General features: G+C 34.6%; 2 protein-coding genes and 2 long non-coding RNA genes across 12 annotated transcripts in view; 3 read left to right on the top strand and 1 right to left on the bottom strand.

Annotated features, from left to right (window-relative positions):
- Window positions 1-12466: 12466 nt before the first annotated feature.
- On the bottom strand, window positions 12467-18773 carry LOC122138602. Its single transcript, XR_006155692.1, has 2 exons — window positions 18577-18773; window positions 12467-13026 (listed from the first exon to the last, which is right to left on the bottom strand). It is a non-coding gene; the product is annotated as an uncharacterized LOC122138602 (long non-coding RNA).
- A 7824-nt stretch (window positions 18774-26597) lies between these two features.
- LOC109097750 lies at window positions 26598-27126 on the top strand. Its single transcript, XR_006155691.1, has 3 exons — window positions 26598-26687; window positions 26774-26864; window positions 26950-27126. It is a non-coding gene; the product is annotated as an uncharacterized LOC109097750 (long non-coding RNA).
- A 900-nt stretch (window positions 27127-28026) lies between these two features.
- On the top strand, window positions 28027-44579 carry pip5k1ba (phosphatidylinositol-4-phosphate 5-kinase, type I, beta a). Of its 3 annotated transcripts, XM_042732212.1 has the most exons (16): window positions 28048-28171; window positions 32302-32384; window positions 32952-33022; window positions 34226-34294; window positions 36675-36805; window positions 37075-37192; window positions 38523-38675; window positions 39046-39342; window positions 39420-39616; window positions 41426-41506; window positions 41599-41647; window positions 41735-41819; window positions 41914-42054; window positions 43296-43431; window positions 43608-43747; window positions 43835-44579. In XM_042732212.1, the coding sequence occupies exons 3-16, from the start codon at window positions 32999-33001 to the stop codon at window positions 43852-43854; spliced, it is 1641 nt and encodes a 546-aa protein (XP_042588146.1). In that variant the 5' UTR covers window positions 28048-28171; window positions 32302-32384; window positions 32952-32998; the 3' UTR covers window positions 43855-44579. The 3 variants fall into 3 exon arrangements, with proteins under 3 accessions (XP_042588145.1, XP_042588147.1, XP_042588146.1); XM_042732211.1 differs by lacking the exon at window positions 32302-32384 and having other exon boundaries at window positions 28027-28171; XM_042732213.1 differs by lacking the exon at window positions 32302-32384 and having other exon boundaries at window positions 28027-28171; window positions 43608-43713; window positions 43835-44575.
- Window positions 44580-46020: 1441 nt separating this feature from the next.
- The window catches only part of tjp2a (tight junction protein 2a (zona occludens 2)), a 28120-nt gene continuing 2051 nt past the window's right edge, over window positions 46021-72089 (top strand). The window contains exons 1-20 of one of the 7 annotated variants that reach the window (XM_042732208.1): window positions 46066-46204; window positions 54210-54333; window positions 60516-60569; window positions 60853-60977; window positions 61664-61766; window positions 61895-62516; window positions 62603-62706; window positions 63475-63628; window positions 66030-66141; window positions 66915-67033; window positions 67136-67235; window positions 67543-67693; window positions 67793-67901; window positions 67980-68199; window positions 68397-68581; window positions 69109-69204; window positions 69287-69366; window positions 69447-69657; window positions 70686-70786; window positions 70910-71116. In XM_042732208.1, the coding sequence (XP_042588142.1) occupies window positions 60525-60569; window positions 60853-60977; window positions 61664-61766; window positions 61895-62516; window positions 62603-62706; window positions 63475-63628; window positions 66030-66141; window positions 66915-67033; window positions 67136-67235; window positions 67543-67693; window positions 67793-67901; window positions 67980-68199; window positions 68397-68581; window positions 69109-69204; window positions 69287-69366; window positions 69447-69657; window positions 70686-70786; window positions 70910-71116 (2844 nt within the window). In that variant the 5' untranslated portion in view covers window positions 46066-46204; window positions 54210-54333; window positions 60516-60524. Of the gene's footprint in view, window positions 46205-54209; window positions 54334-55057; window positions 55252-57225; window positions 58264-60515; window positions 60570-60852; window positions 60978-61663; window positions 61767-61894; window positions 62517-62602; window positions 62707-63474; window positions 63629-66029; window positions 66142-66914; window positions 67034-67135; window positions 67236-67542; window positions 67694-67792; window positions 67902-67979; window positions 68200-68396; window positions 68582-69108; window positions 69205-69286; window positions 69367-69446; window positions 69658-70685; window positions 70787-70909; window positions 71117-72089 lie in introns of those variants that run through there. The other 6 variants (XM_042732209.1, XM_042732210.1, XM_042732205.1 and 3 more) reach the window with 6 other exon arrangements.

Genomic DNA, 72089 nt, shown 5'->3' with positions numbered 1-72089 from the left:
CTTCTTAGAAATCCCGCCGTTGCCCGCGTTACTGTTTGTTTGATTTGCCCGTTATACGCCATTCAGAATTCAGAAATTATAAGCCACATTTCCACTGCCCACGAACGCGAGATCTAAACGGGCCAGCTCGGCTACCAGCTTACAACTACGACCTTCTCGAGTTCACAATCAAACAGTATAAACTGAGCTTATGATTATTTCACATAGAAGGACACTGAATCGCCTGCACCAGTTGGTTTGTTATCACACATACTTCAGCTCCATTAAGCCTTTTAGCCCCAAAAGTTAAATTTATAAAGATAATCATAAATTCTCAAATGTTCACACCTCATTTCTTACAGAGGGTGATTTTATATTAATATATTAATGTCTCCACTCAAATTATGATCATCTGATGAGTTTTGAGCGCTCTTCTTGTCTTAGTGCCATTACACATAGTGGGGAAGATATATCATTAAAATGATTTTAAATAAAAAAAATAAATACTGAGTTTCTGTTATAACATACTATGCCTATGATATATAGGACACAAACAAGTCCGCTTATATATATAGGCCTATCTGCAAGATCGCAAATGTACAGTAAACAACAACTTACAGAATTCGCTTAAGGCGTCAGAAAGAAAAGAACAAACAGCAGAACCGCTGCATCTCCAAACAAGTGTTTTGTTCCTCATGGTTACACGACCAGTAAATGATTCAAAGTAGTCGTTTGCAAAGTTAAATGAATCAGCTTTTAAACTAATTATTATTCAATCTAATCATTAAGACAGTCAGTTGCTGCCACCTACTATGGTTGTGGTTTCATATTTAAATAAAAAGTAGCTTATTTTATATTTTAATATTTCTACATTAAAATGTTATATTTAAACTTTACATTTATGCAATAATCCATCTATGAATTTTATGGACGATTTAATTTGATTGTGTTAATAGCCAGCATGTCTTTTTTATTTTGATTGAATTTATTGATTAAATAAGAACCTGATATAAGATATCACAGATATGACAATAACTTTTATAATACTAATAAGCCAACATCTGCTTTTTTGTTGTTGTTGTTGCTTTGCTTTTTGTTTTTTGCTCAGTTATTTCAGTGTTTCTTTTGATCTCAACTGAGAGAACACATCCTGTTTATTATATTATAATGAATATTTAATATGACATTTGAACTTTGACTATAGTCAGGACATGCTGTATATTAATTGTACTGTTTATAAACCCTAAAGCATACTTGTGCATTTTGTAAGTTACTCCATAATGATGTTCCCATTTGAGGGCATTTGTAGTGTAGGTATAGGGCCCAAACATAACTCAAGCCCAGGGGCCCCCTCACTCTAAGTCCCACCCCTGGCTAGGACACCAAACAGCACGCCCTTGTCGGATTACAACTTAAATGCAGACAGTCGAGGCCAAAATATGGCCCCCTTGGTAACACACATGACCAAAGTACGCAAAATTCATCTGCATTGTTAATCCTTTTGGTCTTTTATTTAAAAAATTCACAATAAATGTATCCTTTCATTGGCTAGTAAGAATTTAAAACGGGGAAATATCATTATGAATGAATGTTTTTTCTCTAATACACATTGGCCACAAATGAATAGCCCCCTTTTTATTCAATACTTTGAAACCCATTTTACAAATTAACAGCTCTTAAATGTTCCTATGAAATGCCTCTGACGAGGCTAGAGGTACACCCTGACAAGAGATCAGAGACCATTCCTCTGGGTCCAGAATCACTCCAGACCCTTCAGATTCCCAGCTCCATGTTGGTGAAGCCCCCTCTCTTCAGTCTTAATCTCCATTTTCTGTAGGGTTCAGGTCAGAGGACTGGAATCGCTATAGCAGAAGCTTGGTTTTGGAGCTCAGTGACCCATTTCTGTGTTGTTTTGAGGTTTATGTTTAGATTATTGTAATGGTTGGAAGATCCAAACATGGTCCATTATAAGATTTCTAACAGAGTCAGTCACTTACTGATTTTTATCTGGTATTTGATAGAATCCATGATGCCATGTATCTATAAGATGTCCAGGACCTCCAGCAGAAATATAGGCCCACAACATCAAAAAAAAAAAACAGCAGTATATTTCCCATTGTACACATGGATACTTTTTATCTCTGTGTTCACCAAACCCATCTTGAGTGTTTGCTGCTAAAAAGCTCATTTTTTTAGTTTCATCTGATCATAGAAGCCAGTCCCATTTAAAGTTCCAGTCGTGTCTGATAACTGAATATGCTTTAAGTTTGTTTAAATGAGCTAGATAATTTTTTCTTGTAACCCTCCCAAACAACATGTGGTGATGTAGGTTCTGTTTGACAATTTTTAAAGGTTTTCTGAACCAGAGACTCAAACTATTTTGTGCAATTCTCCAGCTGTGGTCCTTGAGAGTCTTTATTACCAAACTCTTCACCGTGCATTAGACGATATAGACACACATCCTCTTCCAGGCAGTTTTGTAACATTTTCTGTTGATTGGAAATTCTTAATTATTGCCCTGATGGTGGAAATAGGAATTTTCACTGCTCTAGCTCTTTCTTAAAGCCACTTCACCAATTTGTGAAGCTCACTATCTTTGCTGCACATCAGAAATATATTTTTGGTTTTTCATTGTTATGATGGATGATTATGGAATTTGGGCTTTGTTTTTCCTCCTATATATTTCTGTGGAAACAGGAAGCCAGATTATGATGTTTATAATCATGTTGGAGTGCTCAAAATGTGAATATGAATGTGAATATACTTCAGAAATATTTTACTCATAAGAATTTATAGGGGGCCAATAATTGTGACTAACGAAAGTATTTGAGGAAAACATCTACTTATAATGATATTTGCCCCCTCCGCTTTAAATTCTTATTATCCAATGAAAAGGATACATTTTTGCATTTTTAAAAATGAAAAGACCAAAAAGGGGATTAACAATGCAGATGAATTTTCACAGCCTTTTTTTGATCATATTTACCAGCAACAATATTTTGGCCTCGACTGTATATATGTAGACAGGTTTGCAACCCGGACTTTTAGGCAGTTAAGCATAAAAATAAAATTGAAAAAAAAAAAAAATACAAAATAGAGCATGGTACAGCTCAATGTTCAGTGGCAGCTATCACAGCTGAACAGTGCTCTGTTTGACCGGGTCCTGAGTCCTTCAGATGCATCCTTCTTCATAGTTAGTGTACTTTGTTAATATTCTGACAATAAATGTTGTTACTTTCATTTTCAGAATAATCAGAGGTGGACTGTAAGGAAGTACATTCGCTAAGTATTCCCTCAACAAATATGAAGTACTAAGTTTTCTCTTTTTTTTTCTCACAGGACAGCAGCACTACAAAAATATGATCTTTTACAACATGATGCAATACAGATTAAACTAGCCAACAGTATATTTAGTAGGCAACTTAAATTTAATAACCTTGGAACATATCTAGAAGTAAAATGCAACACACATCAAGGCAGCAGTAATATTAATGCAAAACCTGATTAATTATTTTTTCAGAACAATACTGTATACCTTACTTTTACTCTCAATACCTTATATTACAGTATGCAAGATAACACTTTTGCTTAAAGGATAGTTCAGCCAAAAATACAAACCCGATTCCAAAAAAGTTGGGATCGCTGTACAAGCTAGAATAAAAACAGAATGCAAACGATGTGGAAGTTTCAAATTTTAAATATTTGGTTTAGAATAATAAATATATTTGTTATATCAAATTTTTAAACTGATGAAAATTGATACTCTTAAGGGAAAATTCAGTGAATGTTTACACTGAACTGTTTTCTCCTCAGAGAATGAGAACGTGACTGCAGTGATAAGCCATGCTCTACCACCTCCACCTAGAGAGGAACATGGAGCTACTCTGAAAAGTTTACAGTTTTATATGATAAACCCACACTTGACTCTAGAGTGACATTATTTCGGTAGCCACTGAACAGCCATCTCTATTCGAGCTATGGGATCGCACTGGCTCCTTTACAGAGCCTCAGACACACTGCAACAGGAGAGGAACTTTGAGGAGATAACTTACACACTAAATACTTCTCACAGAACAATTGGGAAAGACTCCAAGTTCTTACAAAATACAGGTGTGGATTTCAGATGTATGTTTGATGTGAAGCCCATGAATCAGTTGTTTTAAAGCACCTCAGAGGATGATGCTTCACAGAGATACACAACATCTCTAAACACACAAGGCTTTTCAGAAATCTTAAAAAATCTCTCGGCAAATGCATTGCTTAACTCTACTGGACTGTATGCTGTGTTTATTTGAACACGGATGATTTGTAGTTTTATATGAATTTTCTGTCATATTATTTCATACTCTTACAAGGATAGATGATAAATGAATAATGTGGTAGTAATGCATTATATTAAATCAGATTACAAAAATGTGTATTATAAATGCTTTATCTGCATCACTCCCTTTATATTTTAGACCATGTAAATAAAATTTGTGATCCACATCTGTTTGTGGCAAAAGCATGATTCATTAATGTTTTTTCATGACAAAAATATAATACACGTTACCAAACACTGTTGAAAAGTAGCCTAATGTAAAAGTTATCAGAAGTAGTCACATTAAATTGACCAAAACTGTCTTGTGTTTTGACTGCAGTTTACTGACTAGAATGTATTCATAGTCATTTGTAGACAGCAGAACATAATATATCTTAAGTTGTCCTACCTGTCAGCATCTGTAACGGTGGCATCGGCTTAGAGCAAGGCCAATTTTACAGTAAAAAATAAAGCTGTTAAATTTTCTGAATACTCCGTGAAGTGCACTTGCAGCGCTCAATCAGTGTCCTTCACACTACAGTAAAGCTTTCCTGATGCAACACCCTGCCTAGTGGCGTATTATCGTAATGATAAGGATTGATGGTGAGCCAAGAAAGTGAACGTGAATTGAGAAAGAGCAGCAACGGTTAAAAGTGGACAATGAAATGCGACATATGAATAAAATATGAGTTATTTATTATGTTATAAATTTTTATTATATACTTATATGACTGAGATTGAACATCAGTTTGGCCCAATTCTAGAAGTCATTTAGAATTATTGCTGAATTATTTGTTCTAAATTGCTGATTTAAGGCTGTATATGTGTATCAATCCCGCAATTAAGCACCAGCCTTAAGACCTTGCATCATGCATTGCCTCTCATCTGCTGTACTGTCAAAGTCCTGTACATTTAGACTAGGGGTGACCAGACTTCCCGTTTTCTGGGACAGTCCTGGTTTTTGTGTCCTTAACCTGACTGGAGTTGTCACCGGAAATGTCCCCGTTTTACAGCTTGTTCAAAACAACCCCCAAATACACTGGAAAAGCCGATCAATTTAGCCAGCTGACTCTCATAGGTTTGCGATTAATTTCACCAGCAGAGGACGCTGCGAGCTGATTACTTGGTTGCAAGCCGCTACTATAGCCATGAAAAGCTTGGACAAGACCAGATCGCTATTATCATCATTTATCAAAGAGACCGCGTTACATACATATTAAAACAAAGTAATACTGTTTTTGTGCATTTAACAAAACATGGTGGTTCCGGGATTGTTTTGTACACAATAGTCCTTTAAACGTTCCTGAAACTTCCGCCGTCGCAACACTGAAGTCTCTGATATGAAATGATATAGAAAAAATAATAAAACCAATCAGTAACACTTGCACACATTTGCAGAAAGCACATACTTGTAGTCATTATGTTTTCAAGTGCAAAATATTAACCCTGATTAGGGGATAGAAAATATACATTTCCAGATGTTTATAAACATACCACGGTACAGGTATGTACACACAGTTGTGAACATGTTAAATACAGTTAGAAAATAACATATTTGTTTTAATTATCATATGTTATCATATTTATTGTTTTATTTAATCGTGTTTTTGTAAAGCCATATAATCTTGTTATAATACTCACTGTTTTGAGATGTTTGCTATTTGCAGGGGTGTCAAATACTTGAGTAATTTTACTGATTACTGTACTCTTTAGTATTATATTGGGGGTATTTGTACTTTATTCATGTAAAATGTAAATGGATTACTTGTACATTTACTTGATTACATTTCTGAAGAAAAAAAACTGTACTTTTTTACTCCTTACAATTTTATTTCACCTTAAGAAATAATCATTCATTTTTTTGCATTTTATTTTATCTCATGCACATTAAATACGGTAAACTGAAACTCAAAAGTGCTTTTGATGTGCAAGAATCAATGAGGTTTGTTTTCAATGATCAAGCCTTTATATACAGGTCCTTCTCAAAAAATTAGCATATTGTGAAAAAGTTCATTATTTTCCAAGGAAGCATTTCGAGGTAGCAAAGTTGCTTTATATACAGGTCCTTCTCAAAAAATTAGCATATTGTGAAAAAGTTCATTATTTTCCATAATGTAATGATAAAAATTAAACTTTCATATATTTTGTAGGATCATTGCACACCAAATTGATATATATTTCAGGTCTTTTGTTGTTTTAATATCGATGATTTTGGCATACAGCCCAATGAAAAACCCAAAAATTCTATCTCAAAAATTAGCATATTTCATCCCACCAATAAAAAGAAAAGTGTTTTTAACAAAAAGTCAACCTTCAAATAATTATGTTCAGTTATGCACTCAATACTTGGTCGGGAATCCTTGCAGAAATGACTGTTTAACGCGGCGTGGCATGGATAGCAATCAGCCTGTGGCACTGCTGAGGTGTTATGGAGGCCCAGGATGCTCGATAGCCGCCTTGGGCCATCCAGAGTGTTGGGTCTTGCGCCTCTCAACTTTCTTCACACATCCCACAGACTTCTATGGGGGTTCAGGTCAGAGAGTTGGCACAGTTGAGCACAGTAATACCATGGTCAAACCATTTACCAGTGGTTTTGGCACTGTGAGCAGGTGCCAGGTCGGTTGAAAACGTAAAATCTTCATCTCCATAAAGCTTTCAGCAGATGGAAGCATGAAGTGTCTAAAATCTCTCCTGATAGCTACTGCATTGACCCCGCTCTTGATAAAACACAGTGGACCAACACCAGCAGCTGACATGGCACCCCAGACCATCACTGACTGCGGGTACTTGACACTGATACCGTACCCTTGTTTTCATCCCGGAAAGTACTTTGGACCACTGAGCAACAGTCCAGTGCTGCTTCTCTGTAGCCCAGGTCAGGTGCTCCTGCCGCTGTTTCTGGTTCAAAAAGCACACTGTGCACGGTGGCTCGGATGTTTCTACCCAGACTCAGTCCACTGCTTCCCTCAGGTCCCCAAGGTCTGAATCGGGTCCTTCTCCACAATCTTCCCCAGGGTCCGTCACCTCTTCTCGTTGTGCAGCTGGCCACACTTTTCCCCTTCCCACAGACTTCCCACTGAGGTGCCTTGATATAGCACCTGGGAACAGCCTATTCGCTCAGAAATTCCCTTCTGTGTCTTAACCCCTCCTCGCTGAGGGTGTCAATGATGGCCTCTCTGGACAGCAGCGTCAGGTCAGTGGGCAGTCTTACCCATATCATGGGTTTTGAGTAATGAACCAGGCTGGGAGTTTTAAAAGCCTCAGGAATCTTTTGCAGGTGTTTAGAGTTAATTAGTTGATTTCAGATGATTAGGTTAATAGCTCGCTTAGAGAACCTTTCATGATATACATAATTTTTGAGATAGGAATTTTGGGTTTTCATGAGCTGTATGCCAAAAATCCTCAGTATTAAAAACAATAAAAAGACCTGAACTATTTCAGTTGGTGTGCAATAAATCTAAAATATACGAAAGTTTAATTTTATCATTACATTATGGAAAATAATGAACTTTTTCACAATATGCTAATTTTTTGACAATGACCAGAATATAAAATATGTCAATATTTATATACATTTTAACATATTTATTATATTTACTAAATTCACAAAATGGCTGAGTCAAATACTATCAGTGATGAGAATTTAAATAGAATTCTAAATACACCATGTTTTGTAGGGATGACAACTTTTAAATTAAATGTTACAAATTTCCAAAACGCGTTTAAATGAGCATTGTATGTTAAATGACTTATAAATCATGTTTAATGATGTTCTTACTTTTACACCCCAGGCTATTTGCAATAGTTACTACAGTATTTACTATTTTTAGTGTAATTTTTGGTGAATTGTATTTAAAAAAAAAAAAAAAAAACTAGGATAAGTTTGATCCTCAAACACCACTGTATCAATTATGATATTAATGTATGGAACCCACAACAATAATAATAGTAAAACACACACACACACACACACACACACACACAAAAACATATTGTCCACGTTTTTAAATTTGTAGATAATGACAAGTGAGATTTCAGTGATATTTTGACCACTGAACTAGGAAATGTCCCTGGTTCTCATTTCAGAAATCTGCTCACCTTAATTTAGACTCTCATTTAATTAAAATATAAAAAATATAAAAAATATACAAAGTTTAAAATTATTGTTTTAATGTGATGTTTTTTATTATTATTATTTCTGCTTATTAACAGAATTAAAAATATTAATATTAACAGTGTAAATAAGTATTGGAGCTCAAGTTAGACTGCAGTTTAAACACTAGGGGGCGTATTACTAACACATATTGGACACAGTACATGCGTATTGTTGGTAAAGCTCAACAGAAAAGGCCATTTTTGTGATCTTAATTTTTCTCCTTATTATGTTGCTAATTGAGCCATAAAAAACAAATGCAACTTCTGGTTATAGTTTTCCTCATTATGTCAAAAAACAAACTGCTTATATAAGGTGTTTTAATAATTAGTATAGTATAAACTCTGGGAGATAATATCAAGGCCAGATTTTGTTTAAACAAAGTTAAAATGTTTTCCTATTTTACTCTTTTAATTAAGTAATTCATTTACCTAATAAACATTTTTGTTTCCACTATAGGTGAAAAAAATGAAGTCATGCAGATAAGAGACAGATAAGTCATATAACAAGTAAATAGTTTATTTTCAAAAGTTCTCAGGTATCTGTGTGACCAAGTCAGGGTCACCTGAACTCTGATCGTTCTCTCTGAAATTCTTTACTTTTTGTGGGACTTTGCTTAATCTGTGTCTGGGAAACCAGCTCCTGGTGCATCTAAGGTCAAGGCATTTCAGGATGTTCATTTAGAGACAAGCACACATCAAGCAATAGACTTGTTTCTTTTGGTAATGTTTGTGGTTCTGTAGAAGGGTTTTCCTTGGCCTGTGAAAGCTCTTTTTGTGCAGGGGCCACACCTCCTGTTCCTAAGCTGAACTGAGCCAGTAAATCAATACAACTGATATCAGCTCAGAAGGCACTGGAGCTCAGGGTCCTGATCTCTCACAGATTATCATTTCACATTTTACAAAATTACCAAGAAAGCCAACTCTTATTCAGGAATGTGATTTCTTGGCACCATTTACAGTATTATATCCTTACACTTTAAATCATATTAAATTGCATCTTAAAGCTGATGGTTACCGTTAAAGAACCTCAGGAGTGGGGCGGATATCTGTTTGTTTGACCAATGGTAGACAGTGCCTGTTTGGGAAACCTGTTTGAAAACAGTATTATTTTTCCAATTTGACCAGTGACACTAGTGGTGCCAAATTACGCTTTTACCTTAAGAACGATCACTGTTTTGAATAAGAGGTTTTCACACAAAGATGGGGCTTCAGCCGCAGTCACATGGGAGTTGTAACTCCATTTCAGCTTTGCACATTTCTCTGTTCTTAAGCAAGATTTTATCATTACACATGTGTGTTTAATTATGACATTGAACATTTATCTAGATATGTTTGTTAGTCATTATGTTTGGCTGATGCATTGATGCTAATACCTTCCTTGTTATCATTTTTGAAAACACTGAGAAAAATCTCCTATCAGCAGTTATCCAGCCTTACATTGTTTGACACACCTGCATTACTTTCTTTGTACTGTGAGAAACAGAAGGGGATACTTAATAAAGCACTGCTGCTGTTTTTCATACAGAGAAATATGTTAAGCACACAAATTATTCAATATTTAGCTTTGATTGAGGAACAAGCCCATAATCTCATTTGATTCCATGTGTTCAAACCACATGAATGCACATCACTTTGCTTACTTCAATGTACCAAAGACTGATTTTGGATCTCTTATGACCATTTGTGATATACTAAGATTTAAAAGTGAAAATTATATTTGAGTGTTACAGCAGATTTTCAAAAGATTTTCAGTTATTGATCACTTTTACTCTATCACACAAAGCTATTATAGGGCTACAAATGATTTGGATTATAGTAGACTACATTTTAAACACTTTTTTTATTATTATTTTGGTCACCATATACTTCAGTTGTATTGTACTTGGCAGTTGTATTTCAAAAAGAGCAGCATGAACATTCTTAAAATATCTCCTTTGCATTCCACACAAAAGAAAGCAAGTCAGATTTCAAACAACATGAGAATAAGTGATGGCAGAACTTCATTTTTGGATGAATATATTTATTTACAAACTATAATTGGAACACTACCCTTTTGAAAAAAAATATATGTGATCCTGGAGCACAAAAGCAGTCATAAGTAGCACAGGTATATTTGTAACAATAGCCAAAAATACATTGTATATGTCAAAATTATTGATTTTTCTTTTATGCCAAAAATCATTAGGATATCAAGTAAAGATCATGTTCCATGAAGATATTTTGTAAATTTTCTACTGTAAATATATTAAAAGTTAATTTTTGATTAGTAATATGCATTGCTAAGAAATTCATTTGGACAAATTTAAAGGTGATTTTCTCAATATTTTGGGTTTTCTTGCACCCTCAGATTCCAGATTCAATGGAAGGCTTAATTAATTCAATTCAATTAATCAGCTTTTATTTGATGTATATATAACAATTTCAAAAAACTGACCCTTATATGACTGGTTTTGTGGTCCAGGGTCACATATAAACTTAATTGTGTTGAATGTGTATTTGTGGTGTACTTCAAATATGCATTTCAATTATATATATATATATATATATATATATATATATATATATATATATATATATATATATATATATATATATATATATATATATATATATATATATATATAAACTGTAAATTTGCAGATATTATAATATTAATTGACTATGACTATTTCTAAGTACACTTTAAAAATACATTTTAATAACCATAATAAAAAAAAAACCCATTTAAAAATGTATTTACATTATGCATTAAATATTACATTTTAATAATCTTTTGTGCTTTAAAGAAGTAAACTTTTATTATATTTGTATTTATATTTACATATAATTTATATAAATAAGTTTATATTTATTTTGAAAGTTGGCTATCATACTAAAGAACATGCAAATTATAATTTTAACAGTAGTGCATTATTCCATATTACATTTATGGTTAATATTTTTTTTAAATGTACTAGATTGGAACTTCATCATTTCAAAATTTAATTATGACATGCAAGTTTCAAAAGAGATTACATTAATGTAGATTTTAGTTTTCCATAATAAAGTAATTATGAAATAAAGTACTCTAAAGTTCAGCTATTTGCATTTAATTGAAATTTAAACTATAATAATTTTTTTGCAATAAACATTTGATTGCATACCTAAAAAAACATTACATTCAGTTCACACCTAAGTATATTATTTTAAATGATATTATCCCCCACAAAAATCCCCTTTAAAAAAATACTAAAAAATACTAATTATTCATAAGAATAATAACAAAAAATATCATCGGTATCTTTGCCATGATAGCACATATACAGGACATAGGCTTTCCAACAGAAAAAAGCTGCAGTTTCTTTTCAGGTGAAGAACTTAGCCACTGTGAACAAAAAAAGCAAACAGTGCACGTTCACCAATCAGCTAAGCTCTGCACCCGCTCAGAACCCCATCACAAATACTTTTGTCTTGCTGTTTGAGTATAAACACCCTAATGGAGTTCCCCTTTCTCATTCCACCATGTCAGGTGCCCTTTTTCCAAATTTCCTCCATTTTTTGTCCATTTCCTCATGAACTGTTGGTAAGGCCATGGCAGTGTGGTAATCCCTGGCAATGTGATTTTTCCCTACAGTCATAAATCAGCATGCCAGGAACCCACACAGTCACAACAAGCCGGTAACCCCCCCGCCGTCCCACCCCAGCTCCTGCTTCTCCCATGCTTGGATTAACTCTAGGTATTTCCCTAATTATCCACTACACCCAGATAAGAAACTTGATGCAATTTTCTCTCTAAAAAGGCAAGAAAGATAAGGGTTTTGAAATGAACGGTTAACATCACTTATTGCCTCCAGTAAAATTAATTTGCGGTCTTTGTGAGGCAGATGTGAAGAATCTAAAAAAGTCTTTTGTTACATTGGGGAAAAGATTGTTATCTGAAGGTGTGTATCTTTTGCAAAAAAAAATAAAAAATACTATGCCAGAGTATAGTGATGTTCTCTGATGAACCATACCGACATAGAACAAAAAACTGCACTTGCATGGTACTCTGAGGTACTTTAAGAAATCCAATGTATTACCATGGTACAAGTCAGGAAAAGTGGTGTAGCAGTATACATGCAATTTGAATCACTTCCATGTTGTCTGTTTTAGATTTTACAATTTAGTAGGCCCATGCAACACTTTATTTATGCATTTACTTGCCACCCAAGGAGAGTGAACTTAATTAAGTCATTTTATGAAATCATTAGTCATGTGTAATCATGTCAAAATGCCTTTGAAGGATGTTTTATTAAAACCCATTTCCTATGACGTCCTCCATTTGGCTTTTGTCTCTGTCTGATGTTTCTCATATCACTAAATTAAGTAATTTGCTTTACAGTATGTGGGGAAGGAAGTGTAAAGGGTTGCTGCCACATGAAACAAGGATGGGGCAAACAGACCGCATCAAATTCTTGCAAAATAAAGTGCAGTCTGGCGTGAGGTGGAATCCATAAGCCTCACAAACTCCAAAGAAGGACTGTAATTCTCCAGTCCTAATATTCCTTGCTCTTCTGAAATGTCCAGCGATCCATGCCAGGAGGATAGTTGTGGGGTCCAGCGAGGTTATTAGGCTACAAAACAAAACAAAAACATATGTATAAATTAGAAATGAATGTCAAATTCAAATCGAAAAAAAAAAAAAAAAAAAAAAAAATTTTTGGTAATAATCCAGTTTGGGTGGTAACACATTACAAGCGACTCTAAGTTACGTAATACAGAGTACTTTTTTGAAGTAACTTGTAAAGTACAGTAACAATACTTTTAAAAAATATCGAGTTTCTTTTTGAAATAAGAACACAAGTTACTTTGTGTTTTCACATTTATTTCACTGACAGTTCCTGTCTCTGTGTTGAGAGAAATCAGGAGTGATGAGCAGAGGCTCGTCCTTCAGTGAGGCTATTCAATTTCACTTTTGATGTGAAAAGAGCTTAACAATTGCCAAAAATATGATTTTTTTTAATTTTTTTTTTTTTTTTGGTTATTAAAATAAATGAGCAAGTCGAGCTCAGCTGACAAAAAGTAAACCAAAAGCAATGTAATACATTACTTTCCATAAAAAGTAATTTTTTTTATGGTGTAACACAATATTGTAATGCATTACTTTTAAAAGTAACTTTTCTCAACACTGGTAATAATAACAATAATAATAAATACTTATTTGGTACACAATGTTTAGTAGTGTCCTATGTGCATTTCCCCCTTTTAAAAAATGGAACAGAGAATAATACAATATAAAATAAAATGGAAAAATAAAATAATTGTAGTGCTATGACAAAAACTATGTCTATGTGATAGCGAAATGTGCCCTAAATCTGCAACATTGTTTACTTACAATGTAGTGCTCAAAAAAAAAAAAAAAAAGGAATATTGCTATGCATGCTATGTTTCGCCAAATTTGTGGATATTTATATGTACGATTGATATTTATGATATTTATTTGTATGATTCATAATGCCATACCGCCTGCGATTGAAAGTTCGGGCTGAATTTTTTTTTCGAAAAATCATGTTTTCCTTACATTTCTTACGAATCCAAACAATGTCACATTGAAACAAATTGGAAAATTTGTAAAATATTATCTTCCAAGTTCTTTTTTCTCATCTGTATATTCATCTGCCAAACCTAAATCGTTGAATTGCTTGAAAAAAGTAGAGCAAACCACAATTATACGGTACACTACACTTACAGCTGAAAGCTTCAGGCATGATGTTTCAATTCCAGCTGTGTGTGTTACAAATTCTGGCATAAGTTTTATTAAGAGGGATGACAATTTTCATATATATGGAGCCAAACCAATCGGCAGTGTAATCATAACTATTTTATTGTGCGGGCTACAAGTTGCCTATGCATATGATTTGGAGGCTTTTGATGCATATGTTTACTTAGGCCCTGCTTGATGCTTATGTTCAGGAGGTGGCCCTGGGCTCCATGCTCCATGCGTTTATTCTAAAGAAATCATATGTACTTTTTTACGAATGCCAATCGTACAAATCAACTAAAGCGGGCACCTTGTAATATATTATCTTTTCAGGTGAGATGGGGTTGCTTTGTAGCACTAAGAAAAAGGTTTGATGTAAAAGTGTGACAGGTCCTCTTCCAAATGTGTATTTTTATTACCTCTTATACTATTTATTAATAATAATCACCAGGGGTATTTTAGTTTTGACCTCCTGAGGCGAGACAGCCGACATACTTCTCGAAATTTAAGCACTGAATTACTATCCTCTTCTGATTCCAGCTGAGCGCTTTATTTCTGGCGCTGGACAGAGATTGGCAGTGTGGTTCGATCTCTGTGTGGCTTTGAGTGTAAGTCCCCCAATTGTCGTTTTGAGGACATGAACCTGTGGACTTTTGTTGATAAGAATCTGTGATACTGTATAAGTATCATTATTGTGGTCGGAGCAGCCCCTGAGTACAGAGGCTAATCAAACGCTGCCCTTGGTTCCGGTCCACGTTGTGCAGAGTATGTGGGTGTGGAGGGGGTGAGTGAAGAACAGCCTCTTCTCAGCAAATAGGAATTAACTTACGTGATGCATTGTGCATGCGGCTCAGCTATCCTGCTATTTCCCGTATCTTATACATCATTACTGATTATCGTATAGCTTTACTGTACTTGATACACTTTAGACTATCTTTTAGAGATGACTTAGGGAATTATGGGATAAGATTTTTAAAGTAGAAGGGTTTTTCCAACACAATCCCATTATTTTTCATATTTGTTATTTGCTTATGCATAAATAAATTTGTATATAGGTATATATATATATATATATATATATATATATATGGATACATAAAAATAAATACAAATAAAAACATATTATAATATATCAAATATATATTTGATTAAACTTCACTGCTTACAGCATATATTTGGCATATTATTTCAAATGTATTTTGGTCACAAAAGTGGGGATTGAATTTTTCACTCAGCTGTGTATTTTACAACCTCCAAACGGTAAAAATCGCATTATAATTAAGTAAAAGAATATCAAGCAAGGCTAATAACTACACTCTAAAAGTTTGCAAATCACAGGCATAAGTGTCACAGTTCCAGCTGTGTATTTGTACTGGTATGTTTTGTTTTTTTTAACACTGGTTACTCTTCACCTCATATTTTGTATAGCTGTGCAATGTGATGCAAGAGAATTGCTTTAATGTGAGATGATTTATGAGCAATTGCATTACAGACGATTTTTACGGTTTGTCAGTCACCATGAATTTATGAAACTATAAAGCCATGTGAAAGCTGTCTGCCAGTTTGACTTTTTTTGTTTCACCTAACCTGGGAATTTGAACAGAAGGGTTTGAGGTCCTGGGGGCAGCTGCCTGTGTCGCAAAATGTTGCTCTAAAAGAGACTGACAGGAGTTTCTCAAGTTTAAAAAATGTTAAGAATCAATTGTATCACAGAAACTGCAACAAAATGAAAACAAAGTTTGCCATGTAATCTGAGATTATAGATAAATAAACAGATTTTTGTCATATTTAGTTACAATGATTTAGCTATATAAGTTTTAGAAGCATCCTCTCACAAACCTATAAAAACTAAATGAGTGTAGAGTTTTCTTCCAAATCAGTTTTAACGCCAGGGGGTAGCATAGAGATTCTCTCAAAATGCTCGTAATTTACAAAGAGGCAATTAATACATGATATTTTTTGTTTTAGGGAAATAAGTAGCACTTTCTTGTAAGGAAGTAATAAACTTTGTATATATTTATAACGTTGATAAAATATAAAATATTTAATTATATTGCATTTCTTCAGTAGAATGCAATATAGTGAACTGTAGTTCGTGACACTTCGGTCTTTCTTTTTCTTTTTTTTTTTTTTTGGTCACAGAGCCACATGAACATTTTTTGAAAATTCTCATTTTGTGTTCTACATTAAAAAAAACAACAAAAAAAACAGAATAGCAAAGAATAAAAACTGAAATCTCTTGAGATAGTGAGTCTCCGTGTAGGGTGAGTAGTTGTTCATACTGTACATGCTTTTGGATATAAGAGACACAAACTGGGCCCCAGAACATCTACTCATGCACCTTCCACATGATCCTTTGTTTACACTGCAGGTTTTTCTGCCTTTCAGCCGCCCTCACTAGCCTCACCGTGTTGTTTTTCTGATGGTCTGTCCTGGGAATTACCGACCGCTAATGAACAAGGGGGCCACGGCCAAAGCAAAGTGGTAGTGAAAATGAGCTGGAGAAATTGGCGTCTTCGGCGCTCTGTGCCTATATTACTAAACGCGAACGCGGCACTCTCTGCACCCCCCTCTGTAACAGGGAAACACACACTGAATCCCCCCTATCAAGCTTCCACTCATCCGGAACACATACAGCCTGTGACCCCTGGCCCAACCTTTATCATGTGTGAGAGAGAGTGTGGAGATTAAAGGACTTGGGCCCTCGTTCAAAGCAGCAGAAAAAAACAACATGCCCTCACTAGCCACGAGTCAAAGGTGCTAGTTTAAATTAGAGCGCAGCCTTTCACATTGGAACATTTAGTGTGGCACAGTATATCTTCACCTTATTTCCACCTCACCCCCTCCTGAACGTCCAGACCCCCCTGTAGTCTTATTCACGGTCCACACAGACTGTGTTTGGTCTGGACTGGATTACTCATTAGACTGCTTAAATCAGCATGACTTCAGAAATGGTTTTATGTTCTCTGAGAGGTAGATAAAGAAGTCTTTACAGTCACTGCTGTAAGTTTAACTGTTGGTGGGATGCCCACCCAGGCTAGACTAAGCTACTCTTAAAGAGGGTGCGGCTGTCCGGGCCTTGCTGTACTCCATCGAACTCAATCTAGCGTAGAAAAGAAAACGATGTCCGGGGCTTCTACTCTGAGAATGCAATTTTAGATGCTGGTGTTGTATTTTTGCTGTCCCCAGGTGAAAAAGAAGCGACTTAATCAGACTAAAAGGGCACTTGAAGGCACTTAAAATCTTAAAAAGTATATTTTTTATAAAAATGTACCTGAGAATAATATATCAATAAAAATAAGTGAAATTTAAAGAGAATAAGCCATTGTGACAAAAAAGGACTCAAGTAATAATGCCAAATTTTATTTTGAAAGTACATTTATGAGCATTATGTTTTAAAAATTTTTGATTCTTTGTTTTAAAGAAGTCCCACTTATTTAGATGTGTTAATTTTAAAGAAGAAATTTTTGGTTTAAAATTTAAAACTGTACTTTTTTAAAAAAAAAAACTGAACATCATTAAAATTGTAATTACTTATATATTTAAAACATGACAAAAATTTCAACAAAACAACAAAAAAGTAATTTTAGTTTGATAAATCCCTTGTAATCTTTAATTATATTTCAAAGAAAAAGAAATTTTTGAAATTAGTCTATATTTTAAAGATGCACTTAAGGGGTTCACTGGTATTTATAGCTGCATTTAATATCAGTTTAAAATAAAATATAAATTTTAATTCAATTAAAATTTAACATGAAATAATGTGTAAAAACATTACATTCAATCCATTTACTCTTTTAAAGTATATTATTTCTGTAGAAATTATCAATACATGAAATCAAAGTTTCCTTAAAGAAACATGGTGACCATCTGTCACTATAGACAATTATTAAACTATTTTAAGAAAATTATTGTTATTTTACACACACTGAAAGGGTGGATCTGTAATACTTTTTAAAAAATACAAAAATACCTGACAACATAATCAGGGAACAAAAAAAATTACCAAAAATCTCAAAGAAATTTCTTTATGGGTTGAAACATTTAAACACATTTAGTTTTTCTTAATTTCTTTACAATGTCAAATAAAAATGACACAGGTGAAAAAATTTGTGAACAACAATCGAGTTAAAGAACAACTTATATGAGAAGCATGAAACTTAAGAAAACATCTTATCTTGAGCACATTTTGAGATATTGTAGAGATTTCACTGGAATCCTTGATGACATTATACTGGCTTTTTTCCCTCAGGACAGAAATATGAGAAGCATGAAACTTAAGAAAACATCTTTTTGCTCTCAATATAAATTTCATAAGAAGCAACTAACTTAACAGTGTGACAAATAACTTTCCTCTGATATATAAATTACTAATATACTCTAAAAAAACCTCTGCGTACATCATAAAAACAGGAATCCTTACCTTTTTATAGCCTCTTTTAGCTTCTCCAGGATCAAAGCAGAACAAACTGCCGAACAGAGACAAACCAGAAGAGCAGATCGTAGAATCTGAAGGAAACTCCCCACTGTTTATCCCTGACTGGCTCGGCCAGTCTTCAAAAAACATCATCCCTTCATACCGCTCTCATTATAGTCTCAGCCCACTCTGCTTTCACAGAGACGTTCATTAATCCAGCAATGTTTTGTGTGTGTGGCTGGAGGCGCAACTGGGCGTAATCCTGAAAAAAGTCCTCAAGTCTGAGCCTTAACTGTAATCAAGCGTGGGGCTCATATAGAACTGAGCTTTACTCATCGATGCTTTTCCTGCCATCTCCAACCTTTGTCTGCTGGAAGTGCCAGCATTGCTGTCCTCTGTTACTCTGCGTTTTTTCTCATCCCCAAGGTTTAAAGAGTAGAAATTTAAACCAACCCCTTAATCTGACATAATAAACTTTTGGTGTGCACCATTTTATGCAACGATACATCAATGCTACGTTGTGTGACAAAAACTGTTCTCAAGGTCATGAATTACAATATCCTGTTGTGGCGTATGATAAAACTTGGGAAGAATCCAATAGATATACCTTTGAAGAGAAACAAAAACATATTATACATGCTTGAACCATTAAGCAACCATCAATTCCTTGCCTTATAAGCTCACTCAATAACTGTGCTAGCTACACCCGTGTGAACGCATCTGACAACACCTTAACACCTTCGAGAAGCTTCATAATTCAGTTGGTGTGATTGTCGTGCTATATGTAGTTTACCCAGAGTGTGCTGAAGCCTAATCATGTGGGTAATGTTTAACCTGAGTACCTTGTTGCCTCCACCAACTCGTCTCAATCCGTGCTTTTATGTAGTCATGTTGTGGTGGATCTTAATCCTTGTGCACAAAGAGTCATAAGATCTTTGGGACCACACTGTACACATCATATCCTGTTGTGTTCGGATAATGCTCTGTCAGAGGATTCTTCCACACGTTCTTCCTCAGGAGCATCGGGGGGGGGGGGGTCATCACCGTGAAAGCACAGTGCAGCGGATCACAATGAGTCAGTGTATGTTGGATTTTCACCACAAAGTCACGAAGGCTTGTTTGCCAGTGGATCAGCATGTCCACTACTCACAGGTGGTGTTGAGAGATGGCTGCGCAGGCGTGGTTGCCTATGCAGTCTGCTAGTGTGTTTCTGGGTGGTTGTTAAGTGCTTGCTTGCTTGCCAAGGCAAAAACCCCATACCCAAGTGTCTGTGATGTTGCTTAGTCGATAGATATGGGAAATTTTCACAACCATTTTATCCATAGCACAAACTCTTACAGGTTGGAAACGTAACCTCTTCTTTCGTCAACAAACTGGAAAATCTGAAGTCTCGTTCATAATGTAGGCACAAACTGGTGCAAGATATGAGTTTTTTATCGGAAATATCACCACAGTTGAAATCTAATTGGGTCAATAAATAAGAAATTTAAAAAATAAAAAAAACTGTAGTTTTAAAATGTGGTTTAAAAATGCTGTGAACACTTTATTTTTCAGGTTTGGTAGTATGGTTTTATAGTTTTCTGTATAATTTTTCAGCAAAAATAAAAGAAAATAAATTTTTAATTAAATAAATGTACTTACATTAAACTATAAAAACCCATAATCAAGTAACTAGCGATTAATTTATTTTCATTTATTTTCATTTCCAATTTTAAATTAAATTATATTAAAGTATTGATGGTTAAATTGGTCATTATAGCATATTGGTTAAAAAAACAGTTTTTAGTTTTTAAATATTTTTAAACATGTTTTTTTAGATTTGTTTTATTTAGTTTTTAAGTTTAAAAGTGTAAAAAGTATATTTTACAAATATCATGATTATGATTACATAAAATAACATTAATCACATTTTTGGGTACATGTTACAACCTGAACTAAGCCTGCCTTGCTATAAAATGGTAAAATTACCTGATATTATTTCTGAGAGTTATTGACAATAACACATTAATGATAATAAAATACAATATGTCAAACTACTTCTTCATTTGAAACTAATTTAATTCTAATGAAATTTTAGTTCTCATGACTTCAAGTACAGTTGCATCCATCACACGCCCTTTTTTTTTTTTTTTTTTTGATGTTATACCAAAAAAAAATTCCAAAGGCTCATTCAGAAATGAGAAACATTTTGATAATAGCAAGAGCTGTAGGCGGCAATGTACTATATAAAATTGGCTTTTAAATTTAACCTATTTTTAAATAAACTGATAGTGCCAATCAGGAAAAAAATTTTGTATCATGTCATGTATGTCATGAAAACTGACACTTCTGGCTGTACAAGCTCAATTTTACACGTTGTTGCGTTATGAAATTGTTCATAGTGCAATTCGTAATTCAAGGCTGGATAAAAGTTGTGCTTTATCATGCAGTAACAGTAACATCTATGGTGTTATTTTTTCTTTCTTTAAAGTCAACTACCTTTAATAAGGTTAAGGTAGTTGTTAAGCTGTTTGACATGCTTAGCCTAGATAAAAAATAAGAACATCTTCGCTTAATGCGGGTCACCGACATTTGAAAGATTCTCTATCTCGCCCCTTGAGTATTGGAGTGTTGTTACCCTCCACAGGTGATCAAAGGTTCATTCCAATACGTTTGGTATAGAACATAAGAAGCTAGATTACTCATACATTTGCATTAGAAAGGTACACACAAAACCAAACTTCTTGACAACAGCACATTAAAATTCAAAGCTGATTTAATTAAAAATCCAGAAATCTCCAGCATGAATAAGGAAAACCTTGACCTAGTGACTTTCATCAGATCAAGAATGAGAATGGGGGCGCCTGCCGCCTCCATGTCGTCCTCTAATTGGGCTTATTAGTTTGCATTGTGCCTGTTTGTTGCATTAATCTTACCCCACAAACAGATTCAATGAGCGATTTGTTGCTGTGTCCTATGGGGCACAATGCGTCTTCATTCACCCCCCCATTCCCTTTGTTGGGAAGTTTCTGGGGCCGATCTCTGTCTCTCTCTCTAACTGTCCTGAGCGAGTACCATGCAACTAGATCCTTTCAGGTCTTTATAACCACGGCAATCAAACATTCATTGGTATTTGCAGTTACATTTGTGTACCAGAGGATTAGCACGCACAGGGAGTTAATCACCATTGGGTTGACACAGTCACAGTTTGAGGCAGTAAACTGCAATGGGCATGATTTACGAACAAGAGTCAGATTCACGATTTTTTGTTTGCCCCACTGGAAAAAGCCTCATTCGAAGAAACCAATAATCGCTAAAGCACACATGAACCACTTGGTAATGCCATTTCCTTTAAAGTTGATGACTCTCAAACGTCTCGGTAATCCCATCCTGCCACTAGCCACACGACTGAGGGCAGACCAGTGGGCGTCCTCCCAGAACGCTCTAGACAAAGAGCTGCCACCAACCCAGAACCATGTAATGCCAGCCAACTTGCCGCAAGTTATCAATATAAAGAGCACTGTGAGTCAACTCTGGAAGTAGGTGTAAATTATAGAAAGCAAGTCTGCAGCGCCTCGCATGAATGTTTTTCAAACTCTACCAGTAACAGTACCGCCGCTCGGCCCGTGGAATGCCGTCCCATCCTGTGCTTCTGGCTGTGTGTGTTTAGGTTTCAACACGTGCATTTTCTGCGTCTGTTCCTGCATGCCCGCAAAAACCCCAGTGTAGTTTAATGGGATCGCCCCACTCTAACCCGCCACTTTGCTCTTCTCTCTTTTATAGTCCATGTGGGCTGGCCTACTCATGTCTGACCTTCTTCCTGCAAGTTCAACACTTGGCACATGAAAATAACAAAGTCCTATGTCTGATGAATTGAGAGTAGACCCCACCAACCCCTTTCGCAAAGCCTTTGCAACTCTGTTCAAAAACCGAAGACATGCAATACAGTTAAGTGCTGGAAACTATAGTGCTTCGAAAGAATGAGTGGTGATATAAACGGACTATTATCCCTTTTTGTGAACTCAGTTTTTCACTTGGCATGGCAGATCTGCCTAAAACTGCTGGCTGTATATTTGCATTCCAATAAGTATTTTTTTAATCATCAAATAATAAGGAAAACGTAGCAATGGTTTATATTTAAACTACCATTTATGTGTCACGAATGAAAAATAAGTGTAGCCCAACTTAATTGTATTTAAAAGTGCACTTACATGGTTACTTCAAAAAAAAGTGCATCTTTAAACAGCAAACAGCTTATCTTAAAGTATATTTGGCAGATAATTATTAGTGACAATAAATGTGTCCACGGAAATTGTAAGACAGAGATGCAGTTGGACCTTACACCACCTTTAAGTAGACTTATTAAAAAGTGCACTCTTTTGTAATGTCACATGAAAAGTTTGACTCTACAACTACTTTTTTAATCTTGGCTTTTTGTAATCTTTTTATCTAAAGTGTGTTATTCATTTAAAGTCAATATATTTACTAAATTACAACTTCATCATTACAAATATGTAATTAAAATATATATAAAATCCTTGACATACAACTTTTAATAGAATTGACATTAAAAGTGTATTTTAGTTTGCCATAAATGTTTGTGTCAGTACAATTCGCAGCAGTCAAATTTAGGTTTATTTCAAAAACAATATAATAAAAAAATTTATCAAATGAAATGTCATATTCAGTCATACCTCAGTGGGCCAAAAAGCTTTTATAGTTCATAATCCATTGCAATAATAATTGCATTCTATAGATGCTTATACGTGTAAAACTTTTTCATTCCATATGGCAATTACCTTTCTTAAAAATAGTTACATTCACTATGCATTTATAGTGTGTTTTAAGTATATTGTTTTTCCATTATAATTTACTACTCTTAAAAGGGGTTAAATGTCGGCTGCCTGTAAAGCTTTGGGGTTACCTTTGTTTTCAATGGTTCAAATGATGCACTTGTTTGGTTGTTTGCTTATAAAAAAGCCATAAGCCCCAAGAAAGCCCGTGGTTGACATTGTAATTTATAGTCAGCTTAAGGGGCGTTGTTAGCACTCACCAGGTCCCTATTGTTTTTATAAAAACAGTTATTCCCAGTAAACGTATCACCGAAATAAAACAGGGCAAATAAAGTTATAATGATATAGATAAAAACAGTATCTTTCACCAAACAATGTAGTTCCTCAAAAACATTTGTGGTTCCAACAAAGTGGTTGCCGAGCAACACACAGACGTAAACAAAGGTGTATGTTTGCAGTGTAAATTACAACAGCTTCGAACACGACTCAACCAATCAGAATCAAGGACCGGAACTATCTGTTTTATCCACCTTTTTCTTGTCGTAAAAATAGGCGCGGCCATTTGTAAATTCTATGCGTCTGGCTTCCGGTCTCATCCTATCTGAGTTCACTCCGAATCCCGTCCAGCTATTTTTAGCTGAACAAAACAGTTTGTTTTGGGCTGCTTGATATTGAAATTTAGGTGTGTCTTATCATATTATTTTTAATGTATTGGACCTTAATTATGAACACTTGGTTTGTAGGGGCAAACAGTTTTACTGTTTCGTTATTTACCTACTGTATAGTGGCTAATGAACCGGAAGTCTCACGCATAGGCTTACTTCTGCATTGAAGAAATAGGCTTCTAAGGGGATCTGCATTGAGGGAAAAAGGTGCGGATAATAGAAGGAAGTAGGGATGAAAAGTACGTATGCTATAGAAGTTTGTCGTTGTTGTTGTTGTTTTCCATTTAAGTATCCAGTAGAAAACGGCACAGTTTACTTTTGTAAGTTGTGGTGTTTGGGGTCAAATGACCTACCCAGGCAGACAACAGCACACATGCAATAAGGTGGCATATACTAAGTGGAAGGAGTCATAAAAAATCTGACAAGACAAAAATTTTGCAATTAAATCAATTGAGAGGCTAAGATTTTTACTAATTTACTAGGCCTGACACGTATCCAAGCAGAGCTAATGTACAGTACACCCCCCCAACTCTGGAAAATCATTATAAGAGCATTGGTTTTAAATGGGTTGCATTAGTTTGATAATGTGTTTTATCTGGTTTAGCATGGCCTGTTAGCTGCTACTTGCTGTAGCGATCCATCATCACCAGCAAAATGCTAAATGTCTCACCCTTCTATGTATAACTACTGCACAAGCCTATTCCATGATGTCCCCTCAGCCGAGGCTGAGGAAAATAGGGGGCCAGGTCAGGTGAATTGATGATTTCTCATTCAACTGTATGTGAATGCATGACATTCCCCTCCTTTCACGTGGAAAATGAGTGCCTGAAATAAACGAGTAATCATGCGGCCAAATCGTAGTGCTGATTATTGGAATTACTTCAACATTTGTAGGACAAATCCTCTATGTACTTTTTGGACAGTATTTAACAAAAAAAAACTTCTCTAACTCTCAGTGAATTTTTTTTAATGCACAGTATCTGTAAACTTTCTTAGATTAGAGAGCATTTAAAGTTACATAACTCAGTCTCGTGTTGTTTTATTTCAGAAAGGAAAAATTAGGCCATTCTGCATCTGTTAATTATTCATTTTTACATCGGAAGAACAGCACACAAAATCATTTTTATACAATAAAATCATTTTTATATAATTTTAAAAGTAAACAGAAGTGTCTGATTCTATATGACGACACAATGGAACCCCCAGCAGCGTTCTAATTCAAAAAACGTTGAAAAGATCGCACTGTACACAGTATTTCTCCTAATTTTGATGTTAAGAGTATTTGTTTTTATCTTAGGTCTCACTAAATCTCCACTTGAGAACTGGATAACACGACTGGATTTGAAGATTGAACCTAAACAGGAACAAATCAAACAAATAGCTAAGTTATTATTATTATATTTAGATCTTTCTGTGTTTTGAATATTTAATATTTAACTAAAAATTTCCAAAAAACATCACATAATAAACAACAAAAAAAATAATAACAAAAAAAGTTTTTTTTTTTTTTTTTTTTTTTTTTAAATAGGAATGGATGGGGGACTTTTATAGGGGGAAAAACAGTGTATTAAATGTTACATTGACAGAACAAAAAAATACAAACAAAAAAAAAACGAACTATATAGGCAGATCCTGTTTTGTCATTCCACTGTCTGGTTGTTGCAAGAGGAAACAGTGAGGTAAGTCACCAAATACAACTCTGGTGAATGCCAGATTAAAAACTAAACAGGAAAAGTACAGGTGAGTAATGTTTATCAAGCATCTCTACTGTACTGTACAACCTGTCGTTTAAGAAAGATAGTGGCTGCATATCTTTTATCATTACAGTAGCAACTGCCTTCATGTTTCAAGAGGAAACACAGCCAGTCAACTGAGGTAATATAATTCTCTGGTAAATGCCAGATTTAAACAAAAAACACAGTGAGGAACTATTTTTTTCAGAAGCACCTCTATTCTCTTTTGTACAACCTATAGTTGTAGAACTTGCTACTGTTTATCTTTATTTTCTCTTCTCAAAACAAACACGGGTGAGTAATATTTTGCAAAGGGTTTTTTTCTGTCTGTTGTAGAACCTGTAGTTTGAATTGTACTGTGTATCTTATTTGCATTCAGTACAATAGTGAAGTTCACTGCCTGGAGGTTACAAGAGGAAATACAACCTTTCAGTCAAGGTAACATAAACTCTGGTGAATGCTAGATTAAAAACACAATAAAAATAAAGGATATTGATATTTTTTGTTGAAGTTGAAGTTCCAGATCTGCTGGAAGGTTTTTTTTTTTGTTTTTTTGTTGTTGTTGTTTGTTTTGTGTGTGTTTTTTTTTTTGTTGTTGTTGTTGTTGTTGTTTTTTTTCATTTTTACGGGTGTTCACTGCTTGGATGTTGCAAGAGGAATCATCTTCTGGGGAAAAAAACAAACAAACAGGTATGTGCCAGATTGAGAACCCTCAAATTAAAATGATAACTGTGGGTGAGTAATATTTCTCAGATATTTTAATTGCACAACCTAAAGTTTAATATGCTCTGTTTTTTTATTATTATTTTATTATTATTATTATTAATTACAACAGTGATGTTCACTGCCCTTATGTTGTGAAAAGAGACACTGTATCTTTCCACAGATGTAAAATATAAATGTGGAATGTGACAGATTAAACACAAAAAAGAGGAAAACAATCACAGGTGAGTAATATTTCCCAAGCAAAACTGCTCTCTGTTGTACAACTTGTAGTTTGGTTTGATACTAAAACTTTTCTCATTCATTACAGCAGGAATGGCAACTGCTAGGATGCTGCAAGAGAAGATGTCGCCTGTCAAGTGAAGTAAAATGAATTCCAGATTAGAAATAAAACAGCACAGGTGAGTAATATTTTTCAAACATCTTTGTTATCTATTTTACAGCCTGTAGTTTGAATTGATACTGTATACATTTTCTCATTCACAGGGATGGCATCAGAATGTAGTCTTGAAGTGTGAGGAGCCATCACATTACCCTAACCATTCATTTTACTGTCCACCAGCGAACCTCCTCTTTTAAAATGCTTTTACTTTCCAAAATGTTTGATTATAACAGGAATGATCTGGAGTGATCTGGGTCATGCTGGACGCATTTCTTGTCAGATCTGTGATAAAAATCTGAAGTTGGTTCATTTTTGTTTTGTTTTTCTGCACACACTGGTTCATTTGACATCTGAAGTTGGTTCATTTGAATGATGTTGATGCTGTTTTCTGAGCTCAGGTGCGCATATGCAAACTGTTTCTGAAATATTTCAGATCTACCCCTATTTTAATTGAATCGAGTTCAATGGGATTGACTGACGAGTTTATGAAGGTTTTTCAGACTGAATGAATCATCATTCTGATTAATAATTAGATTATTAGGTTGAATTTAAATGTATACAGTGACAAGCCAAATGCATGAACCTGAAACTGAAATGCCTTATCTTTAAAAGAATTTTCAGTGACAGTGTCTGTCTTTCAGATTCTGTTTACAAACCTCTTTTCAAGAAATTACACTGTTTATACATGTAGGCTACAGTAAAAATTATTGGCAGTGCATTAAGAAAAAAAAACTGAATTTTTGAAATCACATTTGCTTGTCACCTTATTTCTAAACATGGTGTTATGTTTTTGACCATACAGTTCCATTTTTAGGTGACCCTTCTTTCCCAATCTGTACTAAACATGCCTGTAAAACTGTGCTGAAGCTTTTAGCTGGTATGTTGGTATGGTTTTAATATTAAAGTCATGATTTAAGCAATATATATATGAACTGAATGTTCAGAAATTCGGAATTCAGAAATGTAAAATGTCCTTTATGAAAAAAAAACATTCAGAAGAAATAAATAAATATTCAGTGTTCAGTGCATGGCTTAAAAAGTGGGCAGGTCAAAGATAAAACGCTTTAGACATCACGTTTTTTCTAACTTGGACTGACTGTTTCAGTCCTTTACAATTTTTTGTTTCCTTCGCTAAACTGAAAACATTTTTGCAATGAATATTCTACAAGTAGGCTGCGCTGTGTGCGCGCGTGCGCGTGGGCGGAGAGAGTTTGACAGTCAAACTGAAGCTCGACACGCTCGCAGATGTCACTGAGAAACAAACCATCACTTTATGAAATACAGTTTTTACTAACAGGCTACACTTTTCTAAGATAAACACTGAAGGTAAGCTCAAAATCTCTATACTTTTCTTTGTTTATTCCATATTGCTTAATGCTTTGTTTGATGTACTTACGACCTGACATTCATGTTTAATACACAAGCTCTCACACGCAACACCGCAGTTTAATGATAAACACACACACCGCGGTTTAATGATCATAGAGAAGAGAATCATATTTTGTTCATAACGTTTAACAGTAACATATTAAACCGAATATGTTTATTGTGTTAAAAGGGGTTTCACCAATAGTGTGCTATGCTTTCATATTCTGCATTTATATATTAACACTATCTGTTAAAAGTGTAATGACTAAACCGCAGGGCTGCACTTTGTTCTAAGAGAAGGTGGTTTAGTAGTAGAGAAGGATGTGCTTCCTCAAGCGCTCTTCGACATTTACAGCAGAGCCTCGGATACTTTGCATGTTATGCAGCTAAAAAAATTATAAAAAATTAATGTTACATCACAGACTGACGTTAATAGGAACTGAATGGTGGGCTGGAAATTACAAGATTGTATCTTCAAACTTGAAGTGTTTTTTAATGGTCAATGCAGATATCTGTAGAGGGTGACTGATGGTTGGCATTGTGTATAACACAGTTTATCTAAATATTTAAATTAACACAATATTAATTCAAAATTCACACACACACACACACACACACACACACAAACAAATCAAAACAAAAAAAAAACCAAACCAAAAATGGCCAAAATGTGAAGGATATACTTCAGTCAACTAGTTATTACACAAAACAAACCATCCTGAAGGGGTATATATTATTACTATTATTATTCTGGTTATAAAATAAATACTGATATATAGACATGAAATGTTGATTTGCTGTGAATTTTTTTATTATGCCAAAAAGGAAGTACTACACAGAGCAACATGAAACAGCATTTGAAGAATAATGGTCATTAGCGTCATTACACGAACGGATTTGACCACAGAAAGCCACTGACCAATCAGAATCAGCGCTTCCAGAGAACTCTGTAATAACAGCATGTCTTTGGTAATACAGCCGTTGAGACGGATACAGAATTTCCTAATTTATCATTTACTTTACACGAATTTCACTCAAAATCATTCCAAGACATTTGAAAGCAGAAATTGGATTACTGTAAAAAAATATATCTGATAACATTCCAAATAAGTGGCTGTATTCAGTTATAAAAAAATAAATAACATTGGCCGAATCAACCATACAGCATCTAGTGACCTCCAACAATATTCTAAGGGTCAGATCAAGTAGAAATAGGCTACAATTTCCTGTTTTCACGTTTTACAGTGAAATGAGAAGGCATGGCTATTGACAGATGCAGGTAATCTCTGTACGCTTAAACAGTCATATAATTCATTGATGGATGTTTCATATACAGTACAGATATAATATATAGGCACTGTATTCAATGTGTGTCCTAAATATACTAAAATACTTAATAAAAATAACCTACAGTTGTACTTTTGGTATACTAAACTGATATACTTAAAGTCTACTAAATTTGAACAACTAATTTTGTACTTAATGCACTTTAATTGTGTGGAAGTAGTGCTGAAGTCCAACTAAAGATACACTGAAGTATATTTGATTGTGCTAAAGTGGAACTATTGCAAGTATACTTCAGGTTCACTTTATAATATCTTGCATTTAAAGACTGATATTAGATCATACAATCCTCATCATTAGTGTCATTAAAACACATTTTAGGCTTAATATTAAGAAATGTGCATTGTGCACAAGTCGTACTCCAAATAAAGTTTAATTATAATTTTTATAACAGTAAGTTTCAAGCGATATTGTTGTTAAATATGTTAATAGATTTGAACTATACTTAGTATGCAATAAATGTATTTATAGTTGCCACAGCAACTATCTGAAGTCCAAAAGCTGCTTTTGTTTCCATCTCATTTCTGTATCCTGTTTACACTGTTGCTTACATTAGTATCATCTGGGTTGGTCACTGTTCTCCATTTAATTCTGAGCCTAGGGCTCTGTTTTATAGGTGCCCCATGTTTACAGGAGGCGATCTGCACAGGTCATGTGATCGTTGATGTCATGACTCACGTGGCATTTCCGTTCCCCTCACTCCACACCAAATGCAAACAGTCCTTACGCTTCTGTGCGCGAATCCACGCCTCTCAACACTGATAAAGACCTTTTGTTTCAGTCCAGGCCGGGTGTGAGGGTGTAATGATGATGTGATAGTTTTAAGAAATTAAGTTATTGTGCACGTTGTAGGATTTGAGGAAATTTCAGCCCTGCTGATCCTGTCGTCCTGTGATTTGGCTTGCAAATATCCTTATTTCTGGCAAACGCTTTGCTCTCTGTCTGAAAAACACGATTAGACCCTTGAGAACATCCAGGGTTTAGAACGGCTGCCCTGGAAAATTTCCATGTATGTGTCCATCTAGCCAGTTGTGGTGAGAGGTTTATAGATAGGCTTTTTAAAGTCTACCCATACATATAATGTACCAGTCAGATTAGTTATGCAATCATAGGGTCATGGGAGTTGGAATTAGGGGTCGGGAAATCTAAACTGGGAAAGCCTCAGACCATGTGGCGTTTCTGAGCTTCAATCATTTCTGTATAAACCTTTTGGGAACAGTAATATTGACTATACTGTATATTATTACATTTCTTATTTCCATTTGAGAGTAAAATTTAGATAACTAAACCTTTTTTAGTTCTTGTTATCTAAAGCAACATTTCTTTAGCTAGTCTGAACCTTAAGAAGTTTGTGCTCATTATGCAACTGCTTGTTTATGACCCTACATCACCCTTAACAGCTTGTGACACATTCATTTATGTCTAACACTTCATACAAGCTGTGAGAACACTTAAGTAATACCAATAAGGTAACAGATGTTACACTTTCTTAAAAGTAGTGTTGCTACAGTATGTGGTTTCTAGGGTGTTCTGAATGGTTGTTAGGGTATTATATAGTGATTAAAAAATCAAAAAATCCCACTCCCATCACCAAAACCTTAAGTTCCTGTTGCTAGGGTGCTTTTTTCACGTTTCTATATGTTGGTTGCACTACATGACTTTAATTTGCCAGACAACCAAGCTTATCAACTACGAATTTTTTTTTTTTTAGTGATGATGAGGACATTTTAAGTTATGAAACTTGCATGCTGTATTAAGCATACAAAGACCTGTTCTGTGTCAAAAGATAAAGGGAAACTTGGTTACTCATGTCATGACCCATTTAATACTTTTATATGATATAAAAATAATTTACACTCAATAGTTTTTATTGCATAATGTTTTATAATTTACTACATACTAATGCTACTATTTATCTTACTGCAAAGAAAATACTGCTATTTTCACTTAATGTAAATAGAATCCATTTAGTATAAATAGCATCAATCACTATTTGCACTTAGTGAAAATAATAGTAACTGCCTTTTTTTCTTTATTAGAACACTCTGTAAATTTTTAATGTCATGCCCCCCCCCACAAAAATAAAATAAAAATAAATTTTAATTAGGAAATTTAAAAAATGCTCATAGAAGAGGCATATCCAAGTCATTTTATGTGTGAATTGAAAGAATTAATATATTCAGATGAAAAAGAGCACTGACCCACCATTCATATTGTGTCTGTAGCAAGCAACACTAATAAGTATGTTGATATTACTACTTTTTTATGGTTGTTGTGATTCTATTTGCATTTTTATATACTGTAATTTTCACTGTGTAGCCTATTGTTTTCAAGAGAATACCAATTTAATATCCTAATGGCTAGTTATGCCTGCCATTCTTTTTAAAATCCTGGATTCAGTGCTGAGCAATGTTAAATGTCTGAAATTGGTCATAAATTCAGGTTATTGTTTATAATGCACAAAGTATAATAAAGTTCAATGTTTATAGCTTTGTGCCCTGTGTATCTGATCACCCACAGCGCTGACACAGATATGAGCAAATCAGCAAAGCCGTGAAAACAATAGCGCCTTAAGCAATATCCTCCTTACCTCGCAGGCCATGCCTTAAGAATCAGGACTCTTACGTACTGTACTTACTTACAGCCGCGATTGTTTGCTTATTTTGTGGGCAGGGACATTGAGGACCAGGCTGTCTTAGGAAAGATTGCATGATTAATTACAAATCCGTCTTTTCTGATATTAGTGTTTACTGCGAGGAGCCGCTCAGTACGGGAAACTTTAAGCCACTAGCTGCCGTGTTGGTTTGTAGCAGTTAGTGTCGCTGAGGTATGTACATCTCATTTCTCATTTCTATTAGCAAGCCAAATATGGGGTCTTGTGTTCTGTTGACGTCAAAGAAGGAGCTTTCAACAGCAAATAACGCCTGTATAGACTAATCAAAACCTGCAGTGATTCTCCTGCAGCTGTGTGATGCTTTGAGATGAACTCTTTCTCCTTACAGTGGATCCTCATCGTCGCGAGAAACATGTTTGTTTAGTGGCTCTGCTATTAGATTATTAAAAGGAAACAGGCTGTGCACATCATCCGTTGGATTTGAATATCTTGCAGGGTCTGTTTTATAACATTCAGTGGCGTGTGGGCATGTGATCTGTCATTTCTGGAACGATTGAGCCTCACACAACGCTTTCCATGTGTTTAATGCGTGTATAAATAGCTTTAAACGCTCACTTATTCCATTTCCCTCATAAACATATTCTTTCCATATTTGTTTACTTTCACTATAGCACTCTGTTTCCTTTGCTTGGGCACTTTCTTAATGTCTTTCACTTTCAGTATCAGTCACTGACAGACCCCTGACACCTACTCATGTTCTATTTATTCTTCCTGCACTAGACGCCTGGAGTCATTTTTGTCTGGATATGCAGTGACTCTAACATCTAATGAACAGCAGAGCAGTTTACAAGGTAAGGAAAATGCCAAGGTGTCATAAAAAAAGTGCAGAATGTTTATCTTTAAGGCCTTGCAACAGCTTGTCACTGGGGAAGTACACTTAAAAGGACAACTTTGCACTTCATCTACTCAGTATGCATATCAGTATAGTACAGTAGTAATATGGTACTTAAGGGACTACTATGAAACGTTTCGGGGGTAATTAAGATGCATAAGTCTTTTAAGATTTCTGCACAAGTGAAAAGCGTCTGTAAAAGGTTTCAGAAAATTGGCCAAAAAGGTGTATACAGTTAAGCATGTGTGTTTATGTGTTTATGTATCTCCCAAAACCTGCTCACAACTTGTCTGAGTTGTATTTCTCTCTAAAATCAGAATGAAAAAAGAAACTTTATTTTGCATAAAAAAATTATATATGAATTATGCATTAACTAATTCTTGGATTATAAATAAATAAATAATAATAAGGATTATAAATTATTATTATTATTATTAATGATTCATGAATTATGCATTAACTAATTCTTGGATTATAAATAATTTAATAATAATAATAATTATTATTATTCATGCATTATGCATTTTCTAATTCTAAAGGATTCTAAATAATAATAATTCATGCATTATGCATGAACTGATTCATACGGATTTTATTTAATTTTGTTTATTTTATTTTAAGTTGAGTACTTTATCCCCACTTTTGGGTGAAATGAGACCCAGACATGTCTAGTAACATTCACTCATATAGACAAACAGCTTTTATGGTCCCTGAGGCTATTGACAGCTTCATTTGAATAGAGCCCTGCTGTTTGAAAAGAAGAGTATTAAATTTTGCATGTGTTTTCCCTCCTCTGTTTGCTATCAACATCCTGTCACCGAGCAGAACTGCAGCTATATCCTGCATATGCTGCATCATTCAGATAAAGTCAGACTGAAACATTTCGATCATGTCAGGAGGAAACTTGAGTCTCTTTCTAATGAGTTGCTTTAGAGTTGCATCTCTTGCATCAGCAGCGTTGAGTTCTACCGAGAACAGGAACATCACATGACTTCATTTCCTGTTTGATAATGTGCAACTCGCTCACAGTTGAAGTTACCTTTGCATATTCTTATTTTAACAGTACTCTATTATTATGTTCATTTGATCATTTTGGGGGTCTTGAGACATTCATATTGCAATTTTTATGTTATGTATCTTGTACGTTTACTTTAAATAATAGATGAGTTCAGCGGCAGACGAGACCGGAGGTGGAAGACCTCAAAAAACTGGGGGCAAAGACCACAAAAAGGTGTGTAAAATATAGCACAATGTTTTATCTGTATGTATCAGTGATCAACTGATGCATTGATTTAGTTTATTTCCACTGCTAATTTTATACATTACTGGTTGACGCAGTAGGCTACACATAGATGAGTTAATAAACTAAGTTTAAGGAGAACATACACATTTAATTAGTAGCTTACATTTATGTTAGCTATCAGCAGTCTCTACACAGATACATACTGCCCAAGAAATAATGTGATGCTAAAGTAAATAAAGTTCTGAGTTGCATTTTAAGTACTAATGTAACCAAAATTCCTCAGAAACATAAAATCAGAACAAATGAGACAACTGTTGACATACAGTAAATGTATAGTAGAGTTTTAAAGTGAATGTTGCATATTTCTTCTGAAACTCATGTGAGACACGAGGACTTATACGGAGGAAAGTCTGAGAAGCAGGAGTCTTTGGCAAGCATCTCTGTGCTTATTTTCATTGTTTAGCAGAAATGATTTGTCAGTTTCTTTTCTGTCCGGTTTGAGGCCTTTGTGTGCCATAGATTATTTTTGCTCAACCCAACATATTTTTCTCTGTGGCACAATGTAGCGTTTGTGCTGTGAGCTCTTTTGGGATTTAGTGGGATTTGATTTTTGCATATCCCACTCTGATTTGTCATACTTGTGCTCTGAAATGCGGTTTTCCTGCTGACTGTTATGTAACGGTGAGCACACTATGCCCGTGTGTCATGCCATGTGTACCATACCCCAGGAGGCTCATGATATTAGGGATATTAGGAAATTCACATAGTGGATATTTGCCCACAAAATGACTTGTAGGCTTTATAGAATTTTTAGTCATTTTCTGTATAGAAATAGCTGGAACAAAAAAGGACAGGTTTAAGAGAAAAAAATCTCCCAAAAAAAGTATTTAATTAAAAATATGTCCAGAATATGGATATGTTAATTTTTTATGTATGCATATGCATATAGCATATAATATCTTCACCCACAAATCAAAAAATAAAAATTAGAAATCCATAAAGATTATTTTCATATTAAGCAGCGACTCCACAATGTCTTAATCTCATTACAATGGGAATTTTTAAATAAAAAATAATTTTAAATAATAAAAAAATAATAAATTAAAAGTTCATAAATTCAGTAATTATAATTTGACTGACTAAAAAATAGATACGTTTCTTATAAAGTATTAATATTAACCCTAGTAAAAAAGTAATGTATTTAAAATACATTTATTTCATACTAAGTAAAGTTCAAATCTATTAACACATTTACTGACATATTGTTCGAGACTAATAATTAAACTTTATTTGGAGTATGTCTTTTTTGAACAATGCACATTTCTTAATATTACGCCTTAAATGTGTTTTAATGTCACTATTGATGAGGATTGTATGCTCTATAAATAATATCAGTCTTGAATGCAAGATATTTAAAGTAAATCTGCGGTATACTTGTAATAGTTCCACTGTAGCACAATCAAACATCCTTTAGTATTTCTATAGTTGGACTTCAGTGCTACTTCCACACTATCAAAATATATTAGGTACAAAATTAGTTTTTAGCAGACTTTAAGTTAACCAGTTTAGTATACCAAAATTACAATTGCAGGGTATTTTTATTAAGTACATAATATGTAAATGTATTTGTAGTGTACATAGCATGAAATAAATGTATTTCAGATACATTTTAGTATATTTATTTTTCACTATAAAAGTATTTAAGGTACTACCTATTATTTATTTATTTTTTCTGGATAGGATTATTTTCTGTAATGTATTATGAGAATCTAATTAGAATCATTCATGAGAAAAAAAAACATTAATAATAATAATAAAAGTGTCCGGACCCAGTATATTAACAAGAATTTGTTGATAAAATGTGCTTGATTGGTGATTAAATGGGCATGATTTCTTAATACAAAATACAATGTAATATAATCGTAATGCATTATTGTAATAGTTGAGTCCTTTAAGCTACATGCAAGTAGGGTCTTTATTAGTCCGGGATTTTTCTTCTAAATTTTTGTTTATGAAAATTATTGAGGTTGTGAAAGCCAGTTAGTTTGGAGGAAAACTAGTTCTGTAACTGCTTGATAAAACAGTATTTTTACACTTCGTTGTGGGTGGTTGCCAGGGCGTTGCTAAGTAATTGCAGTTTATTTGCTCTCATTGTGACACTAGCAGTAAAAGACTTCTTGTAAAACCAGGCCTCAAACGTGGTCATATCCCTCAGCTTCCTTGTCTTCAGCTTCCTGCCATGTGTGTTTTTAGTGCTGATAAGGATGGTGTTATCTCTGCAGAGTGATGACTGCTTTTCCTGTACGTGCCAGTATTTGCTCATGATCTGAGGCTGTTTTACATTGGTTTTCTGTGTGTTTGTCTCCAGCCCACAGCTGAAGCCTTGAGAGGAGCCATCCAGCTCGGCATCGGCTACTCAGTCGGCAACATGACGTCCAAACCAGACAGAGATGTTCTCATGCAAGACTTCTACGTTGTCGAGAGCGTCTTTCTCCCGAGGTATTGACAGATGTAATGTGTGCCTGCCATAGACTCACTATTCAAACACTGAGATACAATGACTCTGTTCCAAATGTCAACAGTTCTGTTGTAGTAGTTTGTTTAATATCTACTGCAAAATTAATTAGTACAGCTGAATATCTTTTGTGATTGGTTGGTAATTGGTTGATTCCTAACAATGCTGAATAGAGCCACTGTAGGATTTGAAACAGAGCTACACATTTTTTACACAGCTTTTAAATACTGTGTTAAATCATTTTGTCTTTCAGTGAAGGCAGTAATCTGACTCCAGCTCATCATTATCCTGATTTTCGCTTTAAAAATTATGCTCCCTTGGCTTTCCGTTACTTTAGGGAGCTCTTTGGGATTAAACCAGACGATTATTTGGTAAGACCAAGAAACCACACGAGACTTACTAAAACAACCATGAAAGATGTTGAAATGATTTACTGTCAAGAATCATGAAACTCTAGATGGTAAGCAGATCATTCTCAGGAAACAGTGAAGAAAAAATATAGTTTCATCTGGAAAAATTACTGCTGAACTTTGAAAAAATCTCATTCACCACAAAAATGTTCATTTAAAATGTAATGGTGATCAGTTGAACTTGCTAATGGGTGAAAATAAAATTATAAAATTAATGTTAAATATAATTAATGTTTTATAATTAGTTTTAAAATTACTTTATCAATATATAAAAAATGGTAACACTTTGAAATAGGGAATACAAATTCCCTCAATAATCTCCTAATTTGCTGCTTATTAATAGTTAGTAAGGTAGCTGTTTTAAGGACCTAAAATATGGAAAAAAAACTACATTAATATTTGCTTTATAGATGCTAATTAACAGCCAACATGCTAGTAATATGTGTGCTAGTAAGCAACTAGTTAGCATGGGGACACAAATGAAATATTAGTTTAGTAATATTTATATATATATATATATATATATATATATCAAATAAATTATAAAAAATGTAAAATAAAGTTTATCACCCTGTAAAATATATAAGGGCATGGGGACACAAATGAAATATTATTTTAGTAATATTTATATAATATTTCACATGTATTTTCATACTTCATATGCCATTTTTATTATCTAATATTATTCATTCATATTTCTATTTAGCATTCATTTATATTAATTTCAGTTAATTTAGTACTAGTTAAAAGAGTACTTTCACTCATAGTTCATATGTATATATATTAGTGCTGTCAAACGATTAATCACGATTAATAAACATAAACATAATATATGAGTGTACCGTGTCTATTTATTATGTATATATAAAAACAAACACATGCATGTATATATTTAAGAAAAATATGGAATTGTTATATTTTAATTATATTTATACATAATATAAATTTTATGAATATACATATATACATGTAAATGTTTTCAAAATATATACTGTATGTGTATGTATTTATTTATACATAATAAATATACACAGTAAACAAACATTATGTAAACAAAATCTTTATTTTGGATGCGATTAATCACAAATTAATCATTTGACAGAACTTATATACTGTGTATATATATATATATATATATATATATATACACATATATATATATATATAGTTTTAGATTTAGTGAGCAATAACAGCACTGAAATGAAACCATTTAAAACTGATCCAAATGCACTTGCTTTTGTATTTTCTGTATAACCTACATTAATAATGCATCTTTTTTTTTCATCTGCAGTACTCTATTTGTAAAGAACCTCTGATAGAGCTGTCAAACCCCGGAGCGAGTAGTTCATGGTTTTACTTAACCAGTGATGACGAGTTTATCATAAAGACTGTGCAGCACAAAGAAGCTGAATTTCTGCAGAAGCTGCTTCCAGGTTACTACATGGTGAGCCACACAATCAGCACAATAACTACATTATGCACTGCTATCTCAGCTCAGTTGCTCATATTGACAGTTAAGTTATTAATACAGAAAACAACTACAGATAATCATTTTACAGCACAATTACCTCACAGTTGTTGTATAGCCCTGTTTGCTGTAGAAATACAGGACTACACTATACATTAAAACACATTAAAACATTAAACATTCAGCCTGTCGGTTTAAATTGTTAATAAATGCATATGTGCAATAATGCATTTAACTTTGCCTCAACTATTTTACATTAAATGTACAGTATATTTTTACACCAGTAATATTCTAATATTCTTTTCTAGAATAAAAACTGAACTGTCCTTCCAAATCTGAATTTCAGAATCTGAATCAGAACCCGAGGACCCTCTTGCCGAAGTTTTACGGGCTGTACTGTATTCAGTGTGGTGGTGTTAATATCCGATTGGTGGTGATGAACAACATTCTGCCTCGCTCTTTGAAAATGCACTACAAATATGACTTAAAGGGCTCTACTTACAAACGCAGAGCGTCACGGAAGGAGCGCGCCAAAGCCTCCCCGACCTTTAAAGATCTGGACTTTCAGGAGATGCACGAAGGTCTTTACTTTGATGCAGACACATACAACGCCTTGATGAAGACTCTTCAGAGAGACTGTCGGGTGAGTCCAGTTGCTGATCGCCGAAGAGCTCTTCAGTATTATATGTGGTTGTGATTTCCATTCACTTTGTTCCACAGGTGCTGGAAAGCTTTAAAATCATGGACTACAGTTTGCTGCTGGGCATCCATGTTCTGGACAGGAAGCTGAGGGGGAGAGGCGGGATAGGGGACAGTAAGCGCCATGGTGGGCAGAAGGTCCTGTACTCCACAGCTCTCGAGTCCATTCAAGGAGACGGCAAAGCGGGTGATCCTCTTCCTGACGCTGATGACGACACGTGAGTGGAGCTGCTCTGTTTGCAGAGTAAACAGAAATGAAAGACAAAGAAGTTGTATTGTAAACTTTTACCACACGCCCTTTCTCAAAGACATGTCAGCCAATCTGAATGATTACTGTATATGTACACTACTGCTCCAATGTCAGACATATGTTTTGAAAGAAATTCATATTTTTATTAAGTAAGGATGCATTAAATATATTGAAAGTGGGTGTTATCATGTAGAGGTGGGAGATATACCAGTAGACATGATTAACTGGTAGAAATTTGTCAGTCTTTTCAATCGCGGTTATGTACATGCTCACGTGACGTTGCTGTGCTACGTTCTCATGAAAACGTATCGTTTGCATGCATTTTTAAGCATTACAGATTAAAAACAAGTGATTTAAAGCTGCTGAGATGCAACAGCAACAAAAGAGAACTCATTTGGCTATATGCGCGTGCTGTCTGAGAGACTGTTTCTTAGCGCTGTCAGAGAGGTGTGCTCATGTGAAGTCAGTGCTCAAAGAGTTATTTTTGCTGCATTGTAGGCCTTGAATGGTTAAATACACACACTTTTATGCATCAAAATGCCCGTCTTTGCAAGTATCCTCATAAACACAGTAATTTAGTGAAAACAAACAGCTGAGAAAGAAAACATGTGTAACAGAATATTGGATCCGGGTAGCTCTTAAAGTGACAGCAGTCTAATATTCCTGCTGTCTGTCATTCATATTAATCAAACAGCAAAAGAGAAAACCTCTCACTTCTCTTGACTAAATCACTTTTGTAACTTTAATAAGAAGAAATATAGATTTAATTCACACAGTGAAGAATATGAAGTGTTTTTATACATATTATTACTGTACTTTATACAATGTATCATTTATTTGTTCTACTGTAGTTTTTGTGTCATATTGCTTGAAATTAGTTTCTTATTCTTAAGTTACTGTTCTGTTTTTTTATTTTTATTTAAGCTTAAATACTTTTATTAACAAACAGAAAAAAAGAACATAATTTAGTAATGTACTGTAGGAGCAGAAGAAGCCGCAACAGCTTTACACAAAACATGCAAAGACGATACCGAACAAAGAACTGAGGACGTATAAACACACAGTCTGATGAGGAAGTAAACAAGATACAAGTGAACACAATCAGTGAGCCAGTGAGTAACTGTGGAAACTATAGAACAAAGGAAACAGGAACAAAACACATGAAAACAAGGTGATACAAACTAAAAGTCCATGAAAACGAAACTGAAACCAAAAACATGTTAGCAGTAAAGACATTGTTACCGTTTTTGCATCGTTACATTTCTGTTTCAAATAAATGCTGCTTTTTGAAAGAATCCCAAAAAAAAAACTGTATCATGGTTTCCACAAAAATATGAAGAGGCACGCACAACTGTTTTCATCATTGATAATCGGAAATGTTTCTTTAGAATGATATTGGAATATTATTATGATTTCTGAAGGATCATGTGACACTGAAGACTGGAGTAATGATGCTGAAAATTCAGCTTTAATTACAGGAATAAATTATATTTTAATATATATATTCAAATAGAAAACTGTTATTTTAAATTGTAATAATATTTCACAGTATTACTAGTTTTACTGTATTTTTTGGTTAAATAAATTCATCCTTGGTGCGACATTTTTAAAAATCAAAACATATAAATACACAAAACTATTGGTTTTGAAGTAAGGTTAAAAAGGGGGATAATTTTGAAAAGTTGAAAATATTTCCATCATGTTGCTAAAATATTTCCAATACATTTTATGACTCACTTTGGATTTCTTTTGAAGTAATGATGTGTTTTTGTTCTAGATTGGGTGGCATCCCTGCTAAACACAAAGATGAGAAGTTGCTGATCTTTCTGGGAATCATTGATATCCTGCAGTCCTATAGGTACGAATCACCTGACAAAAGATGAGAATAATTACTATTCCATTAAAGATGACTAAAAATTCCAATATTTAACATTTCTATCTTATATACAGATTTATAAAGAAGGTTGAGCACTCATGGAAGGCTCTTGTGCATGATGGCGTATGTATTTTTCTTTTTTCATGAAATATATATTTTTATATCCTTCTGTTTGAACATTATCATGATTTATGGTTCTTTGCATTCTAGGACACAGTATCTGTCCATAGACCGAATTTCTATGCTGACAGATTTCTGAAGTTCATGGGCACCACGGTATTTAAAAAGACTCACCGTAAGTTGTATGCTTCTTTATTATTTTCAGTGAAATAGGAGCATTTAAAATACCATACTACATCTCATTTTTCCCTCTTTGTTTTTACTTTTAGCTATCCGTGGTGCATCCTCGAGAAGGAAGAAGAACTCTATACAGCCGTGTAGGTCGGCCTCACAGGAAGTTCTGTCGTCTGTAAAAGAGGAGAGTCAAGAAGAAAGGAGGGCACAAAGCCTCGAAAACCTCGATGATACAGGTGCTCAAGGATTTTAAAGAGAAATTCACTAATGCACACAATTAAAAATAATATATTTTTTTTTTACTTTAAGGAGCAGTTCACCCAAAAACAAAACGAACATTCTGTCATTATTTATTCACATGCATTTTTGTGTGAACTAAAAATTGTAAATCGATCTCTTTGTTAAAATAAATAAAAAAGTATGCTAAATTGTATTAAATGTGCACTTGTAATGTTCTTCAAATATTACAAATATATGTTTAAAAACTGTACTTGCAGATAATATAATATTAATATAAGACCACTTAAGTGTACTTAAAGAGACACTGTTTCTAAATACAGTATATTTCTGAAAAGGGAACTTTATAATAATGACAAATGAAAATATTAAAGTACATTTTGAATCATTATGCTTTAATATTCTTTAGTATGTCAGTCAACACATCCAGAAGTGCACTTATTTTGAAATGTTGACTTGCTACTAAAGCACATGTAAAGTACTTCATTGTGTCAACATTTGATATTAAAGTTTCCAGCTTCATCATTACGAATGTGTAATTATGAATATATTTAATTAAATAGAATACACGTTTCAATAAAACTGACATTAAAGTATATTTTAGTTTGTCATAAATTCTTGTCAGTACATTCATCAGTACACTTTAGTCATATCTCAAAGACAATAGAAATATTTATGAAATTACATGTGAAGTTGTACTGAAGCCCTAAGTTCAACTAATTGCTTTTAATGTAAATGTAGTGCTGTCAAATGATAAATCGTGATTAATCGCATCCAAAATAAAAGTTTTTGTTTACATAATATATGTGTGTGTACTGTGTATATTTATTACACACATCTACAGTATATATTTTGAAAATATTTACATGTATTTACATGAATATATTTATATTCATATAATTTATATTATATATAAATATATTTAAAATATAAACAACATATTTTTCTGAAATGTATACATGCATGTGTGTGTATTTTTATATACATAATAAATATACATAGAACACAGCCATATATTATGTAACCTTTATTATCAAAAACCTATTTTGGATTAATCGCGATTAATTGTTTGAAAGCACTGATATAAATTGAAACTATAATACATTATTTCTGCAGTAAGTACTATTTTTAAACATATGCTAAAGGTGTACTTTTGTTTCACAAGGGATGCCATTCAAAACAATATTTTTACACATTCAAGATGGATAATTTACTAAGATATGATACTTCTTTTTGACAGAAACACACTCCTCTCAGAAACCTGATGTAATTCCCAGCACCACCGGACTCAACCCAGCCATTTCAGCCGCCACTATGTCTTCTGCTTCCTCTCTAGATGATGTGAAGACTGAACCGCAAACAGATTCAGAGAACAGGTGTGTACGTACAAACACACACACTTTCCCATCAGACATACGTATTAGTCTTTGTAAACTTCCATATTTCTTCACAGAGCTTCCTCTTCTTTTTTTTTCTTTTTTTTGCTATAAACACGATGTGATTGGCACATACCTTCTTGTTTGGCTGATGTCACTGTGTTGTTTGTCCTCAGAGAGGATTATAGGACGTCCAGCTCGACTCTTGCATTAGAGGACAGGACTCCTCCTGCTTCAAACTCACAGGCGAGCACACCTGAGTCCGGTCTGGACGTCTACTTGGTCAGTATTGATACTGGTTCTCGTGAAATGACAGGTGATCTGAAGTTCCCCTGGAACTCAAACTCTTTTGTGTCATTCGCTCCAGATCCGTGTTTGTGGCTCATATTGTTTTCTGTTTTAGTGATGCGTGAGGCCTTCTGAAGAGTGGACCAGATCATCCAAACATCTGTAAGACTCAGAAACAGCGGGCATGCTGTTAACATTTTGCACAAAGGATATCTCTAGCTGCTAAAACACATGGACTGAGAAAGGCCTTATGTTTGAAAGAATGGCAGAGCGATTGCCACACTATAGTACTGCAGTGCCTTACACTGTCTGTGCACTTTGTACCCACTTGCAAGCACAAGATTGTTGTATAATAATAGTTACACTCCCTTTAGACCAGTGCGCTGTAACTATATCTCATAAACACGCTGGCTGGTATGCATGTTAAAGGCGTGATACCTGATTAAAGCATGTGTCATACAGAGAAATAGGTTTATTATATAATAATCCTGGTATAATTATGTTCTGAGCACTCCTGAATTGTGTGAGTAATGATTTCATTTCATCTGATCATTACAGTACAGTAACTAGTACCAAACAGTAGTAACATTGTCACTAGTGAACATGGATTGAATATTATGTTTGGTCATGTGATTTGGACGCACAATCAGCATAATGTAATGACGTGGGGGCGTGGGGGGGGGGTATTATCATGGTTAATGTTACTTCGTGTAAAGATTTACATGGGTTTAAGATGTTAAAAATCATAAATCTTAAAAAACTTTTTATAAAATGTATTTAAATTTAAATGTATTTTGATTAGAGTAATATATGAATTAATTGTGCTTTGATGTAGAATGTTTATAGTTGCTATTAAATGCTGCATCTTCACAAGAACTTCTCCACTTTTTCTGTTGTACACCAGCATCTGGTGAATAGATAGCAAGCATGTGCCTAAAGAGCTGCAAAAGTATTAAAACATCAGTTATTTTATTTTAAGCTATTATAATGATTATTCATGGTTATAACAAAATTAAAGATAGCAGTGCTCTTCATCTGTTAGTGAAAAATAATAGTGCATGCTATAATGAATGCTATAGTGTTTTCATGTAGTCGCATACAGTCCACTAGGGGGGGTGTTGGTGCTGTTTGTCTCAGTAAGACATATGATCTTTTGATTATGAGTTGTAGCATTTGATTTTTTTAAATATAGTAATGTAAAGACGTGGCTTTCTTCAAATCAATATATTATCTCAATTATATATTGTATTATATATTAAAATTTGTATTACTAGGAGATAAAGGCCCTTTTAAAGGATAATTTACATATTTTTAGTCTCAAACCGAATATATACAGTATATATCTATATATATATATATATATATATATATATATATATATATATATATATATATATATATATATTAGTGCTGTCAAATGATTAATCGCATCCAAAATAAAGGTTTTTGTTTACATAATATTTGTGTGTGTGTTGTGTATATTTAATATGTATATATAAACAGACACATACAGCATATATTTTGAAAATATTTACATGTATATATTTCTATTCATATAATTTATATCATATATAAATATATTTAATATATAAATGTAACATTATTCTAAAATATAAACATGTGTGTATTTATATATACATAATAAATATACACAGTACACACAAATATATTATGTAAACAATTTTATTTTTTATTTTTTTGATGCGATTAATCATTTGACAGCACTATATATATATATATATATATATATATATATATATATATTACAATAAGAATGTTAATTCAAGCAACACAACGCGTGTGGATTTTAAAATAAGTTTTTATGATTAAAAAACATTTAAAATAAATCAAATAGGCCTAAAGCTAAATATCACCAAATGAATATAATTTGATAAGATATTTTGAGTGATTTTAACTATATAGTTATTAAAAATGACCTCTTTAGCACAGTTTTTATTTCAAATCACTTTAAGCATTTCTTAACTTCTGAATTATTCACAACTATTACATCATTGCTGCAGGGAATATAATTAACTTCATAAATCATCTTTAAAAACATTTATAAATGTAATTTTATTATTTTTTATTATTATTATTATTATTATTATTATTATTATTATTATTATTATTATTATTATTATTATCGTCTATCCTGACCCTTATGGTAACAATATTTCCTACACGATTGACTACTACATTTCAGAACGAAGAAAGCATCTAGTCACGACACAAAGCTTTAAATCATCAGACTTTAAAGATTGATTGAATCCGCTGCTCAGGTATGGACGCGGTCACGTGGTTTGGGAACGCGCCGCTGGACTCACCTGCGCGCTCGTGGACACGCCCATACCTGGAAGATTCAGGAAATCTGGGATTGTACACAGAATTGGGCAGCTCTGTCTTTCTGTTTAAGTGTCCAGTCACATATATCTCACACCGAGCCCCGCTTGTGTCTGTCAGAGTTCATGGATCTGCTCCTCTGAAGGTACGTGCTTTCACTCTGGAGGAGTTTGTTGTTTTTGTCGCGTTTCTCTGTTGGCTGGTTTCGGTGTCTATTGTTTTGGGGAGGAGGCGGCTTCAATCTTGAGTAATGTCATATGAACATAAAACTGCTGCTTTTAGATAACGTACACGTTAATGTGAACTTTAGTACAGGCTTGTATTTGATTTCGTTTTGTCTTGTGAGAACTGGCAGCGTGTTTCAGGCCTCGGCTACATGTGTTCCCTGTCCTGTCCTGCGTGATTCTCACCAGACTTCAGTGAGTTTCCCCTCACGCGTGGTTTCAGAGCAATACGCTCCCATAACTACACTATTGCACACTTTTTCTTGGTTAACAAATCTATTTGATGATTAATCGATTGAATTTTTCAATTTTAAACAATTGAGAAACTTATAAAATGTCTATGAAAAATTATTCAAAAGGTGAGCTTCTAACTTTTAAATATCGCATAATTTTGATTAGGCCAGTTTTCTTAATAATAATAACAATAACTGCTTATATTTGACAATTTGAACTTGTCTGACAAAGCTAAACAAAATGTAGGTGGAAAACAAAAAACAAGAACGATTCTTAAAAAATGGTTTTGAATGAAGTCTCTTCATGGCTGTATTTATTTGATTAAAAGTACAGTAATATTTTGAAATATTATTACAATTTTAAACAACTCTGTTTTAATATATTTTTAAAATGCAATTGTATTGCTATGCAGCTGAATTTTCAGCATCATTACCCTTCAGTGTCACATGATCCTTCAGAAATCATTCTAATATTCTGATTTCTGATTATTATATCATATTTATTGAAAACGATTTGCGTTGTAAACCGTAATACACAACCATTCAAAAATTGTGGGGTAATTAAGATTTATAGTCTTACAAAAGATTTTTATTTCAAAGAATTTCTGTTTAATCAAAGAATCCTCAAAAAATGATAAGTTTACATAAAAATATTAAGCAGGAAAAATAATTTTCAACATTCATAATAATATAATAATATATTAAGTAACAATAAAAACTGATAAAATTAAGCACCAAATTAGCATAAAATAATTTTTACTGCATTTTTAATTAAAATAATGCTGCTTTGGTGAACAAAAGAGGAAAAAAACTGAACTGAACATGAGTAGTAAATGAAACCGTGTTATTCTGTGTTCAGTGTCACACCTCCAGTGTCTTACTGTCATTCGTCATGTCCAGGTGTGAAACGTGAGGGACTCATAGTTTTGGACAGTGACTCAGAGTCACTCACATGAGGGCAGCAGTGGTTAGAAAGGGACAAATAACCTTTTCAGTGCTGCTGTTCTGGAAAATAACCCCAGAGTAACACAACTAACCATAATAGAACTTTTCATGAATCAAAAGTAAAGATCCTTAAACTCTTAAAGCCATGATAAAAGTGCAATTTGTTCAGAGCATTTTGAAATAAACAGCTTTATATTATTACAGGTCTATACATATTTTTACTCTGTAATGCTGTCTGAGGTGTGATTGAAATATGAAATGATTTATTTGAGGATTGAATATACATCTGTCAGAGAATGGCAGTACATATGTGCATTGCATAATGTAGGCGTGATTCTGCATGAGCCGAACACATGAGAAAGACCCCGCTTACACTGCCACGCAGCGCTTACGTAAGGGCATTAAAGACTTGGACGATAGTTGAAATACATAAGAATAAGCAAATTAATTTACCAGTGAATTTCTGACATTTCTACAAGGTTTAAAACATGATGTTGTTGGCTTACATGTAACCTGAGCCCAGCAGAATCAATAGACTGAAAATAGTGCGGATCGCTTTTGTTACGTCTGGTTTGAGTTCATAATCCACTCGAGCTGACTTTAGGGATACGCTGTAAAATTCATTAGATGAGCATTCTTAGAAATATCTAAGTATATTCTGAAAAGCCTGGCAAACGTTTCTAGATATTAAGAATCTCATTATTTCATGGTGTTATTAATACTGGTGCATTTTGGTATCTTCTACAAAATAATGTTCTGGATCAGACTGGTTTGAATATGTTATTTGATGCGTCTGCCTTTCATATTATAGAAAAAAACTCTGATTCTGGTGCTATTCATTGTTCCTTGGGCGTATTACAGAATGTGTTCATGTTTGGACTGAGTCTGACGTGCCTGAGCAGCTTTTACTTTGTGTCAGAGTGGAGGACAAAGTTCATTTGTTCATGAAGGTCAACAGTCTGGAGGTAGCCTACACAATACAGTATCAGCAGGATACGAGTACTGGTGCATTTCTCAGTTATTATTAGTGGTGCTTGCTGAAGACTATTGTTCATATTGTGTTTTAAACAAACACGAAATCCTTAGTATTAAACCTTGGTGTGAAATTGTGCTGTATTAATGACACATTAAAGGCATAGTTCTACCAAAAATGAAAGTTTGGTTGTTATTTATTCACCCTCATGTTGTTCCAAAAACATGCATGACTTTCTTTCCTCTGTGGAGCATTAAAAAATATATTATTTATATTTTGAAGAATATTATTCAGTCAACAGTCACCAAAGTAAGATTATTGAGGAAAAGAACGAACTTTTTACTTCTGTAAGTGGCCTGACATATTACCAAAATTACTGTTGTTAAATGCACCTTTCATTGTGTTGTAGTGTGAAGTGGTTAGGCCAGCAGTGCTATTGTGTAAGTGCTATTATTATGTCTAATGTAAGTGTAATGAGAGCTGTACATGGGCTTGTCTCTACGAGTGAGGGCACAACACTGCTGACATCTGCAACAGGCTTCAGCACGTAATGCTGACTGTACCATTTATAATGTTGATTCAGCCGCCATTTGTGTTGATATCGGAAGGTGCTTTGATTCATGTTTGTTTACTCTGGTAGATTGCTATTACTTTTTTTAGTTTCCAGAAAAAGATAGCGTTTACAAAATGTGCAACTTGGTTTATGATCAAATTTAAGAAAATAAAGAAATCTTATTGTGGGTATAGTAGTTGACAGTCAAGTAAGGGATAATCAACGGCTAGCTGTGCATTAAATGATTTGGATGCACGACGTGGAGGCGAAGAACCACCCGACGCGTAGCCTCCGCGAAGTGCATTCAAATCGTTTAATGCACAGCTAGCCGTTGATTATCCCGCTTATACCATGGTCATTTGCCAGCATTCACATATTAAAGATGTTAATAATATTTGAGCGGCAATATTTGACCGGAACGATAAAAATGACGGTTACTTTCGTAAATTACAACTTGTTAGATGTTACTATGGTAACCACTGTTTATAAAGCGCATTAATATAGAACGTGATTAAACTGACCTGGAACTACCTGTGCAGTTAAATTAATTTTTTCAACAGCTGCCAGCCAATCAGAATCGAGTATTCAGACAGACCATCGCATAATGGTTAATCAATGCCACTATTTAGAGTGCAGTATATATATGTACAGCAGGCAACATTTGAAGTGGATAGAAACCTTTCATCAAAGTTATCCTAAAACCAAAATACCCATTCTTGTCTTAGGACAACTTTGATTAACTTTTTTGATCCACTTCAAATGTTGACTACTGTGTGTGTGTATATAAAAAAAAAAAAAATTATATATATATATATATATATATATACACAGTACAGGTCAAAAGTTTGGAAACATTCCTATTTTTAATGTTTTGAAAGAAGTTTCTTCTGCTCATCAAGCCTGTATTTATTTGATCAAAAATACAGAAAAAAAAAAATGTAATATTGTGATATATTATTACAATTTAAAATAATTGTTTTTAAATGTATTATACTTTAAATTATCATTATTTCTGTGATGCACAAGCTGAATTTTTAGGATCATTATCACATGATCCTTTAGAAATCATTCTAATATGATGATTCATTATCAAAGTTGGAAACAGTTCTGCTGCTTAATATTTTTTCAGAACATGTGATACTTTTTTAGGATACTTTGATGAATAAAAAGTAAAAAAAAAAAAGAAGCTATGTTTTTAAAATATAAATATTTTGTCATAACAATATACACTATTTGGGCAGTAATTTGGGGTCAGTAATTTTTTTTCTTCCTTTTTTAAAAATAAAATCAATACTTTTATTCAGCAAGGATGTGTTAAATTGATAAAAAGTGATAGTAAAGAAAATTTATATTATTAGAAAATATATATATATATTTTTTAATAAATGCAGTTCTTTTTAACCTTTTATTCATCAAATATATTAGACAGCAGAACTGTTTCCCAACACTCATATAAATCAGAATATTAGAATGATTTCTAAATGATCATGTGATAGACTGGATGTTACATGTGACACTGAAGGCTGGAGTAATGATGCTGAAAATTCAGCTTTGCATCACAAGGAATAAATTATTTTTTTTAAAGTATATTTCAAATAGAAAACTATTATTTTAAGTTGTAAAAATATTTCACAATATTACTGTTTTTTTCTGTATTTTGATCAAATAAATGCAGGCTTAATGAGCAGAAGAGAATTCTTTCAAAAACATTAAAAATAGTAATGTTTCCAAACTTTTGACCTGTACTGTCTATATATATATATATATATTCACATTATATTCATTTTTTTAAAAGAAATGTTATATATATATATATTTCCAGTTATATTTGCTTCTAGTATTAAGTAGCATTCTGAATATTGTTATGTGCTTTAATGTGTGTTTCACATTATATTCATTTTTTTAAAAGAAATGTTTATGTATTAGAAATATTAAATAATTATTAAACATCTAGAATCTAGTTTCCAGTGGCTTTTTGGTTTAAATAATGTTTTTTCTAAATTAAAAAAGCACCCTTTTATGTCGTCAAACAACTGAAATTTATTTTGCATACATAAGATATTTCAGCTGTATTGCCATTGCTATAAATAGCTATATTTCTAGATTAAATGTTATCCGCTTAAATTTTAGCATATTTTTGTTTCCACTCTTTTGCTGGCCTTCACTTGCCCATATGACGGCAGCTCAGGTCTTTTGCTGCTCGTCTGCCAGCACACAGTGACAGCACTGGTCTCTGAATAATCCTGTTTCTGCTCTGAGGTCTAACTGATGAATCAGAGTAGTGTTTGCAGTTGAGCGGACCAAAACGTGACCTGTCAGAAAATGCCTTAAGCATTTAATCAAACCATACGTTTGTAACCAAACCTAAAAATAGACGGTTTCATTTGCGGGGCTTTAGGTGATTTGGATGAGTGTGGAGGGGATTTTAGAGCAGCACAATCTCCTCCTGCCCATAATCCAGTGCCACTGGGTGGAGGAAAAGGCCTGGATGCCCGGTTACTCCATCACTGCACCAAAGTAACATCTCTAGGGTGGTCTGTTTGTGAACAGACACATCGTGTGCATATGTGTGCATGTATGCATGATAGTGGGCACAGGCTAAGCCAGCGGCGGCGGAGGGATTACAGAGAAACAGGCCATGATCTGTCATGGCTTAGTACCACAATTATCCCCCCTCACAGCATTTTCATTAGACTAATGTTTGAGATCTCCAGAATTATGTAAGAGTGACGCTCTGCCCAACGTGGTCGATGTTTTCCCTCTCTCTCTCTTTTCTCTCTCTTGTCCTACGAGGAGAACGAAATGGGCATCTATGAGGCTCCACAGAGCAGGACAGATTCACTACTGCAGATGATGGGTCTAATGGATAAATGAATTGTACTTAGCTTTGTCGTGAAGTAGTGATGTTACAGTTGGAAAACGGAGAGGTTAAGTGTCGCTGAGAGCCTCTGTAGATCTGTAGAAGAACCAGAGAACTTTTGAAATGAAGTACAAGAAATTCATCACCATCATGCAAGCGGCCGCCGGGATCGCGCCTCTCAACAAGCGCGAGCTGTTGCCACCCGGCCGGAGGTACTAGAGAGAAAAACCTGGAAATTAATGTTTGATATTGTTCGTGACAGGCGTAGCTGGTTTCATATTTTTGTTAACACTAAAGACCTAACTGGTGCAAAAGTATTTGAGTTTAACAATAGTAATGATCAGATGTGTTTAAGTATATATTGTTGCTCATTTCTACTAAATGATGTAATTGTTGTACTATAATTGTTACTCTGTGTGTGACATGGTGACCCTGGAAAGTATTTGAGTTTTTCAATAGTAACTGAGCAAATCAGTTTTGTTTAGCACAGAATTCTGGGAGGTGCTCGGTAAACCCCATGCTAAGTATTAAACTTTGATCGAAGCTCATCTTGAGTGATGCCTCAGATCGTGTAACTTCTTGTGACTGAACTTAGACATTTCATCCAGCAGATTATATAAAATAACAAAAAATTCCATATACAGTACAAACATTGAAAGGGACACTCAATATTGTCATCTACTTTACGTCATGCAATACATTTTGTGAATTATAATCAAGATCCAATAGCATATCATAATAAGATCGCGATCAGAAATGTACCAAACATGGGAAAGGTGCGCTAAAAACTAAAATGAGTAGTTTGAAATGCTACAAGTGAATTTGGGCATCACGATATTTAATTATGACGTGCAATATGTTGTATATTTATTATGGTATTTGCTGAAGATTACATTGAACTGTTCTGAAATTATTAGCGTTTTTAAAGATTCACTTTAAGGGTGTTTTTACATATTGCACACTTTTAATGAAACACAGTTCTGTTAAAGTAAATCAGAAAAGGAACCAGCTGTAATTGACCTTAAGTGCTTTTGATGTTCACAATTAAAAGGGAACTCGGTCAAACCACAAAAGGACCAAAACTGAAGGTTTGTTTGGGGGTCCTTTCTCTCCAGTTTCGGCACATAATCAATATGGGACTGGCATATTGCACATCCCTACTTATTCATACAAAGATTTAAAGTATGAATATAGCATTGTGAAATTGAGCCAATGTGTCTTACTAGTCACCAGAATACTATAGGCTGTGTCTGAATATCCCAGTTTCCCAACTATACAGTTGGCTAAAAGCAAAACATGTCCGAATTTATTGAATACATAGTGAAAAGTAGGCCACTGGAGAGGATTTATAAATGACAGACAAGCGACGCGACTCTATAGACCTATAGGTCACGTGATAACAACAACATGGGGGATGTAGTACAACAGAATTACATTCATACTACACATTCATACTACAGAACATATTTTTTAACAGTTGTGAAGTACTTTAAACGAGTACCTACTGAGAGTGTTTCAGACGCAGTCAGAGGCTGGATCTTTTGATCTGGTCTTTAAAAGCAGTGTGCCTTTCAAAAGGGACACTTTTGTACTTTATTTACCCCTAAACGGGAATATATTAGTACAGTAAAAGCACCAAAAGTGTACAAATCAGTACCTAAATAGTGCAGCGCATATTAGTACCTTCTGAAAGAGTACCACCCCAGTGACAGCTCCTGGTTTTGTTTTTCTGAGAGTGTATTTGTGAGGCCCTCTGACGTATCTAGGCTCAAGACTATCAATGAAAAGTTAGGCCGACTCAGACATCAGTGGCAAGTTTTTCAGTTTCTTGAACCTGAGGACTCCTATTACTGAAACAATAGTTCATTCCTTCTGGCTACTGTGCAGGCAAAGACCTCATGAACACATCTGAGCAGTTATGCTAAACAGCACAGTTAATAATTGCAGTTTTCTTGCAAAGAAGATCAAGTGTACTCTATTCAGAGCAGGTGCTTACACTTGTTTTGTGAATATAATACAGTTTCTTTATGTACTCAAAGCACTATTGTTAAGCTAAGTTCTGTATTTTCTTGTCAGACTAAGCTACAACAAAACATACTGCATGATCAGGAGTTACTGCAGGGTTAGACAATTTATTTACATGCACACACACTAACATTTAGCTATTAACAGATCAACCTGAGTACTGTGTATACTGACTTGTGGTTATGTGTTTAGGACTCGGGCTGTGTGAGAAATAATGGATCGTGCTCAGTTTTACTCTGAAAATATCTCTAGATGTAGCTGATTTTACAGTGACTAACATTTGTTGTTGTTGTTGAGTCTGTGATCAGTGTTATTAACTAAAAATGTATTTTTACAGTGACCAGTCCAACCAGATAGAGTTATTCCGGTCACGGCGTTCCAAAAGGTTTTCCTTGTCCCACGAAGCTCAGTATTTGTGTCTGCAACGCCTCTCTGCTCCCAGCTACCCAGCCCTTTTACAGGTACTACACACACAAATTCTCATGAAAACATATAGTGATTATTATTCTTCATCTTGCCCATGTTGACATGTATTTTGTAGGCTATTGTAGGTGTTTAAATATACAAATGCACCAAGCTTAAAAAATATATTTTTAAAATTGTTTACATAATGGTATTTTTTATAATTATTATTATTATTATATATAGAATATTTATTTATCTTTTAATTGTTAATCTTATACAATATTTTTATCTGAATTATTTTTCCAAAATATAAAATTTTGTTCAGAAAAGCTCTGGTAGTTATGACCTTATATCTCCAAGTAAAACTAATCCCTTCCGAGCAGAAAATACACTGCAGTCCTGCAGTGGGGAAGATTTGACTTATGAATATTAATTACGTACGTTACGTGTCTGGAAGCTTCAGTAAGGTTGCTAAGCAATGCCAGCGCGTCCTAATTGATATTCATGAGCTAAGACGGTGCGCAAATACAGTCGATAGATTTGGAACAGTCCATGATTGTGCCTCATAGGGTACGCTGTGAAAGAAATACAGCATTGCTCGTTGTTTAATTCATCAAATCATGTCTAACCATCTATAGCGGAAGGTAAATCCAGTTTAATGTGAATACATGAGTATTAATCGCACATTCAGTAGAGGTTAAAGATCATTGGATCTCATTACCTCCCCCAGTGATGTATTGGTACGGTCGGGGTTTACGCTACAACGGTTCAAACGTTTAGGCGCTCGTGTTGTCGCTATTCAGACGTTTCGGAGTTACTACCCATGCGTTTAATTCACTCACCATGAAATATTAAACTATTTATTTCAAGTAAACATCTTTATTTTACAGTTTAGTGCAGTTTGCGAGATGCCCGTAGTCGTGGAGAGGCGGCTCTTTCTGAGTAACGTTAGAAATGTTAAGGACAATTATCACGTGAGTAACTTACTGTTAGTACTCGTTCAGTTCACAGAGAGTAACGTTACACTTGAACGAAGTCTGTTTTCTGAGGTACAAACTTGTTTCTGTTACTGTCCACCTTACAAGGACAACCACCTGCTTCCTAAAATACCAAACAATGTATCTAAACGTCGATATAACACGATACGTTATATAAACCAGATCATAAGCGCAACTGTTTCCCATCGCAAGCGACATTTAACGAATTAATTATAACGTTACTTTCAAATGTTTAAACCGACTAACGTTAGTTACTTATGTTCGTAAGTACATACTGGAGGATTTTTTTAATTAATGTTTTGTTTAAAAGGATAGCACAAGCAGTTTTAGGGAACATAAGCTTCTGGAAAGCTAACGTGTGTGTTTATTAATTATTTAATGTTGTTTATAGTCATTATGAAAACATTTAAGTTTCACCAGCAGAGGGACCACCTCACCAGTCTTACATTAACATCATAATCTGTCACAACCCACAACACTTCATTATACGGAATTATTGTAGCTGCTAATGCGTCTGAAATTGTCCATTAGTCTTTCTGATTTTACACCAAACCGAACAAATCCCTCTGGCGAGCAGCTCAGAAGAGCTCGGTTTTTCCCTTCCCCTTCTGTGTTCTTTACCCAAACCTGGATTGGATTTATGCTGTTTGCATAATGTGCATCATGCAGTAAGTCTCACATGCATCATCTGAAATGAGACTTTCACACGTTTCACTAGAAGCATATATGTTGGGGCCTGGATTGACTGATTTCAGTCTTTTTGAGGGACACAGACAGCTAAAGCTGCTTATCTATAATGCAGAGGGAATTCAGTCTGCTGCTGTCGTCTGCACTCATTGTGCTTACTCTGTCTAACAGCAGACCGCATACAGTTCAGTATGTTTTCTGACGGCTCAGCAATGGTATACCTTGCTTGATTGAACTGCAAAGGCTTTAAATTTTAAGCTACAGTGTCTATAATAGTATGCACCATATTGAATTATTTAGAATATGCATGTAAATTGAAGATTTTTGCTTCTGTTGTTTTTTATTCTTGCTGCACAGAAATGTCCTGCCAGTATGATGCCGTCAAATCCATGCTTACCTGTAAGAAGTGTTTAGTATCACAGCTCATAAGACCAGGCAGGCAGTGTTTCTCTAAACTGTTGACTTGCGCTGTATTGGACTTGTGTAATTATTCAAAGTTCACACTGGCTGACTTTATTTTGTATTTCTGTGAGCTGGAGAGAACTTGTTAGTGTCAAAGCAGTTGTTTAGTGTCCATTTCTCATTTAATTTACCAAATGAGTTCAGAAGAAGTTAGTTTTTGAGTTTTTGTTAATTAGAAATTCCATTCCATCATCATCATCATCATTTCGTAATGTAACCACATGTAATTTATTTAATGCAGTGATTTTTTTTTTATCTATTTACTTTTAAATTTATTTTATGCTTTTATGCCAAGTTCAAGTTTTTAGATTATGCTTAAAGATAGGTGACGATTGATTGGATCATTAAGTATACACTACCATTTAAAAGTCTGGGGTCAGTTTTTTTTTTTAAATATATATATATATATATATATACTTAATATACTATAGTATAGAAATTAGTAATGAAAAATGTTAAAAAATACATGGTTTCCGCAAACAATATGAAGCAGCACAACTGTTCCCAACATTGACAATAATAATCAGAAATGTTTATTGAGCAGCAAATTAGTATATCAGAATGATTTCTGAAGGATCATATGACACTGAAGACTGGAGTAATGATGCTGAAAATTCAGCTTTAATCACAGAATAATTTACTTTTTAAAAATATATTATTGTATTTTTAATCAAATAAATGCATCCTCAGTGAGCGGATAAGAGACTTTAAAAAAATCCCACTGACCCCAAACTTATGAAGGTAGTGTACAGTGCCAATCAAAACTCAGTTATTCTGGATTGTTTCTTAATTGTCTGGATACTTGATACATACATAATGTAATGCATCTACAAAACTATTTTCAAGCATTTAAGAAGAAGCCATTAAGGTAAAATTGTCAGTTTTCTCCAAATGTTTTGGTTGGTACTGTTTCAGGGCAGTTGAATGAGAATTGAATGAATGCCCGTCAGAAGAGCACAGGAAACCGAACTGAATCACATTCACACATCTCAGGTCCCTTACGAGGTTGTCTCAGTCAGTCTGTTGTTGTGGTGTTGGACTGAGAGCTCAGAGACCTGCTGTTGTACAATTTAATCGTACAAGCTCAGTTACAGTGAGAAATCAATTCTTTGACATCGTTCATCAGTAATCTGTTCTGGTTATCACAGTAAAGAGAATTGAGGACAGCTCATGTGCCACACGTTAATCCTGTCATAGATGAGATTTGAGGCTGAGTTAGAAAGCCGTTATAGATCAGAGAACTTTATGATGTTTAGTTGACTAAAATAGCACTATTATAGTAAGGCATTTAATTCTATGTGGCTTTCGCAAATGAGAAAATAATGGCGCTTAGGTGCTTCAAACCCGATAATCCTTCTAAATTGTAATTAAAAAGTGATGAAATCACTGCTCATCTACCAGTCCCTATTGCACGTTCAAAAGCTCATCTTGCAGAAAGAAATCCCAATCCAAAAGCATCGGCGTTTCGAAAGTGGCACTTGCCTTCTGTAAGCCGCGAAGAGCTTTTAATGTCAACCCAGACAGAGGCGTATCGTTTGATGAATTGAAATGAAATTTTAATTTAATAGCTCAGCAGTAGACAGCGTCTGGCCTGGACCAATTTTTTTTTTTTTGCGTCGTGGCTGCCGTGGGTCGCTGTGGACAGTGGGATTTGCGCAGAATGTAGGCCAGCGGCATCAGTCTTACGTCAAAGGCAGACAGATTCATTGTGCCGAGGGGTGATGCGCTTTGGCCCAGAGACTCTGTGTTCACGGGAGAGGTGACAACATGAAGACGGTCTTCTCGCTGCACAGGAAATGGGCGCACACCATCAAGGCCATTCGCATCCTCCAGGGCATCGTAAGCATGCTTTCTGCTCTTTCCCTTTACAACTTCACCTGTTAATGTCTTACACAGTTTGGGTGAAGTGTATCATTTTATGGCATAGTGTTTGGTAGGAGTGTATAGGAAGGAAATTCTTTAGGGATTCTTTACTAAACAGTGCAATGCATCATGGCATGGTGTAATGTTTCATAATTATTGGTAAAACAAATATATACGAATTATTACGTTTCTTGATTCGTTGGACTTTTATTTTCATTATGATACATTGCAATACACATTTTTGTTGCAGTACATACACTGATGCATGTTATAATTTGATGTAGAAATTCGTTTGAGATTGCAAAGGTTTAGGAATAGGTTGAAAAGTTTTTGCCAAGTTTATGACGCTGTGATGAATAGGTGGTGATATAGTTTGATTTCTGAGTAGATGTTACTTCTTTTTTTAGACCGGCATTAGAATCAGTGATGAGAGTGATTAAAGGGATACTCCAACCCAAAATAAAAATTTTGTCATTGATCACTTACCCCCATGTCGTTCCAAACCTGTTAAAGCTTTATTCGTCTTCAGAACACAATTTAAGATATTTTGGATGAAAACCGGGAGGCTTGTGACTGTCATTGCGATGTCTTTCGTACTTTTCTGGACCTTGACAGTGTAAGTTACTTGGCAGTCTACTATGGGACAGTCACAGACCTCCTGGTTTTCATCCAAAATATCTTAAATTGTGTTCCGAAAACAAACAAAGCTTTTACGGGTTTGGAACGACATGGGAGTAAGTGATTAATGACAAAACTTTCATTTTGGGTTGGAGTATCCCTTTAATCACTTAAGCACCTGTGTTGTTTTACAAAAATGCTTTTGAAGTTTAACATTTGCTCAGTGTGCTTTTTCTGTTCATATTTTTAGTTTATGGTGGCAACAAGTGGAACATGTTTCCAAACTTTTTCCCGTGGCTGATTTTATCCCCAACACTTTTCGATGTAGTTCACACAGCAAATATTTATCAAATCATTTTACATTTTCAAGCTGAATTTTCATTTAATTAATGTGTGCTAAAATAAGTGGTGATACAGTGCTGGATTTTGTTATATTTGTTTTGTTGTTGTAGTTGTCCATTCTCAGTTTTCCATAATTGCAATTTTGGTTTATTCATAAAAAGTAGTGATGTCATATGATTAATCACGATTAATCAGATCTGAAATAAAAGGTTTTGTTTACATAAAAAAAAATACACACACATGTATACAGCACTAATAAAAAGTATATAATATATATATATATAAGGTCATGTTTGACATTCAATCCACTGACCTAAAATGCATATATATATATATATATATATATATATATATATATATATATATATATATATATATATATATATATATTACTTTAATATGCAAGTAGGGCAGTATAGAACCCAATATCCCATGCTTTCCACCTACAAACATTAACACTAAATCAACTTAACTAAAAACATAAAAAAAACCTAATAAAAATGCTTAAATTGTTTAGTGAGAATCAGATCAGTAAAGTATTGTACACTGAATTACTTTTTTGTCAGTAAACTTGAAGTTGTTGCTTAAATGAACTTTGAAAATTGTAAAAGATCATAATAGATTATTTGCATATAACCTCAAAAGCTAAGCCTTTTCATTTTCATTTGAAGGAAAACCAACACATTGAAGTCATTTATACATGAAATGCTAAAAGGCATCGGTTGTGGATTCTGGGTTGAGAATTATTTAGGGCAGTTCTGGGATTCATATTTGCCTGAGGAGATTAAAGAGCAGCAATCATAATCACCCAGCGTGCACACGGGCGGATGAAGAGGTAACTGGAGGTGTTTCGCGGCGCAGGACGTCACGTGGCTCTCAGACTGATGCTGAAGACTGTGTTTATAGTGTTTAACTCACTGACCAGGCTTCCTTTTAAAATAATTGCTTTCATATAATGCAGGCTTATTATTTTAAAGGGGCCATGCCATACATTTGTTAATCGTTTCAGTTTTTCCTAGCAGTCCACATATGATGCCATTTTCTTTCTTGTAGATCACTAATTATATCTGGTTGAATATATAGACATTTTTCAGATCTGTCATTGAGTAATCAGATGAGCTCATGTCAATGGGTTGGAAGAGAAACACTCATATACTTTTTCACTGTGGCAGCACCACGCTGCAGATTTTGCTCAGATCACTGATATCTGCTGTAACTTGACTCTGTCCATCAGTGTCCTACATGTAAGCCTGTTCATACTGTTTCAGAACCCAGTCATGGAGGAGACGGTGTGGGAGCAGTACACTGTGACCCTACAGCGGGTGAGTACTTCACCCTGTGATTATTTGGAGAGTTTATTGGTTTCTCTTTAAAGACATTATTGCTTTATCCTCTTGGTGAACTTTATCATACATATATTTTTATTGTTTGTCTTGATGATATTACTGTTATATCCAAAATATCAGGAAAACGTAATTCCTGGGTTACTTGTTAATTAGTCATTCCTTCCTGTACATCTACATGAATTTAAAGTGATTTATTGTTGTAAATGAATAACTATGGTTTCATGCGTAAAATAAAATGCATTCTGTGGTGTATAAATAGGATTCTAAGATGGGCTTTGGCATTGCTGTGTCTGGAGGGAGGGAAAACCCGAACGAAGAAAGTGGAGAAGGGTCAATTGTCGTATCCGATGTGCTGCAAGGGGGTCCTGCAGATGGCTTGCTGTTGTAAGCTCTGAAACAACATTTAACACATCCCACCCTTTTTTTTATAAGATTTGTAATCCTAAAGTGCTGTTTAAAGTAGAAAAGCTATTGTAGGATTGTCACGAAACCAACATTTTTGAAGTAAAAAATGATTCTCAATACCCCCCCCCAAATACCCCCCCCCCCCAAAAAAAAAATTAATATGCTAATGAATCCAATAATTTTATTTGAAGAGATGCATGTATAAATACTACTAAATATAAATAAAATAATAATAAAAAATATAGAATTTTTTTTTTAGATAAATTAAAGTATATTCATTATATTGCTCTTGTATGGTTATATTATACATTAAAATCTAAACATTTAAAACTGACCAAAGAAAAGTGAATACAAATATTAACAACAAATTAAAACAATGGCATGTATCCCTCAAATTTTTCACACAGTAAAGAGTCTGTAATAAAGATGCAAGAAAGTAGTTATAAGCAATTGAATTTATTTTTGATAATCAGGTTTATTTTTTTTTTTTTTTTTTTTATTTAATTGCATTGCATTTTATTTGTTGCCTGCCAACACTATTATTCAAGATTTTATTTGTTTTATTTATGCTGGTTCTTTTGACATTTCTAAACTGTTGGAAGGATTTGAAGTCCCTTTCTGACATGTAGAGACATTTCCTAACCGTGTTTCATGCTGTTGTTCAGTGAAAATGACAGAGTGATCCAGGTCAACCATGTGCCCATGGACGGTGTCCAACACGCCTTTGCAGTGCAAACTCTCCGCAAATGCGGCAAAGTAGCCAAAATCGTGAGTGTAACCTTTTGAATTATTTGTCATTTCAGTTATAACTTTATTGACCATGTTTGTCGATCGCTGGCAGTTGAAATCAGAATTTAATGAATGAACAATTAATTTTTGTCCCCATCCTTCATCAGACGATTAAGAGATCAAGAAAAATCCCCGTCAGCGTGATCAAACGTGCTGCTTCCCCAGACGACCGTGTCTTTAGTGGCGACTACAACGACGACTATGACCACGACCGGCGCAGCTACCCTGACCGTGACGCGAGTTACGCAGACGAGCGTGATCGTGACTATGATCGCAGCCGCGGGAGGAGCATGGACCGCGGCCTGAGCCCCGACAGACAGTACAGACGAGACGGCAGCCGCGGCCGAATGCTGGACCACGAGCGCAGCCCAGACCGCCGCTACCGAAGTGACCACAACCTGGATCGCGACCACAGTCCGGACCGCCGCTACAGAAGCGATCGCACACTGGACCGCAACTACAGTCCAGACCGGCGCTATCGCAGCGAACACAACCTGGACAGATCACACAGTCCTGATACGCGGTACAGGCCCGAACCGGCTCCGGGATACAGCAGAGAGAATTTAGCCAGCGACCACGAGCGCAAGAGGTTCGATCCGCGGCAAGACGAATCCATGAGGGGTAGCAGTCGAGACCGGCTGGATCGCTCGCCCTCGCCGCCGCCACAGCAACACGAACCCCTGGAGAAGCCACTCAGTGTTACTCTACTAAAGAACCGGCCCAATGACGGTAGATACACATCGCCAACGTTTATCTGTTTCCAGTTTCATCCTGCAGCCAAGCGTCTAACGTGATCTTTTCTCATATCTGTCCAGAATATGGCCTTCGTCTTGGCAGTCAGCTGTTCATCAAAGAGATGACGAGCACCGGCCTGGCATCCAAAGAGGGCAAACTACAGGAAGGTGACGTTATTCTGAAAGTACGTCTCTTGAACAATACAAACCACAAAATTCATTCACAACAATAAACAAAACCCCTTAATAACAACCATTCACAACACTATTCAGAACTGCTTATCAACCACAATGCAGTGCATATCCTAGCATTGTGGTAATGCATTTTGCACTAGCAAGCACTTCCCTTTTTTTATATATATTTTTGTTAAGCAAGCAACTGTTTAATGCTCACCAAGGCTGCATTTATTTGGTCAGTACAATACAGTTAAAACTGTGAAATATTTTTACAATTTAATAAGCCGTTTTCTGTTTGAATATATTTCAAATAGACATTGAACTTCAAAGCTGAATTTTCAGCATCATTGCTCACATGATTCAGTCAGAAATGATCCTTATATGATGATTTGCTGCTCAAGAAACTTATTTTCATATTTTAAAACATTAAAACAGCTTCGCTACTTCCTGATTTTATTGGAAAAGTTCAAAGGAGCAGCATTTATTTGAAACAGAAATGTCAAATTATTAGTGTCTTTACTGTCACTTTTGATCAATTTAATGCATCCTTGATAAATAAAAGTATTACATAAAAAAAAACTTCTGACCCCAAACTTTTTAACAAAAACATACAAAAACACAGACACTGTAGTGTGAATACAGAGAGGTGTTTACAGAGAGGTGTTCCTGAGCTGCCAACAGGTCCTTAAAAAAAAAAAAACCAACTAACCCAAAATATAAGTCTCAATCTCAAATTTGTTGTACTTTATTTATTTATATTTACTTCCATGTGTCAGATTAACGGTACGGCCACAGAGAATCTGTCTCTGAGTGACGCAGGGAAGCTGATCGAGAAGTCTCGTGGGAAGCTGCAGCTGGTGGTGCAGAGGGATCGCAGTCAGGTGCTCATCCGAATCCCACCCATGGCAGACAGCGACTCGGAAATAGATGGTGAGGAGATCAAAACCCTTGAAGATGAACAATTACAATTTGTCTGGTTGCACTGACGTCCTCTTTCATTTCGCCACTGTTGCATTTCATATTAAAACAGAAATTTGGTGTGGAACATATCAAAGGGCCAGTAGTCATCAACCTTGATTTGCTTTTTGTTGTTGCTGTTGGTTTAGAGGAGGGACATTCCCATTCTAATGGACATTAGATTAAAAAAACATTTGTGTACGCAGTTTCCATTTATCTGGATGTGTAAGAAACGTTTTTTTTTTTGGCAATTTCTCACTATTTTTGCGTCAGGTTTTTGCATCAATATATTTTATTCAATTAAACTATTTAATGAACAGTAATTCATACTGATTATTGTTTGATTGAATATTGTTTGAATATATATGATTATCTTGTGACATACAGGTCCTTCTCAAAAAATTAGCATATTGTGAAAAAGTTCATTATTTTCCATAATGTAATGATAAAAATTAAACTTTCATATATTTTAGATTCATTGCACACCAACTGAAATATTTCAGGTCTTTTATTGTTTTAATACTGATGATTTTGGCATACAGCTCATGAAAACCCAAAATTCCTATCTCAAAAAATTAGCATATTTCATCCGACCAATAAAAGAAAAGTGTTTTTAATACAAAAAAAGTCAACCTTCAAATAATTATGTTCAGTTATGCACTCAATACTTGGTCGGGAATCCTTTTGCAGAAATGACTGCTTCAATGCGGCGTGGCATGGAAGGCAATCAGCCTGTGGCACTGCTGAGGTGTTATGGAGGCCCAGGATGCTTCGATAGCGGCCTAAGCTCATCCAGAGTGTTGGGTCTTGCGTCTCTCAACTTTCTCTTCACAATATCCCACAGATTCTCTATGGGGTTCAGGTCAGGAGAGTTGGCAGGCCAATTGAGCACAGTAATACCATGGTCAGTAAACCATTTACCAGTGGTTTTGGCACTGTGAGCAGGTGCCAGGTCGTGCTGAAAAACGAAATCTTCATCTCCATAAAGCTTTTTCAGCAGATGGAAGCATGAAGTGCTCCAAAATCTCCTGATAGCTAGCTGCATTGATCCTGGCCCTTGAGATAAAACACAGTGGACCAACACCAGCAGCTGACATGGCACCCCAGACCATCACTGACTGTGGGTACTTGACACTGGACTTCAGGCATTTTGGCATTTCCTTCTCCCCAGTCTTCCTCCAGACTCTGGCACCTTGCTTTCCGAATGACATGCAAAAATTGCTTTCATCCGAAAAAAGTACTTTGGACCACTGAGCAACAGTCCAGTGCTGCTTCTCTGTAGCTCAGGTCAGGCGCTTCTGCCGCTGTTTTCTGGTTCAAAAGCACACGCCTGTGCACGTGGCTCTGGATGTTTCTACTACCAGACTCAGTCCCACTGCTTCCGCAGGTCCCCCAAGGTCTTGGAATCGGTCCTTCTCCACAATCTTCCTCAGGGTCCGGTCACCTCTTCTCGTTGTGCAGCGTTTTTTTTGCCACACTTTTTCCTTCCCACAGACTTCCCACTGAGGTGCCTTGATACAGCACTCTGGGAACGGCCTATTCGTTCAGAAATTTCGTTTCTGTGTCTTACCCTCTCGCTTGAGGGTGTCAATGATGGCCTTCTGGACAGCAGTCAGGTCGGCAGTCTTACCCATGATTGTGGTTTTGAGTAATGAACCAGGCTGGGAGTTTTTTAAAAGCCTCAGGAATCTTTTGCAGGTGTTTAGAGTTAATTAATTTGATTCAGATGATTAGGTTAATAGCTCGTTTAGAGAACCTGATATGCTAAAAGATAGGAATTTTGGGGGTTTTCATGAGCTGTATGCCAAAATCATCAATTAAAACAATAAAAGACCTGAAATATTTCAGTTGGTGTGCAATGAATCTAAAATATATGAAAGTTTAATTTTATCATTACATTATGGAAAATAATGAACTTTTTCACAATATGCTAATTTTTTGAGAAGGACCTGTATGTAAAGTATAGTGATGTATGATTTCGTGAGGTATTTGGCGAAACCCAGCCTTAATCTCTAAGTGACCTCTGACCTCTTGCCTTTTTTTGGACTGCTGTACTGACACTGGACTGGAGAGAGAGGCTTTTGAAGGATTACATAAACCCTACCCATAATCCAAAGCTTATGAAAAATGTCAATTTATAAACTCTAGTGAGACTTGCACCATGTTTTGGAAGTTGTTTGTTCATGTTCTTCTGAAAATCCTCCATATTGATTTTTACATTAAATAATGTTAGATGTAGGACTGAAGGAAAACAAATCTGGTTTTAATTAGCGTGTTTTATATTTCTCAGGTCTAGGGATTCAAACCTTTGAGACTTTGGTGTATAACCCGTCATGCAAGTGTGATGGCGACATGTTGTACATGTGTGTTTCAGATATCTCCGAGATAGAGTCGTACCGCTCCTATTCTCCTCAGGAGGATCGGCGGAGTCATCACTCAGACCTCTCCTCACACTCCTCTAATGAGAGACTGCATGACAAAACCAGGTAACACACTGCCATAGCCTCAGAATTCAGCTAATGACTGTTCACAAACGCTGGAGTTACTCCAATAATAAATAATCACTTTACAATAAAGCTTCATTTGTTAAAATTAGTTTCCTACATTTTAACTTGCAATAAAAAAATTCTAAAGCATTTAATATCTTAGCTAATGTTAATTTTAAAATTGACTAATACGTTATTCAATTAAAAAGTTGTATTTGTTAATATTATTTAATGGACATATGAACTAACAATGAACAGTTGCTTTTTATTATTAACAGATTAGTAAAAGATTAATAAATGCTCTAACAAATGTGTTGCTCGTTATTATTTAATGTGAGCTAATGGATTAACTAATGGGACCTTATTATAAAGTGTTACCAAGTAGCTAGTTTATTACTCAGTTTAATAATTTATATGCTGTGTAAACTACAGTCAAGATACCCTTTAAAACAAATATTGATGATGCAAGTTACTAGCATGAAGTATTTACATTAGCCAAATTAACATTTCAGAGGGTAATAATGTGCATGTTAGATAATTTAGTTAATAATCAGAGCATAAAAACAATGAGGAACTGAATTTAGGTGAAAGTATTAAACACATTTATGTGGATGCAACTAATAAAATTAGAAAACTGACAAATTTGTGATATAACCTGATAGAAAAGAAGAAGCAGAAGCACGATTGAATGATTTTCCAAATGAACTGACAACACATTCAACAGAAATGTTACAAAAGCCGGTGCAAATGAAGTTGTTTTGTTCTGTTGGTAGAGATGAGCCTCCCAAGAGACTGGCTAAAATGGGAGCGATGCCGACTCCATTCAGAGCGGCGCCGGTGGAGCTCCCGCCTCCTCCTGTGGAGAAAGAAGAGCCTCGCAGTGAGTCTCCAGGTACCACAATAACCCTACTGAAAATCAAATTATTTAATGCATACATGGTCATTTTCACCATGTAGACTCAGATGATGAGAATGGGTGTTTTTTCGTATACAGCTCCTGTGGTAAATGCTGCTCCAAAAAGTGTTCCAGTAAAAGCCAAGCCTCTGCCAAAGGTTCCCCTGCGGCCCAGTCTGGAGGACCAGGAAATATATGGGTTTGTACCAGATTCACTCTTGATTTTGACTTCTAATTTTAAGATAAACCTAAAAGCTGTCCATTTTGTTCGTTTTATTTGGTCTGTAGTAAAAAAATATATATTTGATGAAGGGATTTAGTTGCAGTTTCACTAATATCCACCAATGGACTATTTAATTTCAGTATCCATTTTTGACTTAAATGTTTGCATGATATATTATATAGAGAGACTCTCCTTGACATGAAAGAATCCCTTTTTACATGTTTATTGTTGCTTGATGATATATTTAAACAACTTTGTGGTTCTAATGAATAATCTCCCACAGCCCCAACACTGTGATGGTGCGCTTCCAGAAGGGAGAAAGTGTTGGCCTGCGTCTCGCTGGAGGAAATGATGTGGGCATTTTTATCGCAGGCGTTCAGGAGGACAGTCCTGCCGACATAGAGGGACTCCGCACTGGAGACCAGATCGTGAAGGTGCAACACCACTGGCTCTGCATTTTAATATAATGAGCATTTATCCACCATACATTTTCCCACATTATCTAGTGGTAATTAGTTTTTCTTCCCCTGCAGGTGAATAATATGGATTTCAGAGGAATGGTCCGGGAAGATGCAGTCCTGTATTTACTAGAGATTCCCAAAGGAGAGGATGTGACCATCCTGTCTCAAAGCAAACCTGATGGTACTTCAAAACGTACTAATGACTTGGAATTTTGAGCAATAGAAGAGATGTGAATAACTCTCATTTGCTTTATTTTAGTGTATAAAGACATCCTGGCATCTGGACGAGGTGATAACTTCTTCATCAGAACTCATTTTGAATATGAGAAAGAGCTTCCTCAGAGCTTGACCTTCTCCAGAGGAGAGATATTTAAAGTGGTGGACACCCTGTATGACGGAAAGCTGGGTAACTGGCTCGCCATCCACATGGGCAAAGACAATCAGCTCCTGGAGAAAGGCATCATACCAAACAAGAGCAGGTGAGACATGAAATACACGTGCCTTCAAAGGTCTTAGTTTTACTGTATTTATTTAGCATTGCTCAACATGAAATCAGAAGTGACCTTCTAAAATGACGTTTGCTGACATCACCTAGTCTGCTGTTTCATGTTGATATTAAAAGCACATTATTTGTTAGGTGTTTGTGTAATCATTTTATTTATTTGCATACTATCAGAGCAGAGCAGATGGCAAACGTTCAGAACGCACAGAAAGGCTCTGCCAATGACAGAGGAGATTTCTGGAGGCTGAGAGGTCAAAGAGCAGCTAAGAAAAAAGACCTTCGCAAGAGCAGAGAGGATCTGAGCGCTACTCCCGTCACCACACGCTTCCCAGCCTACGAGAGAGTGGTGCTGCGGGAAGGTAAGCCCATCATGCATTGCTTTACCTAACATGCATTTCTGATTAAATATACATTTGAATGATTTGGGGCTATTTTTTTTTAAAAAAGTAATCAGTCTTTATTAATTAATATACATGCCTTTTATTTATGTATAAAGTATTAAGTCATTTTTATTTTTAGTGCTTTTTCACTTATATTTTTAACCTATAAAAACAGCAAGTTTGAAATTATATGCATTTTGTTAATTTATACATGCCTTTTATTTATGTATAAAGTATTTTGTTTAATCATAATTAATTATTATATAAAATAAAGAACTCATTATTTAATGTTTAATACATTTAATTAAAAAATATATTTTTAGATTTTTTTGTTTAATAAATTTAAAATAATTAATATTATCCTATAAATGTGTGTGTGGTGTGTGTGTGTGTGTGTGTGTGTGTATAATGAAAGCAGCCATAATTATTTATTTTTTTTGTCATTTTAGTTAAGACGCTTGACATGTTTATGTACTGAGTGTTTTTCTGTCTCTCTCCCCCACCAGCTGGGTTCAGAAGACCTGTCGTGATATTCGGCCCTATTTCAGATGTGGCCAATGAAAAACTGAGCAATGATCTTCCAGATGAGTTTGTCACAGCGAGTAAGCAAGTCACAAGATCTCTTCTTATATATTGATGTGTAGTTATGGATGAGGTGTTTCATCTGTGTTTTTCTCATGACAGAGACAGAACCTAAAGACGCGGGCTCAGAGAAGTCGTCTGGTGTTGTGAGACTCAATACTATTCGTCAGATCATCGAGCAGGTAAACACAGTCACCGTTCTGAGTTTATGAATATAACAGAAATTCATCAACATCTAAGAATATTCTTTTCTCGATCCTAGGATCTACACGCTCTGCTAGACGTCACCCCAAAGGCTGTAGACACCCTAAACTACACCCAGTGGTATCCCATCGTCATTTTTCTCAACCCAGACAGTAAGCAGGGAGTGAAGACCATGAGAAACCGCCTGGCTCCCGGCTCCAACCGCAGTTCACGCAAGCTTTATGAACAAGCAGTTAAACTGCGCAAAACCTGCTCACACCTGTTCACTGGTTAGTCTTTCCTCAGAAACTGTAGAAATTACAGTCATATAAGATCCTTTTTATTCTTTCCCCAGTTCTGATTTATTTATTTATTTATTTATTTTATTTTGCAAATTTCGTGGCTTATTCATTTTTTACTTTCGGATTCCAGATTCAGTTTTTAACCATTTTTTTGAATAAATTTTATTTTGTGTTTTATGGTTCAATTAAATGTTTGCAATCAATAAAGAGGTCTAAATAATTTAAATTAATTGAATATCAATTTATTAAAAGTTTAAGAAAAGTTAGGGCACCATTAAATTACTTTTACTCTTCTCAATCTTTTTTTTTTTGTCATCGTTGCATTTTAATGGTTTAAACTTTCATCAAAAAGCACGTCTGATCAATTGAATTCATGAAACTTTAACAACTCAATTTATTGACATTTTTACAAAAATGGTGCCCTATAAAATATTTTATTTTTTCCAGAAATTTTGGGATTATCCGTTTAGTTGTTCTGGATTCAGGAGGTCGGTGCGTCTGATTTATGAATTAATAAGTTTTTTTTTTTATTATCAAAAAAGGACCACCTGGAGGTAATTAAATGAATACATAACACAGTAATAAAGATAATGCAAATGGCACGATAGTAATCTTATTTTAAATATTTTATATAATTTTGTATATATATATACAACCTTAGAAGTATATATATATGTTGTTTATATATTTATATATATATTCTTATACGGTTCTGGTGATAAGAGTGCCCAACAAAGTGCTACACAACATATTTTTACTCCCAACAAATAAAAAAACAACAAAAATTTACACTCATTAACTAAAATATATTTGGCAAAAAAAAAGAAAAACAAAAAAAAAATAATAAAAACTAAATAACTAAAAAAAAAACTATATTAAAACCATATAAATATATATGTGTTTACTAATAAAATATAAAATACTTTATACATCCCTGTCCAGCTATCGTTGATCTGAAATACACCCATGACCACCTATATTTAATCCTAAATTTTAAATTATACATCCCTGTCCAGCTATCGTTGATCTGAACTCTTCCCATGATGCCTGGTATGGAAGTCTCAAGGATGCCATACGAGAACAACAAGAGAAAGCTGTCTGGGTCTGTGAAAGCAAGGTAAGCGGTGATACATAACACAGCTCCTAACAACTCTGCTTGAAGTTAATGCCTTGCCAGCCTTCAGTGACATGTGAAATGACCATCATGAGACCTTTGAGAGGTGTTTGTTTTTGACTTCAGCTTGATGGATCTGAGGAGGACCTGGATCTCCATGATGACCGTATGTCGTACCTGTCAGCCATGAGCGCAGACTACCTGAGCATGGACAGCCGTCTGACCAGCGATGATGAGGGCGGCGCGTACACAGATAACGAGCTTGACGAGTCCACCGACGAGCCGCAGCCGATGTCAGCCATCAGCCGCTCATCCGAGCCTGTTAGCGAGGAGGTGAGTGTGCTGTGCAAACTAACTGGAGTCATTTGATTATAAACCTCTGTAAAGGTCACTCATCCTATTCTCAGTATGGATATCATTATCACTGACTTATATGCCAGTATCAGTGAGAGGAAAAGCACGCTGCTCTCCACAGGTTACTGGAGAAACTGCATCTTCAACATCAGTCTGACACCTGATCTTTAAACTATCTGCCAGAAATCACACTCTTATTTAGTCACACTGCATGTATGTGCCATTCAAAAAGCCCCTAATTTAATAACTCTAGAAGTAAAATAATTTAAATAACATGTGAATGCACATAAAATGTTTTATAACATTTTTCCAACTAGCAAAACTTCTTATATACTATGAATAGTGTTAAGTTGTAATGACTGTCTTAAAAATATAATATTTTTTCAAGGATCCATTCTGTGATGTAATTTTATGTTTCATGGAGAAAATAACTCTAAAAAAATTAAGCAGCAAAAATATAATTAATATTTTATTCAGGAAGGATGCATTAAATTGATCAAAAGTGACAGTAAAGACATTTGTTATAAAAGATTTCTATTCAAATAAATGCTGATCCACTAAAAAAATTAAGCAGCAAAACCATTTTCAATGGTAATAATAATCAGAAAAGATTATTAGAATGATTTCTGAAAGATCATGTGACACTGAAGACTGGAGTAAAAATACTGAAAAATAAAGGAATAAAATACATTTAAAAATATATAAAAATTTTAAAAAAAGGTAGTTTAAATTGTAATTATATATATATATATATATATATATATATATATATATAATATATATATATATATATATATATATATATAAATAATAATTATAAAAAAAATAAAAAATTAATACAGCCTTGGTGTACATCAAATTAAAAACAATAATAGTAATAATAATTATTATAATAATACAAAAAATGCCAAAAACCTTAATTTTTTTTCTTTCCAGGAGTTGTTATATCAAA

This window comes from Cyprinus carpio, chromosome B10 (genome assembly GCF_018340385.1).
Source record: "Cyprinus carpio isolate SPL01 chromosome B10, ASM1834038v1, whole genome shotgun sequence".
Lineage (NCBI taxonomy): Eukaryota > Metazoa > Chordata > Actinopteri > Cypriniformes > Cyprinidae > Cyprinus > Cyprinus carpio.
This window is presented reverse-complemented; position numbering and strand designations above follow the sequence as displayed.

What these genes read in the sequence shown, in the direction of transcription:
- pip5k1ba (XM_042732211.1), top strand. Translation starts at nt 32,999, where the DNA reads ATGAACAGCAGAGCAGTTTACAAG. An exon ending in ACAGCAGAGCAGTTTACAAG is followed by an intron (nt 33,023 to 34,225) that starts GTAAGGAAAATG and finishes TTTAAATAATAG; the next exon opens with ATGAGTTCAGCGGCAGACGA. An exon ending in CTCTTCAGAGAGACTGTCGG is followed by an intron (nt 39,343 to 39,419) that starts GTGAGTCCAGTT and finishes TTTGTTCCACAG; the next exon opens with GTGCTGGAAAGCTTTAAAAT.